The sequence below is a fragment of the Diadema antillarum genome, unplaced genomic scaffold (genome assembly GCF_040938485.1).
Source record: "Diadema antillarum isolate AM-2024a unplaced genomic scaffold, OU_Dant_1.0 seq00000248_RagTag, whole genome shotgun sequence".
Taxonomy (NCBI): Eukaryota; Metazoa; Echinodermata; class Echinoidea; order Diadematoida; family Diadematidae; genus Diadema; species Diadema antillarum.
Window position 1 is genome coordinate 617,719 of NW_027271292.1, and position 72,089 is coordinate 689,807.

The 72,089-nt window shown below is 39.3% G+C and overlaps 1 protein-coding gene across 1 annotated transcript; it reads left to right on the top strand.

Moving 5' to 3' along the window:
• Positions 1-4,334: 4,334 nt before the first annotated feature.
• Positions 4,335-48,436, top strand: LOC139729670 (monocarboxylate transporter 3-like). The gene is made up of 4 exons (XM_071640597.1): positions 4,335-4,651; positions 36,989-37,129; positions 38,054-38,980; positions 46,134-48,436. The coding sequence occupies exons 1-4, from the start codon at positions 4,471-4,473 to the stop codon at positions 46,259-46,261; spliced, it is 1,377 nt and encodes a 458-aa protein (XP_071496698.1). The 5' UTR covers positions 4,335-4,470; the 3' UTR covers positions 46,262-48,436.
• The last annotated feature ends 23,653 nt before the right edge of the window (positions 48,437-72,089 follow it).

Sequence of the window (72,089 nt, forward strand, 5' to 3'; positions counted from 1 at the left end):
GGAGTAAACCCCAATTCAAGCAGAGAGAAACTACAGACATGCACTGTACTATGGTAAACATATGAAGAGTCTGTTCGCAAAAACCGATAAGTCCATTTTTGAAGATTTTCAAGTACGGTCTCTGTCATAAAGTACAAAATAACACCTTTTAAATGAGATATTGGTCACTACATATAAAAGGGCATTTTTGAAGTTATGGTCAAAAGAAGCAAAAATTTTCTTAGTATTCTCTTTATTTTTCCTGACCTTTAATCGCAAATATCTCCATTTGGCAAATATGGACTTATCGGTTTTTGCGAACAAACTCTTCATATTATTCTGAGAATAATTGCATTCATTCAGACATCTTCGTAAACTTTGTTACAAATTGTAGATGCGGAAGACTAATACATGTTGTAATACATCTCTATATTTTACTGACAACCTGTATACCAACTTGAAAAATTCAAATAGCCTGGTACTCTATTAGTGTTAACATTGCAGCCGGGTCAACTCTTAAACATGTCATGAAAATTATGTTTACATCAAATACTAGACTCGCTCTTGTGCCTTCTTTCTCCATGCGAAAGAAAAAAACTAATAATAATAATAATATTGAATCTATACTGTTCTTGTTTGTATTAAGTGATGAGTAGGTGCCTAAATCATATAATAATTAACTACTAAGAGATGAAGACCAAGACCCTGTTTATTATAGACAGCATACACATTGTACACTGTACAATTTTTGTGAATAAGTTGTAAATTCAAATTTACAAATTGCCATCGCCACATACAATTGTAGGCCTACCACCACCGGCCTACACTGACTCACTGTACACTGGACACAAAGCCATCAGAAATACATACACCCTGGGAGACACTCCCCTTGCATCTGTATCAGATCTCCGGTATCTAGGGTTAACTTTTTCATCCAACCTATCCTGGCAAAGTCACATCAACAACATCACATCCCGGGCCAATCGGATGCTAGGACTAGTCAGCAGAAACCTACGAAAGACCTCGCAAAGGATCCGCCAACAAGCATACTTCTCCCTAGTGAGACCACACCTAGAATACTGCAGCTCAGTCTGGAACCCACATACAAACAAACACATTTCCCAAATAGAAGCCATCCAAAGGCGAGCAGCAAGATTCACCCTCCAGAGGTATTACCGTCCAGACAGTGTCTCTGCCATGATTGAACAACTTAAATGGGAAAGTCTGGAGAGGAGAAGAAATGCTGCTAGCCTCTTCCTCATGTACAAGATTCAGCACAACATGGCAGCCATCAATGCACAGCACTACACATCACCCATGATTGTTAGCAACACACGACAGTACCATCCAAACAAGTTGCTGGCAATTCCTACCCGAACCCAACTCTATCGGAACTCATTTTTTCCACGTACAGTAACTGCTTGGAATGGGCTTCCTATAAACGCCCTTGAACTTGAAGCCACTTCATTGGAGGCCTTTAAGGGAGCTCTTCCACTCAGCATCTAGACTGAGGAACTAGATTTTTACTCGCACCATATATTTTTAATGCACCAACAAGCATGCACTGCAAATGAGCACCTAAGTTCAACTCCTTAGCACTACATCCTGACTTATGGATCCTGCTGAGTATCTTCGTAGAAGTAGAAGTGTACACAACACACGATATCACAATTGAGCGAATGAACAACGCTAATTTCAATATATGGGACTGACCCTGCACCTCCGCAGAGATCGTTAACAACGGTGCATTTACGGTCCGAAAAAGTCCCCTTCCGCACTAGATGCGATCACGTGACCTTCCGGAGGACTAGAATACATTATTTGGCCTCTAAGAATGCAATCTTCAGGCCTAATTTTTAACAAGTTATGCTTCTAGGGCACCGTCGATCTTGGTATCTGCGTAAAGCACGAAGTATTACCGACCTGATGAACAAAAAGTCACATCAATCCCCTTTTGGTAATCATGTACAAATGCACACCATGCACACCTACCATTTCCTTCCTTAATTTGTCAATGAAAACTTCTTGTGGCTATCAGAAATGTCAAGATGGACCTTATCTGACGGTTTCATGAAATTTCATAGTCAATTACAGAAGAAAAGTAGCTAATTTTGACTCAAAAGTACGCCGATCGACGGCTGTGTCAGTGTAGCATGATGGATGATCGATTATGTGGAAAAGCGATATAACGATGATAATCGATCGTTGTAGTCTGTGATACAGCCGCTTGTTTGGTGTTTAACCACAATAATTACGTCGGCTCGACAGTAGAATGTGGAAGAAAGAAAGTGATCTTGATGCGTCTGTTTTTTATCGTTTTAGTTAATTTTCTCCTGCATGTGAATGTATATCTGTCAACATTTTTTTGCTGACTAAATGATGGACAGGTAATATGTGTACAAAACAGTAAAAGATATATGAACAAATGGGAATTATCCATCATGAATATTGCACAATAAAATGGATTTTTACTACAAAACAAAAGCAAATACTGGGGTTGCAGTTTTTGATGGACAGGTAATATGTGTACAAAACAGTAAAAGATATATGAAAAAATGGGAATTATCCATCATGAATATTGCACAATAAAATGGATTTTTACTACAAAACAAAAGCAAATACTGGGGTTGCAGTTTTTGTGTACATAATTAAAAAAATGAAATGGAAAAATAAATACTATCATGAAAACAATTACTTTCTACTATCCCTAAGATGAACTTATCAATTAAAAACATATTACCATTTTAATTTCAATATTCTGTTTCTTTTTAGGTAAAATGAGCACTTTATGAGAAGTCCACAATGTAAACATACACTTTTTGTAATACTATTCTCTTAAATTTATTAAATTAGGCCTATAAATTACGTAGATTACTAGAAACAAATCCCCTTTGAATTTAACTTCCTGCTCATCTTCTTTTCTCTCTCTTTCTCTCTCCCTCCTAAATAGCCTAACCTTTTTCTTCCACTTTTCCTTCAACCTCATTCTATTCCTTTCAACACTACTCAAATTATTATTATCAACTTTGTCATGATAAAATCAATACTTGCCTCAATTTTTAAAGAAAGGATCGATGTCTAAATCCTGGTATGAATAATCTGTATCAATAATTTGAATAGTAAGTGATAATCATGATAGTGGCAATGAAAACAAAGAACTATCACAATAGCTCACTTGAGCCTTCAACTCAGGTGAGCTAACAATAAGAAAAAAATATGAAAAAGAAAGTAGGAGCTACACGTATCGCACGAGTCAAGTTCGATATTGTAGTAAGCGGCTAATTAGAGACTACCAGAATCGATTATAATAGTTGACATCGTTCTCTGAGAAATCGGTGCACTACTATACGTCGGAGACTATGTTCGCGACCAACGTACTTTTCAACTCCGATTTCTCATTTTTCTTACCTTTTCGGCTTTCTAATTCCATGAAAGCTCTCTGATATGGTTCAATTTAGCATCTCCAATAGCTGCACAAAATTTGATTGACAAACGGCGAAGCGAACGGTAGGTGTGCATTTCTACATGATTACCCAATTCTCGATGTAGTATGCATGTAACGGCACGAGCGTGCATGTGAGTGAGGCCGAGGCGAGGACTGTCGACTGCTAGCTCGCCTCGCGTCGCTTCCGCGCCAGCGTAGCGCGCTAAATCTAGGTACTGCATAGCCAGCCGGCCAGCTGGCCGGCCACTCACCTCAACTCAGTGCTAAGTGCCATGGCGCTGTGACTCCTCTCAGACTGGCGCCACCTTTTGGCCGAGAAAAAAGAGGAACGTATTTTTTTTTATCGGAGTGAAATGGATCAGAGTGAAATGGTTTTAGCGCAGTGAAATGGTTTCGTCTGAGTGATATGGTACGCCAAAGTGAAATGTATTTTTGTGAAGAGTGAAATGAATTTGTATTTAAAAGTGAAATGTATTTTTGTGAAAAGTGAAATGAATCTTTATGTAAAAGTGAAATGTATTTTTGTGAAAAGTGAAATGAATCTTTATGTAAAAGTGAAATGTATTATTGTGAAAAGTGAAATGAATTTTAATTCAAAAGTGAAATGTATTTTTGTGAAAAGTGAGATGAAGTTTAATTGAAAAGTGAAATGTATTTTTGTGAAAAGTGAAATGAATTTTAATTTAAAAGTGAAATGTATTATTGTGAAAAGTGAAATGTATTTTTATAAAAAGTAAAATCAATGTTTGTGAGTGAAATGTATTTGTTAAAAGTGAAATGAATATTGGCTGGAGTGAAATGAATTTTGTATTGTTTTCTTAATGGCGTTCCATACTCCGACGAACTCGTTGATGAAACGCCCCCCAGACCATTTGCCAAATAATAGTATGTGTGCATGCATGCATCCGCGCATAAGTAAACAAGGGAAGGGTAATGTTGAGTTGTTAGCACAGCAAAATTAGAGGGGTGCATGAGGAGCTCTTTCCATTTACCCTTTTAATACGTAGGAAAAACATCCAGTAGTGAGCAAGAAGACGGATGGAAAAATGGAGAAGGAGAAATGGCGATTCATTGTGCTACTGGGAAAAGGCGGCATTTCTTTCTTCAGTGAAGGGCTACTCAAGTCGTACGGCATTCTGTTACCAGCACTGGCGATTCAGCTTCAGGCATCGTACACTGTTGTAGGGTTGATTGCTACTGTGCAGTTCACAGCTACCTTTCTCCTGAGTGAGTATTTCCATCAAATATCGCTTCTTCGAAAGTTACGGGGCCCCGATCATGCATTCATGAGAGTAGCAAAGCTGTCTAATGATCTTCTGATATTTTCTACTTTATTAAATAGTGTTATTGGATTCAATTTTCTCTGACTTGGTGGAAGCATTCATATTCATGAAATTCTTCCGTCGAGATGTTTCTATTGTAACTGAAAGACAAATTACCCTGCATTGACGTAAATAAGCTATATAACGTCGATAGGGCAATTTGTCGATTAGTTGAAATGATGGAAACATGTTTTTCAACTCGTAGACTCATAGGGTAAATTCATTCAGAAGTAGTGTCTAGTCTGACAATATTATGATATCGATAGGTGGCAGTGTACATGTTCAAGATATCATGAACACATTATTTCGAAGAGGAATTATGATCCACTCGTTTCCAGTGAACACAGTGAGTCATCATGAACATGCAGCTTTAACTCAGAAATGCTGAATAAAAACAAAGCTCGAGTATGACATTTGCACATCTTCTCTTCATGTATATGAATTATATAATAATAATAATTGTTTTGGATATAAACTCCAAATTTTATTGTCCGAAAATGGAAAGTCTTTTTGCCCAATTGATCATGGGCCCGGCAGCCACTGAGCACCGCCAGATCGACGTTGCTCTGACCTTTCCAACTGCTGAACGGCAAACAAGGTAGCAGCAACTCCAATCTTTTAACGTCTTTTGGTATGACGCGGCCGGGGTTCGAACCCACGACCTCCCGATTGTGAGGCAGCCGCTCTACTTACTGAGCCAACACATCAGTTAAGAATAAGATAATGCTTAAAAGACAATCAACATTAATAATGTCCATCTGGGGTTTTTCTGTTTCCTTCACACAAAGAGAACAAACTATGAAACCAACCTTCTATTGTATTCCACCGTCCATTGACCATCCAAGGAAACTCTGTCATAAGATGCAAATTAAAGGTCAGTTGACTACCCTCTATCGCATATATGGCTCAATAACGTGTTTGACTTAAGCCCGCCGCACACTACACGATTTTGCCCCGATTCACCGGTCTTAAGACCTTAAGACTAGAAGTGTGACGTCACAGTCTTGCCATTTTCTAGTCGCACGACTGGGTCTTAGCGCCAGTCGTAGAGATTTGACATGTTGAATCTCTACGACCAGTCGTGAGCTTTCAGCCATTCACAATGCAGCAAAATGCAAACGCACGCAGTGCGCACTGCGCGCGCTTTACAGTCGGGTCGTATAGTGTGCGGTGTGTGGTCGTACGACTGGTCTTAAGACCCAGCTTGTCTTAAGACTTTAAGACCAATCGGATCGTGTAGTGTGCGGTGGCCTTTACAGTCGTAGATACCTGTTTCAGAATTGAATACAGCTTAGTCTAATGAGCCAACGTTTAATCTCGGGCTGCGTTATGTTGATCCAGATGAAGGCCATGCAGGCAGAACATCTTGCGTATAAAATGAATTGCCTATATGAGAAACTTAACATTTCAAGATTCAAATGGTTGAACGAAACACAAGCTCTCAGTAGTAGAGCAGATAGCCGAAAAATTGTGCAAAATTTGACTAAAGCATGAAACTTTCACCAGTGTTAGTACATGTTATAAGATTCTTTTTAAGATCGGGAGGTAAGTCTGAATTGACCTCTGATGACCTCCAAAGGTCAATGACCTCAAAATTTGATAGAAATTGATATTTTGCGTCATTGATTAATGTTGAATATGGTAATGATGTACTAAAGACTCATATTTGTTACAGTGGAATTGTCTGCATGTTCCGTAGAACCCTGACAGGTTTACATTTGACATCTGATGACCTCCAGAGGTCAATGACCTCAAAATATCAGAATATTGATATTTTGTCATTGATTAATGATAAACACGGCAATGATGTACTAAAACCATTTTGTTTTTTTACAGTGGAATTGCCTCAATGTTCCGCAGATCCTTGACAGGTTTCTAGCTTTGACCTCTAATGACCTCCAGAGGTCAATGACCTCAAATTATCAGAATTTTGATATTTGGTGCAATTGGTTGATGATAAACATAATAACGATGTCCTAAACATTCATTTGTGCTACAACTGAACCTATTCCGCGGAACAAGGGAAATCATTTACACGTCTCTGCCTTTGACCTCTGAGGACTGTGACAGGTCAATGACCTCAAAATATCAAGATATTGATATTTGATGTATATTCAATGGTTAACTGTATACCTGGTGTGTAATTATGCATTATGCTATTAACATTTATTGCTACAAGAAGTGCCTTCTCATTCCACAGAACATTGGTCATTACGGTATCCTGTGTATATCCAACTTCGACCTCTAAGGACAATGTGAGGTCAGACTTTTAGAATATCAAAGTTTGTGTAGGATTACAAATATTGATGTTTGGCTTCATTGGTTTAATCCTGAATGTTTAATCATGTACAAATCACGCCTTGACGTTATAATCAAAGTACACGTATTATGCATATTCCACAAAGCATCGGTTCATAGTAACAGGTCTCGGGAATGTGAGCGGTCAATTACTTCTGAAATGAAGCTTACGTGTCTTCATCAGTGATGGCAGTGACCTCAAATATAATATTTATGTTTGGGTTGGTTATGCAGATTAGCTTGCATGAAATTATGTGCAACATTATCCAATTTGCACTGGACAAAATTTGTACGCTTCTTCTTCTTGCTTATGAGGCAGCAGCAGCTAAGTAATGTCCCTCAATTGTAGCCAAGTTACAGTCTGTGGAGTAGGGTGTGTCAGGTCCATGTTGTCAGGAGGGCGGAGATCAGGGCACTCACTCACCCAAGATGTGTTGAGCAGTCTGTTCTGGTGCACCACACTGGCAAGCTGCTGACGTGCGTAGCCCCCAACGATGCATGGCTGCATTGAAACGCCCAACTCCCGTTCGAATCCGATTTAGAGACACCCACTCACTCCTTGGGAGGTTTGCTCCTGGGGGGACAGATGTATTGGGCGTGACAACGAGTTGGGCAGGTCGTTGGGTGTCTTCCCAGCTTGTTCTCCATGTCTGGCAGATGTTGAAGTCTGATCCTCTCAGCGTTGCTGCATGGCGGGAGAAAAGCCGGCGAGACTTCAGTCGCTGATGCCGCTGACCCAGAGTTACAGAGCCCTCAACTACGTCGTGGAGGAGGTCGTCCGGGTTGCTGGAGGCCTTGGTTACCAGCCTATGTGTGTGATGTTCTCGGCGCATGGAGGCAGGAGCGATGCCTGATAGAACAGGTAGGAATTCTGTTGGTGTAGGCCGGAGACATCCAGTTATTAATCTCATGGTGTCATTCAGAACTGACTCAAGTTTCTTGGTGTGAGAGCTCCTACACCACGCAGGGGAGGCGTATTCCGTGGCACTGTATACCAGTGCTAGCGCACTAGTGCGGAGAGTGGTTGCACTGGCACCCCATTTTGAGCCTGCAAGTCGGTGAAGGAGGTTGTTCCTTGAAGACACTTTTGCACTTATGATTTGTACGCTTTTAACATGGAAGGTGGGGAGAGGAGTACCATATTTTGGGTTGATGCTTAATAGTTTCTTCTTCTTCTTCTTCTTCTGATTAAGTCTGCCTCCTTCAATAGACTGAAGATTCTTGCAGACTGGTGCTATTTACATTATAATACAATTTATTTACAGATATTTACAAGCACATAGAAAATTTGACGAAAATACTAGCCACTCTGATCAACCGTTAGACGGTTTCAAAATGATCCCACAGATGGCGCTGAAACAATTTCTGACGACAGGGAATTCCAGTTCCTTACAGTTCTTGGGAAGAACGAATGGCGATGCGATTCAGTTCTCGAATATGGTACCTGGTAGGAGTGTGGTTGCGAGGCTCTCGTTAACTGAGTAGCCTGTTTGATGATATAGTCCTGTGCTGAAAGAGGAGTGAGATTATTGTGTATTTTGTGAACAGGCATATGGCAAAGTCCCTTGAACTGGATGAAAGGGTGACAGATGTTATAACTAGAAAAGCACTCCGAGAGCGCAGACCTCCGCCAAGCGTACAGCTCATTTCGACAACCGATCATGTTCTTCCACAGAGATATCAGTGATTTCCACCCATACATTCTACTGGCATTGTGTGCTGAAAGTCGTCCGATTTCCCAATATAGAAGCCTTTGTTACGTCATAAACCCTCAGTTGCACGGCGCGCATCGCCCTAACAGAAACTAGAGCACGCACTTTAGTGCGCGTATACAAACCTCAAATACGCGCAGACTGAATTTCCAAGTACATTGACCCTACATGTCAAAATATCAAAAATCCTTCATAAATTCCCCCAAAAAATCTCGGATCACTACCAAAAGTATAATCGTTTGTTACTTGTGTAATTTTCATCCTTTCCTGCACGTTTCATTCAAATCCGTTTACTACTTTTTGAGTTATTTTGCACACGGACAAACTAACGAACTAATATTAACAAACTAGAAAAGCACTCTGAGAGCGCAGACCTCCGCCAAGCATGCAAATCATTTTCACCACTGATGTTGTTCTTCCGTAGAGATATCAGTGATTTCCACCCATACGTACTTATAGCATTGTGTGCTGAAAGTTGCCAGATTTCCCAATATAGAAGCCTTTGTTACGTCATAAACACTCAGCTGCACGGCGCGCCTCACCCCAGCAGAAACTAAAGAACGCACTTTAGTTCGCGCAGGCAAACCTCAAATGCGCGCAGGCAAACCTCAAATACGCGCGGACTGAATTTCCAAGTACATTGAACCTACCTGCCAAAATATCAAAAATCCTTCATAAATTCCCCAAAAATTCTCGGATCACAACCAAAAGTTAATCGTTTGGTACTTGTGTCATCCTCAACCTTTCCTGCAAGTTTCATCCGAATCCGTTGTCTACTTTTTGAGTTATTTTGCACACGAACAAACTAACAAACCAACGGTAACGAAAACATAACCTCCTCCCCTGGCGGAGGTAAAAAACCAACGGTAACGAAAACATATAACCTCCTCCCTTGGCGGAGGTAACTAGAAAACAACAGGCCCACCTCATCAGGTGTTACGTCACAAGTCAATATGGCCGCCATCCGGTTTGCATCCAGTGTGTGACTCAGGGTACGCTGGCAATGGGTAATTCTAGTATTACCTGCATGATCCGGTTAAGACTCTCTGCCAGCCTAAGTGATGATTCCGTGTAACCTGCTGAAATTGGTCTAGATCTATAAATACCCTCGATCTCTTTCAAGACAGGGCAGCATCTGCATCTTCAGTGAAGCACGCGATTGAGCTTACGTACATAATTGCACGGATCAGCACACAGATCTCCTCGCCTCCACGACTAAACTGGATAGACATCCTGAGGTCAGACCAGCGTTCTTATAGGTGCACAGCCACTGTATGCGATCATCAGAGTCTTCCAGTAGCAATATCTAAAGCGGGGTTCCCACTAATCACGATAGGCGCCGCGATTGAAATCGTGGTCTTAATTGTGAATCAATCGTGGTGATCTTATCAGATCGCATTAGATTGTATCAGATCTTGAGGTCAATCGTGGCAATCACGTTAATCGTAGAGAAATTTTGGACGGTTCAAAAATTTTCTACGATTAACACGATTAATTTTTGATCGTGATCATCGCATTAGATTGTCTTGGATCGTATCAAATCGCAGCAAATCTTATCTAATTGAGCTTCTTAATCGTGTTGATCGGGAGCGGCTTTTTCACTTTCTTCTGCTTATTTTGCACATTTGCCCATATTTTACTGGCAAATCTTATATTTTGTATTCCGCGAGGTTGAATAAGGGAGTGGTGGCACAATTAAATATAAAATAACAACACCACTGAAACATCCACCAGAAGCAGAATGTGCCACATACCCCACAAAGTAACTTTTGTGACTTTTGAAAAGTGACCATTGTCGTGGATGTAAGGTCACTCGTGCATGTGTAAGGTCACTCGTGCAAGTGTAGCAATACCCCTGAGAAATAATCTTGCTTAAAACATTTTTGTTCGTTAAAAAGTTATCTTTCTGTTGTTTCTGTGTATGTCGGTTTTGTTAAACACTGTCACGGTTTTGACTGTTAAATAAAATTATAAATCAAGCCAAACCGACCAAACTTTCAATACTCCATGAGATAACGACATTTTGAAATAGAAATGCATAATAAGTATTATGATACATAATATGCGAATATGAAATCAAACACACAAGCAATGCTATCAGTTCGCCCAACTTTCTTATATTGAGCGTAAATAACACATATTATGCTAGCATTCAAACAGATCCCATCCTCTTCTTTAGCTTCAATTTCATTTTTTTCATGTATTTCCAAAGAAAGGTGAAAACATATTTCTTTAACTTTTTTTCTGGAGAAGATGGGGCTATGATCTGATCTTTTGTATTTGGTTTTTTTTTTTTGGGAGGTGGGGGAGGAAGAGCACGTCGATTCAATAATCTATTGATTTTTTAGCTTAACTTAGAGGAGGGACTATCTGCGGTTGTGACTGGCCTAGGTGATGCTTTCTATCTGATGATAACGTAATCGTCATTCGCAATACTACAAAGGTCACATTCTCATCATCCTCAACATGTCAACCCTTGCCATCATTAAAGGTTGTGGATAGTAGGCCTAATCACTCTGCAGGAGTTGAGGAAACAATGAAATCCATCGTCATCCGGACTATAATATTCCCATTTGGGTCCAATCGCACCTTAAATGGTGGTCGCTTTTGATACCGATCGTGGAAAATACCGTATCTTATCTCAACAGCCCGCATTGATTCGCGGCATTCGCATTGGAACGTATCAGAACGTAGCTGCACGCACCAAATCGGGGATCCCGATCGTAATGATAGTGGTAGATCGGAACCAATCATGGACTCAATCGGGACAATCCTATCGGATCGCATTTGAACGGGAGATCAGATCGTGAAAGATCGTATTGCTTGAAACAGACCAATCGTGACCATATCGCATCCAAGCGAAGCAACACGTATTGACTCGCATAACCTCGTACCCAAACGTGAAATGTCAGACAAGTTCAACGAAACTTCCACGATCAGTTACGAATGTCAAATCGTAGCGTTCGTAATAGATCGTACGATAGCGGGAACCCCGCTTTTAAACAGTTTCGGTGAAGGCAAGCTTGTCTCTATGATGAGTGCATCGCACATAGAGTACAGGATGCACGAGATGATAAGAAAGCTTCTTTTTGATTCGCGGGATAGGCTACAATCCTTTCTCAGGCAGAGGTTCTGAATTATCGGTTCGTGCTCAGTCTGCACACAGTGAGCTGAACACCATATCAAGTATACGTGTATAATGATTGTGTGTAATGGTATGGGAAAATGCATGGAAAAATCAAAATACATATTTATGTATTTTACGTAGAATCAGTTCCCGTCCGTTGTCTTGGCAGAAATGCACCAATCTTGCAATGTTGTTGTTTATTATTTTCCCTCTCCATCACGGGTACATAAATGGAACGTGTTGATCAAAGTTTTTGTGATGTCAGAAAATGCGAGGCTGTATTGCAGGTGGCCTATTGCAGGTGGCCTTCAATTTGTTTTTCACATTATATTGGCATTTGTAACAGACTGTAACTCACCAAGATGCCTCCTGAAATGTTTTTACGTAAAACTTCTGATTGATTTCACATGAGCGGATGATTATCAGTTGTCTTTCTGCTATCATCTTGTGTGAAACAAAGTATTGTTTCTATTCAAAAGATAGCGTGCCAATTAATCTGCACTTATTGCTGGTGCTCTATAGGCCCTATAAGACAATCAAACCCACCTTCAGCCTAGACATTCGTAGGCGTTGTGGTGTAGAGCGGGATCTGAACATCTCTCATAAAGCGAGACTTCTCTTTTCTTTTCCCCACTAACAATGTGATATCCGTAGGCGTTGTGGTATGTAGACTTGCTGGAGCGAGACTTCTCTTTTCTTTTCTTTTCTGTTTTTTTTTTTCTTTTCTTTTCTTTTCTTTTCTTTTCTTTTCTTTTCCCCACTAACAAATAAGTTTAGCAGGAAACATAGAAGCATTCGCACATGCTGTTTACATTTCCCATCACATGCTTTTAAATCGGAAGTCTCATGTAATGTACACATTTTGCCTGGAAAAGAATTACCAAGAACTTTTCAACACAACACATGTTCAAAAGAAACCATTTGACTCATATCTACAGAGTGATTTAAAGGGGCCTACTTATCACCGTCCACGTACTCGAACAGTTTTCGCTAAATATACAAGTATGTTTACAAGACTGCAAACATGTCTTCAAACGTAAATTAAAGTAATTCCTCTTAAATGATTACTCTTATATAATCATATGTATGTATATATACACACACACACACGTAATGTCCTACTTTAGCGGGGGGAGGGGAGGGTTCGACAAATTACTCAAATCCGATTTATTGATATTTTCCTGGAAAAAAAAAATATGGCTTAGAAATCAATCCTGTGAGATATAGATCTGCGAGAGCATTATACAGTGTAATTGATATTTCTTCACCTGGGACATGGTGATGTGCAGTTCACAATTCCATGTTCAATTTTCCTAAAGAGTACACCTTAACAGGGGCGGTGGACTTTGTGTGTGTGTGTGTGTGTGTGTGTGTTTTCTAAGTGTGGGGGTGGAGTAGGGCTCCGGGGCAGTGTTTTTGGCAAGGGTCAATGGTCGACTTTTTAATGATGCTTTTTCCGTTTTCAGTATGCACCAGACCAGATTAATAAATAGGACCAACCAATGCTCTCTATAGAACATCATCATGTTTACCATTAATCATGATGTAAAACATCAATATTCTGATACTTTGATGTCATTTAACTGTCGAGGTCATCAGAGGTCAAAGGTAGAAACCTGCCTGTGCTCTTTGGAATATATGAAGACAACGTCATTATTGTGTAAGTTCCCTAATACTCCTTACGACATTCTCGAAGCCGGCGACCAATTATTGTACAGAGGCGGATAGATGTTGGATTGGTCTGTCACCTTCTCTGTGTACTGGTCGGGGGTTAAATACTCGCACAGACACCAATCGTCACCAAAATTCCAAACGTAGAAGAAACTAAATATTGTTCCACAACACCAAATGCAAAATGCGGGAGAATGATAAAATTTACATGGATAACACCAATGCTACTAACGGCATATCTATTCCAAGGACCTGCCTTCCTGTAGGTCTGAAACAAAAGACTTCATCACAAACAAGTTTCTTTCCTCACAACTTAGTTTAGCATTCCACTCATCACTTAAGAACGTCTTTACGGCTTTTGAGACCATTTCATATGCCGTCTTATTCTATGGGAAATGGAGGGATGTAGTTAGTAGGGAGAAATGATGCTAGTGGGTGTGGTCACTTATCTCGACATCGGTACGGTCATCGATTGAGGTCCTCGTCTGCATGTCATTGTCGATCTCGTCAGTGTCGCTGGGCAGTCCGTTGAGTGGTATGCTGTCGCGCTCTCATTAGACTCTTCGTCACCATCACTGTCAATTCAATTCAATTCAATTCAATTTTATTTCCATTTCCATTGAATAAACAGAAAAAATATATACAATACATTTACAGAACAAATTTATAACAATTTCAAAGAAAACGTACAAGTGGTCACGAGTCCACTTTGTCCACTTTGTATCAGTCTGACAGGGCGCTTCAACATCTCCGATGACACCAGTTGACTATGGTTTGTAATTGCACTCCAAATTGGCGTAAACCAAAGTTTTGTCTTCTCGTGACGCACAGTTTCTCCTCATGTGCTGCTGCTCGCCGATTCAGTCATGACAGTCATATCCTCATCACATTTATAGTAGGTCGATGGTGCATTCAGGGTCGATACAGATTAGTTGATTGACTTGGAGGGGCATGATGTACCAAGAAAGGGGAACTCCTGACTTTATCTCTTTGGTCTCCAACTATTCTCAAAGTTCCTCAAACTTCCAAAATACTCTGCAGCCTTTGCTTCACTACATCGGTATATAGTGTGAAGCCGCTCCCATTGTGCTTGCCACTCTAACTGATCTCTCGGGTCAGACATGTTTTTATAACTAATTTACTAACAAACTACCTTTCTCTAAAGCATATCATTGGCTCAATCTTATATTGGGGTGTGGTGTCCACTAGAAATTAATTCCTTATTGGTCAAATGTTCAATTTGCTCCTCCTATTCGTTTCTGTTATAACTAAATTTTCAAATGATTCATCTTAATTTCTGATCAACTCGCCCACCGTCTTTTAGTTTCTTCATTCACTTCTTCTCTGTAACCACTGTTAAAGACTTTATTGTTTCTTGGATAACAAAATGATAAACCAAATGGATATTTTCTGGGTCGTTGTCCCTGAATTTGTCTTTGGAGTTCCTGTTTGACCCACTCCACTAAACAATAAATGCTAGAGTAGAGGGATAAATTCTGGTAGGAGGGCCACCTTCCAGCTCAGAAGGTCATTTATGTTTGGGAATCAGAGGGTAACGTTATTCCCCGTAATTTAGCGTGGGGCTTTGGGGATGGAGAGTGCTGACCGCTAGCGGGGAAAGTAGCCAATGTCAAACTCATAAATTCCTTTGACCATAGACTTTTCTTGGGAGAGAGGGGTTTGAAAAAAAAGGAAACAGCTGGAAGGAAGATATTAGTAAACGGTTTTAAAAACTCCCAAGAAGAGGAAAATACTTAGCATATTGACGTCACAGGGTGTCTAGGAAAATGACTACAGTGTTCTGTTTTCTTCTACTCTCTATTCTATTCTATACTATTCTATTCTATTTCTGACCGTGCACCTCAAAACGAACATAAAGTCGCACACACTGATTTTGCGTGAGGACTGAAAATAAGTGAAATGGTCAACCTAGCCGAACTTGGCTTTTTCATATTTTCTGAAAGAGCGGGTCTCCTTTTACATTATGCTAAAATTTGGTATCATAAAACGGGCAGGAAAGTGTGTGTTTTTTTAGCAGTTTATCTCGAACATTTTTGGTAGAATATGTAAATAGGTGTGTCTTTAGAATCCCTTTTTCATTTCTGAAAAACCTTGTCCACACTTTTCACTTTCAACTCTAATAACTTTCAAAAGGATAGTGCTACTGCTTTGAAAGTTGGCATTGATTATGGACAGAATGTATTAATGAGGCATGCTTAATTTCAGTTTAATCTGATAATCCCTTCATTGTTGTTACTCTGGTGGTTTACTTCCTGTTTTTTGTCCCATTCATCGCACAGCCAGCACGGTTTGGTAAAGATTAAGCGCTTGAATAGACACTGTACTTCAGAGCCTCTTTTCTCAGTTCACACTTTTCCTGAGTTTGTGCTTTCTTTCCAATATTTAGATAGGTTAAAAGAGTCCATTTGATTTAAGTTATACATCATTTTAAAGCTTAAAGTCTGCTCTTTCAGAATATGGTCTGGCGACTTTTTGTTTGTTTTGAGGTGCAGGGTCACATTTTATCCTTTATTATAAACATGTGCTAGTAGCCATCTGCGCTACAATTGTGTTTGTTTTGTACATCCTCTAAAGATCACCAGAGGTCAAAGGTATAGAGCCCTGTCTGTGCTCTTTGGAATATGAGGACAATTTCTTGTAAAACAGATATGCTTGTTTTGTACATCTTAACCATGTTTATCATTAACTAATGCCACCACAGATCAATATTGTGATATTTTGAGGTCATTGACCTCTAAAGGTCTCCAGAGGTCAGAGGTAGAAACCTGTCTTTGCTCTTTGGAATATGAAGACAGTTTCATTGTAAAACAGATATGCTTGTTTTGCACATCTTAATATACAAATGATGCACAGGATAGAGTGTGTTAGTGTAGGCGTGGTGCACTCGAGGGTATTTACAATTGTGAAACATGCACGAGGCGAAGCCGAGTGCATGTTGCACTACATTGTAAATACCCGAGAGTGAGCTACGCCTCCACTAACGCCACGAAATAATCCTGTGCATCATTTGTTTTATAAAATGGGTCGAAAATTCGAAAACTAACATCATTTTCCAGTGTTTTTCACGTACCTTTGTGGGTCAAGACGTCCGAAGATGTTCGTCCCAAACATTTACGCACGTCGCACTCGCGGAAGTCCCGCACATACAGTATAAGTATAATGGGGGGTTGGGTTTCCGGACACTTAAGTTCCCGCATGAAAACTTACTTATTTTACATAGAATATGCACCCTTTACCTTAAAGACTTGATATAGACTCCTCATATAGGCCTACTAGACAACATACTCTGAAAACGGCGTGAGAATTAACCTGCTAAATCGTTGGATTTGCTCTTCAAAGTGACTCCATGTACGCGTCCGGTCCCATAACGCTTGGTCTACTGTACTGTACAAAGTGTACGTATAGTAGAGTATACGTACGTACGCCACACATATAATGCACAGGGGAAGACAGGCCGGCCGGCCGGTGTGGTAGGAGATAATGTCCGTCCGGAGAAACACTCCGGGGGACCTTATTTCCGGGTTCGAATTTAGGAAATAGTATCCTAGGACCAAATATCCTTTTCACAAGGACCTAATCGCCGCTGAGGGGGGATCGAATCGCCGGGTTTATACGAAGAAGCCTATTCGGGGGACCAAATCGCCGCTGAGGGGGTCGAATGGGCGGGTTTATACGCAAATTCGGGGGGACCAAATCGCCGCCGAAAAAGGACTGGATCGGTGGGTTTAGAAGAACAAGCCTACTACATAGTATTCGGTAACATCAAAGGCCTCACGCTCCTTTTCCAGGCTCCCATAGAAACCTGTGTTAAATGCAGCATATTCTATGAATCATAAAAAATCAATCGAATCATAGAATTTTTTTAAATTGAAGCAGATGAAGGGAAATTTTCTCTGCTTTCAAGCAAACAACATATTTTGGGATGTTGTCCAGCTCTAAAAAAAGTTAAGAGACTCCATACGAGACTAGTCATACAGTCACTTTCAAAAATGATAAAAATAGCAAATTACCTCATACATCAATAAAAAATCATTAAAAATACAAAAACCCTGATTCATTCAACTTCTTCATAACCTGCAGAAGCTCCTGTCCTCAAGCAATGTCAAACACTACCAAAAGTGGCAATTTTCCATTTGACTGATTTTTAATGATTTTTTTGGTAAAAAATAACATTACCTCATCTTTGTACTGCCTTCCCGGTAGGCAATGCGCGAGTTGAATTAGGAGCGTGAGGCCTCAAAGTGCAAGGGAAAAAAATCAGCAGGTCAGAAGGATGATTGCCGCTGAGGGGTTGTTGTTTGATTTGTTTAGTAGATTCAAGTTGATCGAAGAAATACTTACTGCTCCATAGTAGTCCCGTCATAGCGGGGTTATTGACAAAATGTGATTCATAGCAGTTCTTTGGACTTAATGTTGGGAATTGGGCTCTTTTGTCATAGAGTTAGGTACGCTGAATCATAACAAACAAACCCATAAACAAGTATAATTCTCAGTGCAAGACCAATAATTGGCATTAAAAAATGGCTACCAAATCATCACCTTTTCTCCATTCTTGCAATCTATCAGCTTTTCATAAAGTTTCGACAGAAATGACAAGATAATAACATCCACTAACAAGAAGGTGACCAGGGGCCGCAGAAAAGAAGTTGATATACTATTCAGTCCTTTGTCGTATTATCTCACAATATAGGCCTGTTATATATTGTCTTATATTCTACAATGTTACATTTACCTCATTCTCTGTTGCCTGAGAAATTGAAATGTACATCACTATGTTTCTGTCGAAAGACGAAATAAACTTTGAAATGAATTGAATCCATAATATTTAGTAACATGCAAATTATGGGCAAAATATGCAAAGTAGGAACGGCCATGTAGGGACCTACATATAAGGACAGTGTGTATATCATAATTGCCCGTGTATGTTTCACTATTTTTATTGATTTATTTTTTGCACTTCATCGTCTAGGGAACAAACTGCTTATATGGTGTCTTCATGCATAGTCATAAGAAGATCGGGTATATAGTAGAGCGGTTAAACCCTCAAAATCATGAGAATTGTGCAAAATTTGAATAAAGTATGAAACTTTCACCAGTGTTAGTACATACCAAAAGATTCATTTCAAGATCAGGAGGTAAGTCTGATTTGACCTCTGATGACCTCCAGAGGTCAATGAACTTTGAATATCAGAATATTGATGTTTGGAGGCATTTGTGAATGATAGGCTTAGATCTTGGTTACGCTGCACTAAATATGCATTTGTACTACAAATCTTCTGATTCCACAGGGTATTGACAGGTTTCTACCTTTGACCTCTGATGACCTTTAGAGATCAATGACCTCAAAATACCATATTATTGATCTGTGATGTTATTAGTTAATGATAAACATGGTTAAGATGTGCAAAACAAGCATATCTGTTTTGCAATGAAACTGTCTTCATATTCCAAAGAGCAAAGACAGGTTTCTAACTCTGACCTCTGGTGACCTTTTAGAGGTCAATGACCTTAAAATATCATAATATTGATCTGTAGTGTCATTAGTTAATGATAAACATGGTTAAGATGTACAAAACAAGCATATCTGTTTTACAAGAAATTGTCTTCATATTCCAAAGAGCACAGATAGGGCTCTACCTTTGACCTCTGGTGACCTTTAGAGGATGTACAAAACAAACACAATTGTAGCCCAGATGGCTACTAGCACATGTTTATAATAAAAAATAAAATAGAATAGAATAGAATAGGATAGAGAGTAAAAGAAAACAGAACACTGCGGTCGTTTTCCTAGACATCCTGTGAGGTCAATATATGTTCAGTCTTTTCCCCTTCTTGGAGTTTACGAAACCGTTTATCTTCCTTCTAGCTATTTCCTTTCTTTTTTTCTTTTCTTTTTTTGGTCAAAACCACCTCTTCCAAGAAAAGTCTATGGTCATAGGAATTTATGAGTTTGATGTTGGCTACTTTCCGCGCTAGTGGTCAGCACTCTCCATCCCAAAGCCCCGCGCCAAATTACGGGGAATGACGTGATGACATGTATTTGCCCTCTGATCCCCAAACATAAATGACCCTCTGAGCTAGAAGGTGGCCCTCCTGCCAGAATTTATCCCTCTATTTTAGCATTTATTGTTTAGTGGAGTGGGTCAAACAGGAACTCCATAGACAAATTCAGGGGTAATGACCCAGAACAACGATGACGTTGGTTGCCATAGCCTAAGGACACTAATATTCATTTGGTTTATCATTTTGATATCCAAGAAACAATAAAGTCTTTACCAGTGGTTACAGAGAACAAGTGAATGAAGAAACTAAAAGAGAGTGGGCGAGTTAATCAGAAATTGAGATGAATCACAGAAAATTGAGTTTTCACAGAAACGAATAGGAGGAGCAAATTGAACATTTGACCAGTTAGGAATTAATTTCTAGTGAACGCCACACCCCATTATAAGATTGAGCCAATGAAATGCTTTAGGGAAAGGAAGTTTGTTAGTAAATTAGTTATTAAAAAACATGTCTCAGCCCAGAAATAAGTTAGAGTGGCAAGCACAGTGGGAGCGGCTTCACACTAAGTCTATGTAGTGAAGCAAAGGCTGCAGAGTATTTTGGAATTTTGAGGAACTTTGAGAATAGTTGGAAACTACAGAGATAGAGTCAGGAGTCCCCCTTTCTTGGTACATCATGCCCCCCCCCCCCCCTCCAAGTCAACCAACTAATCTTTAACGACGCTGAATGCACCATAGACCTACGCTGTGAATGTGATGAGGATCTGACTGTCATGACTGAACCGGCGAGCAGCAGGACATAAGGAAAAACTATGAGTCACGATAAGACAAAACTTTGGTTTACGCCAATTTGGAGTGCAATTACAAACTCCAAACAGTCAACTGGTGTCATCGGAGATGTTGAAGCGCCCTGTCAGACTGATACAAAGTGGAGAGTGATGGTGACGAAGAGAATACTGACAGCGTGACGGCAGACCGCTCAACGGACGGCCCAGTCACACTGACGAGATCGACAATGACATGCAGACGAGGACCTCATTCGTCGACCGAGAGTAATCATTTAAGAGGAATGACTTTAATTTACGTTTGAAGACATTTCAAGAGATGTAGTAGTCTGATATGTTAAGGGGCACATCATTCTACTGTTTGCAGGCCCCTATAAATCACTCTGTCGAGTAAATTATATATGAACCAAATGGCTTCAGTCTATTGAACATGTATTGTGTTGAAAAGTTCATGGTAATTCTGTTCCAGGCAAAATGTGTACGTGAAAATTCCGATGTTAAAAGCATGCGATGGGAAATGTAAACAGTATGTGCAAATGCTTCTGTGTTTCCTGCTAAACTTGTTTGTTAGTGGGGAAAAGAAAAGAAAAGAGAAGAGAATTCTCGCTCTACCACGTCTACATACCACAACGCCTACGGATATCTTTGTTTCACATTGTTTGTGGGGAAAAGAAAAGAAAAGAGAAGTCTCGCTTCATGAGAGATGTTCAGATCCCGCTCGACACCACAACGCCTACGGATGTCTAGGCTGAAGGTGGGTTTGAATGTCTTATAGGGCCGATAGAGCACCAACAGTAAGTGCAGATTAATTGGCACGCTATCTTTTGAAGAGAAACAATGCTTTGTTTCAGACAAGATGAAAAAGCAGAAAGACAACTGATAATCATCCGCTCATGTCAAATCAAGCAGAACTTTTTCAAAACATTTCAAGAGGCATCTTGGTGAGTTACAGTCTGTTAAACATGCCAATATACTGTGAAAAACAAATTGAAGGCCACCTGCAATAGGCCACCTGCAATACAGCCTCGCATTTTCCGACATCACAAAAACTTTGATCAACACGTTCCATATATACTCGTGATGGAGAGGGAAAATAATAAACAACAACATTGCAAGATTAATGCATTTCTTCCAAGACAACAGACAGGAACTGATTCCACATAAAATACATAAACATGTATTTTGATTTTTTCCATGCATTTTTCCCATATCATTACACACAATCATTATACACGTATACTTGATAATGGTGTTCAGCTCACTGTGTGCAGACTGAGCACGACCCGATAATTCAGAACCTCTGCCCAAGGAGGTACTAGGCCTAGTACCTCCTTGCTCTGCCTGAGAAAGGATTGTAGCCTATCCCGCGAGTCAAAAAGAAGCTTTCTTATCATCTCGTGCATCCTGTACTCTATGTGCAATGCACTCATCATAGAGACAAGCTTGCCTTCACCCAAACTGTTTAGATATTGTCATTGGAAGATTCTGATGATCGCATACAGTGGTTGTGCACCTATAAGAACGCTGGTCTGACCTCAGGATGTCTATCCAGTTTAGTCGTGGAGGAGATTTGTGTGCCGATCCGTGCAATGTACGTAGGCTCAATCGCGTGCTTCACTGAAGACGCAGATGCTGCCCTGTCTTGAAAGAGATCGAGGGTATAGATCTAGACCAATTTCAGCAGGTTACACTATATCATCACTTGCTGGCAGAGAGTCTTAACCGGATCATGCAGGTGATATTACCCGCTGCTAGCGTACCCTGATTCACACATTAAGGATGCAAACCGGATGGCGGCCATTAGTGGAAACAACCAATATTTGGGCATGGGGGCACAACTCTTGGCCAGGCCCAAGTGTTAAGGAGTATCGAGCATAAAGAAGACAATTAGAGTAAATAGTAGTTCCACTCCTATTTGGAATTGAGGTTCCTAAACAGGTCATTGAAAAAATGCCCAAAATTGCCTGACGTAATGACCCAAACTTAATTGGATGACAATAGCAAGTTGCAAGACACAGGGTTGCTTCATGTGGAATGCATGTTATGCCTCACAGTATGTCGCTTTACAGATGGTCCATGACGTCACTGTATGCTTCAAGACCATGAGTCATTCACCGGAACCATACAGCCCACGAGCTTGACACTGACCAACACAGGCCCGCCAGCTCGAAACTAGGTAGCATTGCCCATGAGCTTGACACTTAGGCAAACCAGGCCCATAAGAGTCCGACACATGGGGGGAGGGGGAGGTCCACAAAGACCTCAACTGAATGGATTAAGCTTTCTGATGTAATACATATATTAATCTCGTGGGCCTTGTTTTCCTCGAGTGTCGAGCTCGCGGACCGCACAGCTTGTGGGCCTATTATATTTGATGTCGAGCTCATTGACCTTGTTCATCTAGTGTTTAGGTCACGGGATGTATGACTCGTGGGCTGCGTAACTCATGGGCTGTACGACTCTGGTTGTTTGACTCGTGACGTACATCTGATGAGGTAGGCCTGTTGTTTTCTGGTTAGCATCTGTCACCCTTTCATCCAGTTCAAGGGACTTTGCCATATGCCTGTTCACAAACTATTAAGCATCAACCCAAAATATGGTACTCCTCTCCCCACTTTCCATGTTCAAGCGTACAAATTATGTCCAGTGCAAATTGGATAATGTTGCACATAATTTCATGCAAGCTAGTCTGCATAAAGTGACTAACCCAAACATAAATATTATATTTGAGGTCACTGCCATCACTGAAGACACGTAAGCTTCATTTCTGAAGTAATTGACCGCTCACATTCCTGAGACTTGTTAACCACTATGAACCAATGCTTTGTGGAATGTGGATACATACTTTGATTATAACGTCAAGGCGTGATTTGTACATGATTAAACATTTAGGATTAAACCATTGAAGCCAAACATCAATATTTGCAATCCTACACAAATTTTTAGTGATATTCTAAAAGTCTGACCTCACACTGTCCTTAGAGGTCAAAGTTGGATATACACAGGGTAATGACCAATGTTCTGTGGAATGAGAAGACACTTCTTGTAGTATAAATGCTAATAGCATAATGCATGATTGCACACCAGGTATACAGTTAACCATTGAATATACATTAAATATCAATATTTTGATATTTTGAGGTCATTGACCTGTCACAGTCCTCAGAGGTCAAAGGCAGAGACGTGTAAATAATTTCCCTGGATCTGAGGAATAGGAAAACGATTCAGTTGTAACACAAATGAATTTTTAGGACATCGTTATGTTTATCATCAACAAATTGCACCAAATATCAAAATTTTGATAATTTGAGGTCATTGACCTCTGGAGGTCATTGGAGGTCAAAGGTAGAAACCTGTCAAGGATCTATGGAACATGAAGACAATTCCACTGTAACAAAAATGAGTTTTTAGTACATCATTACCATATTTAACATTAATCAATGACGCAAAATATCAATTTTTATCAAATTTTGAGGTCATTGACCTCTGGAGGTCATCAGAGGTCAAAGGTAGAAACCTGTCAGGATTCTATGGATCATGAAGACAATTCCACTGTAACAAAAATGAGTTTTTAGTACATCATTACCATATTTAACATTAATCAATGACGCAAAATATCAATTTTTATCAAATTGTGAGGTCATCAGAGGTCAATTCAGACTTACCTCCCGATCTTAAAATGAATCTTATAACATGTACTAACACTGGTGAAAATTTCATGCTTTAGTCAAATTTTTCACAATTTTTCGGCTTATCTGTTCTACTAATAGAAGTCAACGAAGTAGGAAATTAGTAACACTTAGTAAAGCATTTGTAAATATGTTTCATATAAATCATAATAGGTTTCACTTCTCAGCTTGAGATTGATGAGTTCCTAATTATATATACGGTATGACATCTTTAACCGCATGATCTGGACGAATCAAATCATGAACAAAAGATTACTCAATTCAATTCAATTCAATTCATTAATTTTCGTTCTTCTTTTTCCAACAGAACATAACAAAATAAATCACTAATTATATCATGAACATAAACATTCGCCTCTGCAAGAGATAAAATGATACAGATAAACATAAGAATGCATACTGACAAAAACGCAAAGTTATGTTTTAGTTAAGAAAAAAAAAAGAATTGAGTGGTCCACTAAAAAGCAAGCTTATATACTGTTCACCACTCAAAAAAAATCTTATGAATTACTTATTTACAAATACATATCACAAACATAATTTACGACAGGACGGAACAAAACAGGAGAAACACAATACAATACAATACAATATTAGTATTTCTATAGCGCTCTTACAAATAGTACAAATGTATCACAGCGCTTCACAAATCCATCTTTCACTCGGGAGGTAGGAGAAAAGAAAGATAGGAAAAAAAATACAACAAACAAGGAGAGAAAGAAAATAAAGTACATAAAGTACATAATGAATCAATCAGTTATTGAAAAGGAAAGTCTTCAACGACTTCTGGAAAACTGACAGAGATGGTGATTCCCTGATACTTTGAGGGAGCTGATTCCATAGGCGTGGGGCAGCTGCTGAGAAGGATCTGTCTCCTGTCCGAGTAAGAGTCATAGGGACAGACAGCCGGGTTGGGTCTTGGCCTGACCGCATTCCTTGTCTTTTAGATTGGTGACGTGAAAGTAGACTCATGAGGTAAGATGGAGCACAATTCTGAAGACATTTGTACGTGATTGACAGGATTTTGTAGATGATTCGCTTTTGCACAGGGAGCCAGTGTAATTGCTGAAGAAGAGGAGAGGCATGGTCACGCTTCTTGGCTAGAAAAACCAGCTTTGCAGCACGGTTTTGAGCACGTTGAAGGCGCTGGACATTACTTGAAGAAGTACCTGACAGCATGGAGTTTGCATAGTCTATTCTTGAGGTAACGAGAGCTCTCACAGCATGCTCACAAGCTTTCTTATCGAGGAAAGGCCTGATACGTGCAATATTTGAGAGATGAAAATGAAGCGAACTGCTAAGAGAAGAAACGTGGTGATTCAGCTTCATGGAGGAGTCAATTTCGACACCCAGGCTTCTGACTGAACTTGATGGATGAATGACGACATGACCAACAGTCAGGGTGACATCAGATATCAAGGGATGGAACCGCGGATTAGCGACAGCAAGGAATTCAGTTTTGTCACAGTTCAGTTTCAACAGATTACCCTCCATCCACAGCTGTAGGTCCCTGACACATGCAGATAATGTGGTGAGAGCAAGTTCAATTGCCTGACTGTCCTTCGGGTCTGCAGAGGTGTAGAGTTGCACGTCGTCAGCATAGCTATGATGCTGTATGCCCTCATGGTGATTGATGATGTCAGCCATGGGTTGAGTATATAGACTGAAAAGTTGCGGGCCTAGTACGGAACCTTGAGGAACTCCGAAAGCAAGAGACATTGGTTCCGAAAGCTCACCTGTAACCTTCAACCTGAAGCTGCGGTCGGAGAGGTAAGAGGTGAACCAAGCTTTCACACTCCCGGAGATGCCAAAGTGGCTCGTTAAGCGAGCCAGCATAATATCATGGTCAACACAGTCAAATGCGGCAGACAGGTCTAAGAAGACGATGAAGGTAACGAGCTTGTTGTCCAGTGCTCTGAGGATGTCGTCTTGTACCTTCAAGAGAGCAGTCTCAGTACTATGCCAACGTCGGTAAGCTGACTGATTCTCAACATAGAGATCATTCGTATCCAGGTAGTTGGAGACTTGAGACAAAGCAGCTTTCTCAATTATCTTTGAAAGAAATGAGAGATTGGAGACTGGTCTGTAGTTTTTCAAGTTATCACGATTTAGGTTTGGTTTCTTGATCAGAGGAGTCACCACAGCTTCCTTCAACGACGATGGGAAGACACCACTACTGAGTGATGTGTCAACAATTGACGCAATGTAGGGGAGAAAAGTGTTGATGGTCTCCTTCAGCAGCCACGCAGGCAGTGGGTCTAGCAAACATGACTTATTAGGCGCAGAGTGAATTAATTTGTACACCTCCTGGGCCGTGATGGCATCAAAATCTGCCAGCTCGGCTCCAGATGTATCCACAATCGATCCACTTGAACATACGTCAGTATGCGATTCCTCGTTCCTAAGTTGGAGATTTTCTCTGATCTTTTCCACTTTCTTTACAAAGAATGTGGCAAATCTGTCAGGCAATGATGTACATGTAGATGGCATGTCTGCAGGTAGGATTGCTGGTGACCTATTCAAGAGTGTGTTCAGGACACGAAACACGTTCTTCACATCTGCACTTTTCAACTTTTCTCTGTAATACTTTGATTTCTCCTTGTGAATGAGACGACAGACGGCATGAATCTGAGTTAGGTACTGATGGCGGCTCTCTGGTGTTTTTAACTTTCTCCAGCGCCTTTCGAGTTTTCGCCGTGAGCGTCTCGCTTGGTGAATTTCATTCGTATACCAAGGTGGATGACGGCAAAAACGATGAACACGCTTGGTGGATGGACAATGTTTGTTGAGCACATCCAGAATGGTACTGTGGTAGAATGCAATCTGATCATCAACATCACCGTCGAAAGGAAAGTCATGAAACGCTTCATTGATGTCCGTGATGAAGGAACCCTTGTCTAAGTTTCGAAAGTTTCTGCAATGCGATGTTGCATCACGTTGCTTAGGTTTAGCTGCATCAACAGTACAGCTAATGATGAAATGATCCGAGTACAGTTTATCACAAGCTCGACAGTCGACCACAGGTGACTCATCCAGCCTGGAGATTACGAGATCAAGAGTGTGGCCTAATTTGTGTGTTGCAGTAGTGACATGCTGCTGCAGACCTGCTTCCTCAATGATTCCCAAGAAACATGCTACATCCGGCTTACGAGGGGTATCTACGTGCATGTTGAAATCACCCAAGATAAGAAGCTTCCAGGAATACGTAGTCAGCTCACAAACAAGTTCCTCAAACTCCTGAAGAAACTCCTGTGTCTTAAAACCATTCCTCATGGAGGGTGGGGGTCTGTAGATGACAACATAACATATTGACCGTGAGGGGTTGGTAACAGCAGCTAGTTCAAAGGTGTCGTGGGAAGACAGGATGTTGATGTTTGCAGTGGACAAGTTCAATGCAGTTTTGTAGATGACTGCTATCCCACCATGAGGGTCATTCCTACCACGGGCCACATTTAAGAATGTAGTGTATAACCCGCTGGTGTGCACTCATCAATGACAACCGGATCAACACTATGCAACCAGGTTTCCGTAAGGAACATGATATCCACATTGCTGTCAATAACATGTTCAAGCAGGAGGTTAGTCTTGTTCCTCACCGAATTGCAGTTCCATAATTGAACATTCAGTTTACAATCATGTTCCTGAGGTACATTCACAATGTTACTCAGATTTCTGCCATTGTCATTACGTACCTCATAGCGCCAAATCCTATCGGTGAGATTCGATGCCGTGTATACACGAATCTGTCTCTGTTTTCGCCTTCCACCACGCTTGCCACGATGCTTCCTGCATCTTCTCTGATGACCAACACTGTGTTTTGATTTCAAGAGAAGATTAACAGGTGCCTGCATGAGTATGTCAACCTCTCTGCTATGAGGATTCAGGTGTAGAAGAAAATCTCTATCGTAAATAAGTCGTATACTGTCCTGTGCAGTAACAGCCATTTTGAATTCAGTGTCCAATTCTGAAGAAGGCAGCGTCAAGGCCAAGGCAGTGAGAACAATGAAAACAATACGTGTGGTAGCTCCCGTCTCCATTGTTACCTTGGGGCATGAAAGGGCAACTAAGACATGCGTCCTTTGTTGTCGTGGCTGACTGAACTTGAATAAGTCATGCTTGCAGACAGGCAGCAATGACCAGTGAACTCAACACAAAATGGCTCATGCAGGGAAACTCAATGCCAGCTGAGGCAAAACATGATATCCTTCAAGCACGCACACCACAGGCTGAAAATGTCCAAAAATCGTCCAGTAGGTTCCTCAAGCTATATCCAAACCTCTGTTACTATTTTGAAGAAACTTCAAATGAAATGTCCAAAGCATTCAGGGGGGATATTGAGAGCAGATGAAGGGGTCGACCTGCTAGGCGCACCACCTCAGTACAAAACGACTTGACAGAATAGATGGAAAGAACGGAAGGAAAAAAAAGAGAGAATGCCTATACACGCTGAACAAGGGAAATGGAACAGGGAATTGGGGTCCTTCAGAGAGCTGGTGCTGTACGCAGCTGTGCAAGTATTATAATGGCTTATTCATTACAAAATAATGAATTCAGTGACTGATTGATTGATGGATGTATAATGAACCCTGATGTTCATGAGACCTAGCTAATAAAAACAGGATATTAGAGAGGATATAACAGAAAGAATTTCAACTTGCACGGAATAATACAAAGATGAAGAATTTGTTATTTCACAGCTTCAGAAATTCCAAAATCTAGGACCGGTGTAAATAAATGTATCTGAGCCAATAAAGTTCTCAGGAGGCAACGGCGTAAATCCGTACTGAGGAGTGGGGGGGGGGGGGGGATGATCGGATAGTCACCATCACCACGATTACAAGCCCATAAGCAGACTGGCGCAGCCTTATTAGGGGGGGGGGGGGCTTGGTGAAGCTTGGTGCCCCCCCCCCCATCACACACACACACACACACACACACACTTTTTTCCTTTTTTTTTTTTTTGCTTGTGAGCCGACTTTCGGCGGAAAATCAGACCTTAAACTACGAAGACTTTTTTGTTTTTGAAATACCTGTGCGAGGGAGCGGTGCATGTTTTTGAGCGTTTTGTCGACTTGAAACAGTCCCACTTGTTTAAAAGGTAGCATATTATTATCATACAATTTTGCTATAAAATGGTATCATATAAATAAACTTCTTGTATTAATTCTTACACTGAATATCATGAACGCGACCGAACCCACGGGAGCGGAGCGAGAGAGAGAGAGAGAGAGAGGGGGGTAGGGGGAGGGTGTGGGAACGGTGAGAACTTTTTGCATATTAATGTTGTAAATGGTGCAATTTGATGCATGTTTTTGCGCGTTTTGTCGACTTGAGAAGGTCCAACTTGTTTGAGGTAGCAGTATATTTAGATGTCGATTATTATGAAACAATTTGGCTATAAAATGGCATCATGAATAAACTTCTTGTATTAATTCTTACACTGAATATCATGACCGCGACCGAACTCGAGCGCGGGAGGGGGAGGGTGTGGGAGGGGGATGTTCCCCCTCCTACGGTGAGAACTTTTTGCATTTTAATGTTGTAAATGGTGCAATTTGATGCATGTTTTTGCGTGTTTTTGTGATCAAGGAGGTTTTTATCATGGAGTTCTGGTTGTAATTATTCGAACAGTCGTCAGATTTCTATGATGTACAAAAGAATTCCACAGGTGCACTTGTGCCTCTGATGATCGATGTTCGACGCCGTCGTCTTGCTTAGCATTCTGAAGATTCATTTTGAAAGTTTTCATGATGTTGGCCATATTTTGCTTATTTATTAATCAAATTCAATGAAATTTCACTTAAAGGAGACCTCCGGATGATTTTTAGATTTTTACTTTTGAACAACTATAAATTAGTTATACTGAGGACAGAGTTTCAGAATTTGTGATGATTGGGATGAAGAATAAGAATATTTTCAAAATTTAGAACAAATTGCTATGAACAAGGATGATGACATGGCAGAGTCACCATAAGAATGCATGAGTTGGGGCTCAAGGAAGCAGAACAAAAGAAGAAGGCATGCATAGATTATACACAGGTGAACTCGCAAGCACGCAGTATTGTAATGGAATTGCACTGCTACATTTCTGAAATATGTGAACCTCCTATGTCATCATCCTTGTTCAGTGTAATTTGTTTAAGCTTTTTCAAAGTATTGTTTCTCTGCTCAAGAACCACAATAAATTCCACAAATCTATACATGGAGTTGTCGATTTATGTATTATATGATGTGAAATTGTGAAAATCGTCTGGAATGTCCCTTTAATGATAAAGCATGTAACGAAAAAGTCAATCCCGTCAAGAAATTTGTGCTAAAGTGTAAATAAGAGCTGTATCACGTGAAAATGATCATGTACCATCCTGGAAAGCTTGTTTTATCACTTTTCCGCTTAATTTCCACACATGAAACTAATATTGAATAATCTTCAAGTATTATTCTTTATTGATAGATAGTGCCCGTGTATGCCCAGACGAGTAATTTTCATCTTTATTTCTGCATTTTTTGCTCAATTTCTATTCGCGCATCCTTGTGTCTGTACCACCTACCTTTTATAAGAAGGGATAGCGAAAAGTATTTACTATCACAAAGACATATCTTCCTTTGAAAGTGGCTGGTGATTATGCAGTGAGACACGAGTCAATTGTCTTCGTATCTGCGCGGCAGATCCTGTTTGGCACATGCTTCAAATATTTTTGAGCGGCGGCTTCGAACATCTAGCAAAGGAAATAAGACAGTTGTGACTCCATTCTCTAGAACCTCCTTGGTTTTATCGACTTGAAACAGTCCCACTTGTTTAAGGTAGCAGAATATTTGTATGTAGATTATTATTGAACAATTTACCCTAAGAGGTATCATTTAAATAAACTTCTTCCGTTAACTCTTGCACTGAATGTCATGAACGCGACCGAACCCGAGCGAGAGCGAGCGAAACGGGAGGGGGGGGGGGAGGAGGAGGGTGATGTGGGAGGGAGGTGTCCCCCTCCCACGGTGAGAACTTGTTGCACTATGATGTTGTAAATGGTGCAATTTTATTCATATTTGCATGTTTCATCGACTTGAAACAATCCCACTTGTTTAAGGTAGCAGAATATTTTGATGTAGATTACAATGAACAATTTGCCTTTGACATATTGACATATTTGCCCCCCCCCCCCCCTCCTCGTCCTCCAGGATCGACGTCCCTGCATACGATTGGGCCTTTGCATTCTTAGAATGCAAATAAAAATGAAAAAAATTAATGAAAAATTCGGAAAGCTGTTAATCCCAAAAGTATACTGTAGTTTTTAATGGGAAACAAAGCGGGGAAAGGGTTGATTGAAAGAAGATATCCCCTCCCTTCCGTGGTGGATCTTTTGTGTGTTTGTTTTTGTTTTTGTTTTTGTTTTTTTTTTTTGTAACTGAAGTGACAGAACTAGTGCACTCTTAAGATAAACATTTTGGAATCTGTCAATCTAAAAAGAAAAAAGGAAGAGGACCGAAAGGGGAGGGGGTATCCCCCTCCCACGTGAGATTTTTTTTTTTTTTTCATTTTGAGAATTGAAATTCTGCAATGTGGTGCACACTTATTGGATAAGATATTTGGACAGTTTCGCTATCAAAAAACGCAAGACTTTTTTTTTCTCATTTCGGGAATCATTGGGGATCAGAATGATATGTTTGCCCCTCCACCCTCCCCCATCCACGCCCCCGTCCTCCTGGATCGACGTCCCTGCACAGAGGGTGCCTTTGCATTTTTAGAATTCAGATGAGAATATCTCGTAATCAAATCTATGAGGTAATCTGGGAAAACTTCAACCCCAGAAGAGTATACTGTTTTGTTTTGGGTTTTTTTTTTTTTTTTTTTTTTTTTTTGGGGGGGGGGGGGACCTTCCATTAATTGAAAGTGTCTAGATATCTCCCCCACCAACGGAACTTTTGCATTTTGTTAAACTGAAGTAACAGACCTGGCGCACGCTTTAGATGAAACATTTTAAAATCTGTAAATCTATAAAGTGTATTAAGTTGAAAGGACTGTACGGGGAGGGTATGGGAGGAGGTAGGCCTGTCCCCCTCTTACACGAGGGAGATTTTTTTTTCCAGAATTTAAATTCAGCCATCTTTGGGTGAAATATTTACAGTTTTCTATCAAAAAAGTAAGAACATTTCCATATCTCGGGAGTTACGAGGAGGATAAAAATGATATGTTTGTCCCCATCCCAATACTTTTATGGGGGAACCATCCCCCCCCCCCCCCATCGACGCCTCTGCATATGAGGGAGCTTTTGTAAGTGAAAGATCTGCCGCACACTCTTTGATAAAATCAGTGGCGTACCGTGGGTCAAGACATGGGGGGGGGGACCTCGTGGAAAAGTAATTTTGGGGGTGTGTATGCTTGTGCGTGCGTGCGTGTGTATGTGTGTGTGCGCGTGTGTGCGTGCCCTGTCAGTCTGCAAACTTAATGGGGACTACACATAACGGAATGTGATACATTCCACAGCGCAGTCATTGAGCAACATTGTAAGTTTTCCTTACATGGATTATGGAATGACGGCATGAAACGACAAATTACTGGCAGCAACAGCAGGAAAATTGCATAACGATTAAATGCGAGCGAGCGGAGTGAGCGAGCTTGAAAATTTTGACATTTTACAGTCCAAAAACTGCCGTTTATAGCTACATTTTTTCGCTTTGGAAATTAAGGGGGGAGGGGGCGCACCGGGCGCAACTGCTGACAATTACTGGCAGCAACATCAGGAGAATGGCATAACGATTAAAATCAAATGAGAGCGAGCGAAGCGAGCGAGCTTGAAAATTTGGACATTTTTACAGTCCCAAAACTGCCGTTTGTAGCTATACTTTTTCGGCTTGGAAATTAATGGGGGGGGGGCCGCACCGGGCGCAACTGCAGGCAATTACTGGCAGTAACATCAGGAGAATGGCATAGCGATTAAATGCGAGCGAGCGGAGCGAGCGAGCTTGAAAATTTTGACATTTTACAGTCAAAAAACTGCCGATTGTAGCTATATTTTTTCGCTTTAGAAATTAAGAGGGGGAGGGGGCGCTCGGTGCGCACTATATCCCTCTTCAATTATGGTTAAAAGAAATCTTAGAAAAATATCTTATTTCTCAATTGATCACCCTTTCATGTCGATTTCAAAAGTAGTTTACTAACCCTTGAATTACCATTTTGGTGTCTTTTTTTACCAGCGGATTTGGGGGGGGGGGGGCACGTGCCCCCAGTGGGCCCCCACCCCACCCCCGTAGTTACGCCACTGGATAAAATATTAGGAAAAACGTCAATATCAAAAGTGTACAAAGTCTATCGAAAGGGATCCAGTAGCGGAGCTTTTGCATGTTTATCATTGCAATTCAACGATTTGGTGCATAGTTCTGGCGGTATTTGGACAATTTTCCATGAAGACAGTTCGAGATTTGTCCTCATGTCGGGAATTGCTTGGGGGACAAATGATTTGTCTGCCCCAACATTTCCGTAGGGATGGGGGAATGCCCCTTCCCCCCCCCCCCCCCCCCCCGATAGATTCCATTCCTGTGTATGCCCATAGATGTATCCTGACTGAGTCATCAGAGTCATCATTGTTTCAGGAATGATTCAGGAAATGGAGGGGGGTTTAAATTATGGCAGTGTAGTTTTGTTATTGCTTGTTTGTTTGTTTGTTTGTTTTCATACATAATTTGCAGATGGTCCCGAGTTGCTCGCGTTATAGCATGTTTACATGTAGGCCTATACGCTATTTGACGTTATCAACGTCTGGACCATACCTTATGTCGATATTATTTTCTTCGCGAGCGAGCGAAGCGAGCGAGCGCTTGAGAAAATTATGTAGGCCTATACATTATCCTGTAAACGTATTTAGAGAGAATACTGTTCAGCTCTGTTACCTGTGTGAAGGCGGGCGTACGAACGTCATGCAATATGCCAAAATTAATACAATCACATTTCTGCTTCCTCCATTTTCCCCTCAAATTTCAGGGGGGATGATTGTACAGGCCATCCCCCTCTCCTCCATTTCAGGGGGGGGGGGGGGATATATCCCCCCCCCATCCCCCCCCCCGGGATTTACGCCCATGTCAGGAGGGGTAAATGAAACTCATTAGATTGCCTAGTGGGATACTTATGAAAAATAAAACTGGTTCCGTGGGAACATTGAATTGAAAATATTGGGAAGTGCATTTGCGTTGTAATTAAACATAAAACTGTGACTGACCGAGATGAAAAAAAAAGTACAAATCTTTGATTTTCAAAATCTTATATCTAGTAAATAATGGATCTGAATGAGAACGTGGCGGGACACAAATGATATACGAAGTGATTTTTTTTTTGTAACAGTAGTTTATCTAGTAAAGTTTGATGGGCACTACCCCATGCTAGGAGTCCGTAATTAAGATAAGGTAAAACTAGAGAAAATACAACGGCAACAAACAGGATAATGGAATATGAAACTTGAGTCTATTAATGATACCAATATTACTTGAAATTATTGTACTAATGTTAATAATATGCGGCCTCCACGAAAGTTTATCGTCCACCGTGATACGTGCAGAGTCATCAGAAATTATATCTGTGCGTAAAGCTTCTATGGAATTGCTAAAAAGTCAGTTTTCTGGAGATTAAGTGATAATTCATCATAGCTCTTATCCACTGAGTTACTTTTTCTTCAATTCGGAATTAACGATTCGTACGAGAGTACCTGGATTTTGGTGAGAAAAGAAAATATTTGAATCATCAGCAAAGAGTATAAATGAGAGTATGTCACATGATCTGCAAAAGTCATTAATGTAAATAACAAAAAGTGAAGGTCCTAACAAGCTACCCTGTGGGACGCCACATTTAATGAATCCTATAATAGACTAGAGTTGTTCTCGTTCTCGTTCGAATTCGCTGCTATGTAATCTCCACAGAGAGATGTTACAACACTTCAACAATACCAAAATTATGCCTACCGCCTGTTAAATTTCACTACAAAGTTTAATTGCTTATATATCACCAATCTTCCGTTCTTTACGTTGAAAAAAAAATATTGTTATTAAGATTCTAGCTGTTATTAGTACACCATTCAGTTCACTCTCTTTCCCCGCATACTTGCAAGACTCTATACGATTCCCAAATACACACTGAAGTCGAGACGAAGCCTTTACGTTCTTCATGTGAGATGCACTGTCCATTCTAATACAATTGTACCAAGAAATAAACATGGATGGGAATCGCTCTCTTTCAGTTATAGGATCATGCAAACTGTAGAATCAGTAACATATTCCATTGCGCCAACTTTCATCTACAGGAACATTCAAAACTGAACAAAAGACGTAATTTACATGTTCCTCGCACATTGAGGATTACGTATAACTGCAATCCATAAAGAATAGAAAATTGTGTTCTTTATCAGGGATTATGTTTCTTTTTTTTTTGTCATTTACTTCCCTGTTGTCATGTTTTGTATATGTAGGCCTTTGTATATTTTTCTTTCTTTCTTTCTTTTCGAAGTGCCTTTGGCACCGAAATTGAACATGTGCGCTATACAAAATAGTCACTACAGGTGTATTATCATTATTTTTTTCAAAACGAATTTCACGAAAGGTATACCCATGGTGGCATTCAGAATGCAGACGTAGAACTTGTGAAACACTGCTAGAACTCTATTCGCGTGGTAGTGGGGGTGTGGGTTAATGTTGACCCCCCCCCCCACCCCCCAAAAAAAGTGTAATCACCAGTAAATAACACAGAAACATACTCAAGCGACACAACGTGTACATACTAAAAATAGGACGATTTTCTTGCCCTGCAAATATAGGAATGTGTGGGACTGAGTGTTATGTCGAAAGTAGCAACTTAGTCGCCACGTTAAGTCTGGAATCAAACACTAATATTCGGTTATGAAGTGTAATTTTGTTAACCAAATCACATCAGAACTCCCACTCAACTATTAATAGATACAGTCATGGATATTAAACTGACAACACTTAATCTATAGATTTGAAATGATTAAATTTCGACCCAATGTCCTGTACTGTCGCAGTACATTTCGGCCGCTGGCGCTATCGCTGCTGGCAGATATACTGTGTGGGAGTAGGGACACTATTTCCTGACAGTGTTGAAAAGACCTAGGACCATATCGCCGGTTGAAATCAGGATATTACATCCTAAGACATTAAATCCTGAAATCTGACACGGAGATTTGGTTCCCCGGAGTGTTTCTCCAGGGGGGACATAATCGCCTACTACACCGGCAGCCCGAACTAGAAGTTGTTTACAGGATTGACAGCGCGTATGCATGCAATTCATCAAAGGAGCCGCCGCGCGCACAGACGATCGGCAATCTACCATAGGATTTAATACAGGCAGTGCAATTGTACTGAAGTAAAGGAAGGAGGTGTGTCTCATTTCAGCGCTTCCTATTGGCTACATTCTTGAACCCATTTTATAATCATGTTTATCATTACCTAATAACATCACAGATCAATATTATGGTATTTTGAGGTCATTGACCTCTAAAGGTCATCAGAGGTCAAAGGCAGAAACCTGTCAATGCCCTGTGGAATCAGAAGATTTGTAGTACAAATGCATATTTAGTGCAGCGTAACCAACGTCTAGGCCTATCTTTCACAAATACCTCCAAACCTCAATATTCTGATATTTGAAGTTCATTGACCTCTGGAGGTCATCAGAGGTCAAATCAGACTTACCTCCCGATCTTTAAATGAATCTTATGGTATGTACTAACCGGCACTGGTGAAAGTTTCATGCTTTAGTCAAATTTTGCATAATTCTCATTATTTTGAGGGCTTAACCGCTCCACTACAACTAAAACTATTATCTTCTAAGGGATGAAATCGCAGTTCTTAGATGGAAGTCTCCATTTTAGTTCGCCCTTACAGTTCAACTTTTGTAACTTTTATCGTCATCTTTACTATTCAATGATTAACACTTTGCTTTTAGGTCCCTTTGCACAGATGTTGAACCAGAGGTTAGGCCCACAACCCACCTCACTTACAGGGGGCATGTTAGCTGGCGGAGCGATCTGTCTCATGTATTTTGCGCAGACACCATTACATATCGGAATATTATTCGCTATTGCAGGTAGGTAATATCATATCCCAAACTGGATTCAACTAACCCAAACTCTCTGCAGCTAGCAATTCCTCGAAGTTTTCAAAAAATCTTTAAAAATCATCCTTTCCAGAGATAATTCGTATAAAGGGCATTTGACTGAGTACTTCATAGAAAATGTGCCATATAATGTCATTATTATTATTATCATCATTATCATTATCATTACTATTATCATTATCATCAACGAGCTAAGCGCCTTGGTAACACGCCTACAATGAGACGCATTTCTATTGCCAATATTGACATACCTTATGGTCTGGTCTGTATTCTATTGCACGATCTGTGTAGTAAAGTCATCATCTTGTAGTATATAGAGCTAAATATGGATGTCATTCAATTACAATCCATGATGATTTTGTAATCCCGTGCCATGATGTAGGTGCACTCATGCAGTATATCAAGAAAACTATACAAGATTAAATCCTCACCTCAGCACATGATTATATCCATGAGTAACACGTGTATGACCACCAGTATTACATGATGTAATTGAATTCTTTCTAACAAAATAATGAAACACTATCGATATGTCATAATTGTTAACACATATGTTTTCTGTAGGGGTAAACATTTGCTATTTTCTGCATTTGCTATTTTCTGCATTTGCCTTGGAAAATTTTCATTTCTTTTTTCCCCTTTTCTGGTTGAAAACATGACACTGAAGGTTACCATGAAGTCGTCAGGGATGGGGTACGTTTGGTTCCTGTTAATGTTGTTGAAGTTATGTTTAAACATGGACAAAAACTATCTGGACGATGTATATTGCATTGTAGGCTGACACGTAGCACATTGCAACTAATACCGAATTTCATAGTTCATAATATCATGATACAAACAAAAGTCTGAATTACACCTTTTTTTCACCACCCATACATCATTCATGTCTTTCAGGTCTCGGATTTGGGATGCTATTTCAGACTGCCTATGTCGTATTAAAAGATCATTTTGGCGACGATTTTGGTTCCGCAAACACACTTTCCGTTATGGGGACTGTGATAGGAATTGCGGCGTTGCCAATGTTGACCAAAGAACTATACGAAGCCTATGGCTTACATGGAACTTTCCTCGTGCTTGGAGCGCTTACTTGCAACCTTATTGCTGTTGGTGGAACGATGAGGTACCGGAGAGGAACGGCAGGGATGCGAAGTCGTGACTCTGATTATATGGCCGTACGATCGTCTGAACCTGAAGAGTCAACGAAGAATGAAGACCAAGACAGTATAACTGATCACTGCAAGAGCAATGAAACCTCCAATGATATCCCCTGTAGCGAACATACCGAACGGTCATGTCGTCATTTTCCCGGATCTGTTATGGAATGTGTTTGTCGCTTTCTCCTTGAGCTCTTCGCCATTGACGCCATCAAGAATGAAAGATTGTTCGCATGTTTCTTCTTTCCTTGTCAACTTTTAATGGACTGTGTTTACATTGGTTATACAATTTTTTTGGTGTCCTACGGTCTAAGCATTGGGATTGACCCCACCTTAGCCCCTTATCTCACCGTCGCAAGTGCGGGTGGAGGTGTTATTGCGAGAATTTTGTTGGCAATTCTTCTACATCTAAAACCAGGATGGAGTCCACAGTTGTATGTCGTTTCCAATACCATTGTTACAGTCGGATTTTTCTTCTTCCCCGCCAGCAAGTCATTCCTTTATGCAATGTGTTGTTCAGTCGTTGTTGGTTTGGGATTACAGGGATGTACTGCATCTTACCACGGAGCGATGGGCATCCTTGTGGGACCTGATAACTTCCCAGGGATCATTGCCGTTTCTTTCTTTGGAACAGGACTAATATCTGCTGGAACCGGTGCGACTGTAGGTAAGATTGATGAATTAAACTCATCTATGCATAGCTGTATTTCTCAGTAAACTTCATTCAACTTATTGTTAAACGGTACTGGTGCTACCCAAAGATAATTGCTGAAATAATTGGCATTGATATATCTCCCCCGCCCCCCACACACACACACAAAGTGTCAAACATGTCTTCAAATGTATAGAGAGATTTTATGTTCACATGTAACATTTCCGCAAATTACATGTACTTCGAAGTAAACAAAAAAAAATACGGAAGAAGGCTCAAACATTTCCATCAAAAGACCATTAGTTCCATGTAATCCGATGATCGTTTCAATCTCGGGGTATTTTTTTTTTGGGGGGGGGGGGATATAAAATGTCTGAGTGGTGTGCTCGTTCCTACAAAATTGCTGACGCAATTTCCAATCATTAAATGGAAAAGACACTCGATCATTAGGCCTACAACTTTGTGTAAATTGTGTGAATGCAGAAATATCAGAAAAAAACACATCAGTGATGTTCGAGAGAATTTACACAATCCGTTTGAAAGTTACGAATTTGTAACTTTTCGGTACCGCCATTGCTTGTTTGGAAGGCTACAACAATTCGTAATATCACAGTAGGGCAACGATTATAAAGAACGGATAATTCAACGTATTTTCAGTTTTCTTTAGCATGATGAACGAGCTTGTGTGGTTCACCTCTTCCATAAGGCACGGGGCATTACCCTCAACATGTCAGTAACGAGTAAACGAGAGGAAATAGTGTGTACTTTTCATTAACCTATTAACTAATTAAATTTTGTCCAATTTTCTTCAAGCGTGCGCTGATGTGTTCTGACATTTTTGTATTCAATCAATTCATTACATTTCTGTTTTTATTCCCTTTAAAGAGTCAGTCTGCCTGTGTTATCGATTTGTAAATTATCAAAATCTTGAACATTATAATGGTGGTGTTTGCGATTGTCATTAAAATATGCAAATTTTGTGGGTTTGTTCTACTCGACCGATATACTGCTAAAACCATCATTAGTTTAAACGGTGAGAAGAAAAATAGACAATGTACAAAAAGCTGAAAAATGAATTAGAAAAATATAATTAAGAATGAAAGGAATTTATTGATGCTCACATCAGGCGATATTCATTGTGATATCTTTTTCAAACGACAATATTATTTAAAGCTGTCAGCAGAATGTCACCATCATGTTGGTAAACAGTATTTAAACAATAATGCATATTATTATGCTGACAGGTTATGCTGACGGGTTATGGACGCGCGCTTAGCAGGCTGCCGTCTTCTGAATCGCTCTCCTAAAACATTGGCCTTTGAGCAATATTTCGGAAGAAAGACTGTATCATTTATGTATCAGTGTGTTTATTGAACTTCTGTGACCCTGCTGGACTTTGTTGAGAAACATTCGTCTATGAGTTTTCATGGAACCAGGCATTTCCTTCAGCTTGGCTTTCCTATACTTGAACTGAAGTCGGCCATTTACTCGGTTACATACATCCCTATACAAGTAAGTGTGTACCATTCACTTTCATGCTGTGCGAACAAGCTGAATGAGAATCCTTTGATAGAAGAATGAACTTGAGTGGACATAAAAGGAGTGGACAATGACCGTGACGATCGCACACAAGCTATGCGATGCTCTGCTCATTTACCTTCTTGTGTGTCTACACTGCGTTGACTGTGGTGTTAAACAATATGGCTGCCCCCATACCCCGGATCAGAGCTTCCGTATATCTATGACTCGCAAGGGATATCTGAAAGTTCCACTACGATATTATTCAAACTCAGACGCTACTTTTAATCCTCCACTCATTTGTTGCGGTGATGTGCATCCCAACCCTGGTCCCTCTACTTCAACCATTGATACAGGTTGTAGGATTGAAAGAAGCACTCGCTACCAACAAAGTCTGCACTACACCAGCAGTCAGCTCAAAACCATTGGCTCTGTACAGATCACAGATGTTGCTCCTTCTATTTTAGACAGAATCAAATTCTTGGGCCTACAACGTAAAAAACCAACCCATCGTGGCTGCCGTGCTGGTAGACGTAAGCTGAAACACTATTGCCACCTGATTCAAACTATCATTCGCCCTAACAGGTCAATTTGCTCAATTCGCCAACCTCGAGGAAATTCCACCAATCTCATCAAAATATCGACGACTCGGGACAAAAAGAAAAATGTCACAAGGTTGCCTTCCGTATACCTGTGTAACGCCCGTTCTGTCAATAACAAATTCGACGAACTGTCTGCAATAATTCTTGACCATGATGTTGACATCTGTGCCGTTACGGAAACGTGGTTCAAACATGACATGCCCCTAGAGCACGTATCCATCCCCGGATATACCATTGCCTCAAAAGCAAGGACCAATCGTTCTGGCGGAGGAGTGGCACTTTATATTAAACACGATCTTCATCCCTTGCAGCCGGAGGACGTGTCAGTTCCTGACAACCTTGAGGTTGTATGGATTCGGGTTCGTCCAAATCGTCTGCCCCGAGAAGTCTCATGCATCTTCTGCGCAGTTGTCTATTACCCTCAGCCGGACAACCTGTTAGCCACCCAACTTTTAGACCATCTTCAGTCTACCATCGATCTATTGACAACGAAACATCCAGATGCCGGCTTCATCGTACTTGGTGATTTCAATCGACTCAATCTGCAACCTTTACTCCTTGACAACCGCTTCAAACAGGTCGTAGATAACCCAACGAGAGGAGATCGCACATTGGACAAAATAATAAGTAACATCAGCAACTTGTACAACAGTGTGCAACTTCAATCGCCTGTAGGGCTTTCCGATCATGCTGCTTTGTTATGGATGCCGAAAGGCCCCCAGGTGAGATCTAACGCAACAAAGACTGTCTTCAATAGACCGATGCCAACAAGCGCAATATGTTCCTTCGGCCGATGGATTAGATCATACGATTGGCCAGAAGTTTTTCTGAGTAATGACGTCAATGATCAGTGCACCGCTTTTTATGACAGGCTGCTTGAAACAATCAACACGCATTTCCCTCTTCGTAAAACCAATGTGCATCCTCGCGACAAACCATGGATAACGTGTGAAATCAAATCATTGATTCACCGTCGGCAAGCTGCCTTCCTTCTAAACCACGATGATGACTGGAAACGTTTGCGCAACCGAGTGAAGAGAATGATCACGACTGCAAAGTCTGATTACTACTCCACTCGCGTACAACGGCTGAAAAGATCCAATCCAGCTGCTTGGTAGCGACAGATTCGTATCATGACAGGAGGAAGGCGGGATGAACCTTTGATCTCAATTCCTGGACTGGATTCTGACGATACCGGATTGATCGCCAGTGCCATAAATGATCACTTCGTGTCTGTAACAGAATCGTTCGACCCACTGACTTCGGAGCATCTTCCTGCGTTTCTACCGGCGTGTGAACGGTGTCCTGATATCTATCCCTGGGATGTTCAGAAAGCCCTTTCGAGAATTAAAAGAAACGTTGCTGGTGGCCCGGATAATATTTCCTCCCGATTTCTACGTGAATTTTCTTATGAATTATCTACACCACTTGCACACATAATAAATACATCTATCCAGGAAGGTGTTGTGCCGAACGTTTGGAAACGCGCAATTGTGATCCCCGTTCCGAAAACGTCTCCCCCGTCCCTCGAGAAACTCCGTCCAGTTTCCCTCACTGACCACATTGCCAAGGTTGCAGAAGGTTTTGTAGCGAAATGGGTGATGAGCGATATGGCACCCAACTTGGACCCCATGCAATTTGGCAACAGAAAGAGCCTGTCAACTTCGCACTGCATCATCAATGTGCTGCACAACATCTATGTTAATGCTGAGAAATCAAAATCATCGTCTACCCTAGTGGTCACCGATTTCACAAAGGCCTTTGACCGGATAGACCACACAACAGCAATAACGAAGCTCGTCCAGATGGGAGTCCGCCCGTGCATAATACCATGGATTGCAAGCTTTCTTTCTGGACGTCAGCAATGTGTGCGCTACAGAGGATCCTTGTCTGACTGGGCATCTCTCAATGCAGGTGTCCCCCAAGGAACGCGTTTGGGCCCTATCATATTCCTTTCTATGATAAATGACGCAAAGCCACTACTACCCATTCGGTCCTACAAGTATGTTGATGATATGACGCTGGTGGAATGCCGCTCTGGGAATGACCAATCTGAGATGCAAGCGGCTGTCTCGTATTTGGCAAATTGGTCGGATGCTAACATGATGAAATTAAACCCTATGAAATGCACGACAATGGAAGTTAACTTCATGAGAAACACGCCACCATTGTTACCCGTATTACTAGGAGATCATCAGCTCGAGTCTGTTAAAACCATCAAACTTCTCGGAATTCTCATCCAAAGCGACCTCAAATGGGAGTCCCACATTAATGACATGTTGAAACGTGCCAATAGGAAGCTCCATATGCTCCGAGTCCTAAAGCGCCATTGTTTACCATCCCGCGATATGTTGACCATTTATGAAGGTTACATTCGCCCAGTGCTTGAATATGGAACCCCTGTGTGGCACAGCGGTATTACGCAGAAGCAATCTGAAAACATCGAAAAGATACAAAAAAGAGCCCTCCGCATCATCTTCGGTTGCCAGTACAGTACTTACTGTGACATGCTCGCCCAGTTAGGCATGATCACCCTGCAGGAAAGGAGAAAGATGTTGTGTTTGAATTTCATACAAAAAACTCTGAACAATACTGATCAATTCAAGAACTATTTACCTCAGAAACCAAGAAATGAAAGACTTTTAAGACATTCTCAAAAAATACCTGACTTTTTCTGTAGAACAAACAGAATGAAGAATAGCCCCCTTCCTTTTTTAATTCGTTTGTATAATACTCAATAGAATATGTGATTTATGGATTGTCACTCTCACACCAGCCTCAGCCTCTCTCTCTCTCTCTCTCTCTCTCCCTCTTTCTTTTTTTAATGGGTAGATGTGCTACATTTCTTTCTGTATCCGGTTTTCAGCCATTTACACTCATCAGCCCATTTGCAACATGATTGCGATTAATCGCCGTTTCTTGCAAATTCACCATGGAAGCATGTTATTGGGTTCTTTTGACTAATATTATTCATCAGGGGTCTTTCAGACAATTATTTCAGTGCCCTGGCTTTATTCAACCTCTGCAGAGAAGAAAGCCCACACCACTTTGTACACTGAACAACAAACCACCAGCATAAAAAAAAAGAAGAGAAATCAAACTGAGCTAATGCCTCTTAGAAAATAACAGACGCCATATTAATGCCGAATAGGGGAGTTTATACGCCATAATTGATGTATGTGTAGATATTTCCCCTTTTTATTTGATTGTACCGTTCGTAGAGGACACTAGCAAAAGTAGTATGCCAACGCCTTTTTTTTTCCATATATGGGTAAAGCCTGTTTGAGTTTATCTCAATTTTTTGTTTCACCTGTCAGAATTTTTTAGTCCTAAACAGACTTTCTGATTTCATTTTGATCGCCACGTCACGTTCCTCTGTTCGGTGTCATGTGAAATATGAAATTTTGTATTTTGAATAATCTTTTTGATATGAATTTAGTGTTTTGTATAATAGTAGTATACTTTCTGATGAATGTAAAGTCTGAGTTTTTGATTGAGGTTTTGTAATAGATAGTAAGGGAATACGAAGAGGTTGAAGTAGGGAAAGTGAAGAAGAGGATGGTAAAGTTTATAAGGCGGGGGGAAAGAGAAGAAGAAGATGAGTAGATGAAAAAAAAAAACAAAGTTGGGGTTAGTCAGGTCATTTGTATGAACAATAGAGATTATTTATGAAAATGAGATAACAACTGATTTTATTTTCATATGTGTAAGATCTGAAAGTTTTTTAAGTGTTTTGATATGAATATGATTATATATAATATATCTTTTTGACAGAGAAGAATATAATCGATGTTTTACTGATAGTTATATCGCCCATACACTCTGTGTTTTGTTATTCAAGTTCAGCCTTTTGCAGGCACGCCGAAACTTTCTCTTTTTGATATAACACTCAACTTTGTTACAAATCGCATGTGGATTCATTATTGTTAAGGTTGGTTTTTTTTTTCTTTCTCTCTTTGTAATGATGTGTTTGATTATGGGCCCTCCATTCATTCATTTATTTCTGATTTCATCTCATTTTTTTTTTTCATTTGCCAGAATTTTTTAGTCTTAAGCAGATTTTTTTAGATCAGTTTAATTACCATATTATGTTCCTCTGTCCTGTGTTATGTGAAATAAGAAATTTTTTATAGTTTGAATAATTTTACTGATACGAAACCAGTGTTTTACATAATACACTGCAATAGTATATTTTTGATGAATGTATATTGATTTTTTTTTTTTTTTTTAGTAGAGACTAAAGGGTATTTTGATTTTTAATGATGAAAAGTAATAATGTGTGATTATGATAAGGATAATTTCAGGGAATAAGAAGACGCTGAAGGAGTGAAAGTGAAGACGAGGATGGTAAAGTTTATAAGGAGGGGTAAAAGAGAAGATGGGTTAAAAGAAGATGAGTAGATGAAAAGAAAGTTGTTTTTTTTAGTAAGGTTATCTATCAAACAAAAGAGATTATTTATGCAAATAAGAACAGAGATGTGAATAATTGTATTTTTTGTTTGTTGATGGTAAAGGTCAATTTTATTGTGCAATAGTTAATATTTCTAATGTATGTTTGTATATTTGAATGTATTCATGATGATCTTTGTAAAATGTCCGCAATTCAGCCTCCTGGCTGCAAGAGATGTTATTTAATAAATACCTTTCAATCAAATCAACTCCATTACAATTATTTTGATGATCAGGAAAAATAGAACAGTTGCATTCGATATCTTCATCAAATCACTGCTCCCCCGTCATAGTATGAATATAGTAAAATTATGTTTTACCAGTTTGTGCTGATTGAAGGTTGGTTCTATTGGTTTTAGGGGGTTTAAGTATTATCGAGAAGAATAAAGTTCGTCGTAATGTCAGTAATGGTCAACTGGTACAGTAGCACATGACCATTCAGAAAACTCATGGTATTCGTTCTCGGATGATTTCCGAACTACTTTAAAACTCCACGCCTTAAGGAGTAGGAGAGAATATCAACACTCATTTTAATGATGCCCTATCAAGGTGTGCGACAAACTCCGTTTTTACCGTTTCCTCTTTTTTCTTTACCTCAGGATATCTCTATGAAGTCATGCAGTCGTTTGAAACAGTCTTCATGCTACTCGGAAGTATGACTGCCGTGATTGTTATCCTAAGTTCCATTTACCTTTGCATCCGACGGAAGGACAGCACAGCAGGATAAGATTACAACTGACGAAAGACGATGTCAATGCGGCATGTCGAGTTAAAGGTCTTTAAATTCTGAGGTGCTGCTTTATATTAGGTTATATATTGATAATGATAATAATAAGGTCTTGCAGGGTGGCCTCTTCAGTGTTGCCACTGTTCTACCAGAGGGCCCTGCCCTTATCATCACCCTATTGTTGCCAGGTACCCACTTATGAAATACACCGGGTCGAGAGGCATATTGTAGGTAAAACATCTTGTCCAAGGACATCGGCACTGGGCGGGATTCGAACTCGCGTTCTCCGATCGGGAGTCGAGAGTTTTATCCACTATGCCACAGCGCTCCCACACTTGCCAAAAGGTTAGGGCTCGATTGCCAATTATGCAATTGAAACCATGGAAATAAATGAATTTATATATTATAGGTATGTGAACCACTTATGTCGGAGTTGTTTTGTCTTGATCACACATGTGACTATAATGTGGCTCTATCGTTTGGACTGATCTGTTGCTGGGCATATCAAATGTCATTGCCATTGTCATTGTGACCACAGATGAAAACTATATACTGTAGCAATTGATATATACTGTACGTTCTACCTATACTTCATACACTATTTGAAGCCATTGGTTACAGTGACGTGACAGGCACTATGTAAGTGATTTCATGCAAACATACACGTTGAAGACTTACAATAACAATATGACTGGGCCAAAAATGACACGTGGTCAGACATTGACATTTTCACAAGGTACTATGTCCATCTTGGAAAGGACAAAACAAGGAGAAGGAAGCAATACCCTTTACAATACCATACCGTATACCTTTAATACCTTGCTTGCCTGTGTGGCAGAATAATGAAGAAGATATACGGGTACACAATACGATGGAACAGTCTGTATGTATATCGATAAGGCCCTATGGTTGAACTAAAATAAAAACAAGATGACGTAACTGCATGATGTCATCAATGTAAGATAGAAACATCATGTTGTGCATGCTGTGTGCATGTATGTTTTTTAATGCCCGCGTCGCTCAATCATACACTGCTTTATAATACAGTTCAAGTTGAATTCTACCTCAAAATCAATTTACTGTGTTGTAAATTCATGTTGTGTTGTCGGTTCTGAACAATTCGGGTTCATGGGATGAGCTCACTCTAATTTTAGAAAATGGCATGTCATTTACAATGAGAATTACACTTCAAAATGTGTTTTGAAGTAAAACCGCAGGTCTTTTTACCGGTGATTTTTTAATCTATGCACTATAATAGGCCTAATGACCATACTATTTTGTTTTACTTCGCGCCAAAACTCGCCCGCAAAACCCCATTCAACAACTGGGATCCCACCAGGCGGAATTCAAATTCCTGTCCCATTCTTACCTAAACGATGTTTTTGTATATGTGTATCAGCCAAATGTTTACTTTGTGTTTTTTTTTTCCGCGCAGAAATTCTCTCTTGAAACCCTCTTCAATAACTGGTATTCAAATATAATAAGTCACCTCATTGTTTGTTCAGGTTAATGATCTAAAATTCTGAAAGCAATTAACACGTTTAGTTGTTTTGCTGGAGGTATGAAGTGTTCTCCTTATCCTCTTCCCATTAATACCGAAACGGTGTTTTTGTATGTGTATCAACCATAATTATGTTTGCTTCTGTTTTATTTCGCGCCGAAATTTTCCCGCGAAACCTTTTCAATAAATTAAAGTTTAGTTTATCAGGTTAATGATCTACGAATTTGAAAGTAATGACATGTTAGCAGAAGGCACGTAGTGTTTTTCCCTTCAATTCGGAAATGTTTTATAGTTATATAATATGCTAATTTTCGACCGGGGCATGCAACGGGCTCTTGCCCATCAGAAGAGACCATGTCAATGACCTCAGAATTTAAAGCGTTTTTGTTTGCCGGCGATAGTCTACCTTACTATTATACACTAAACGTTTTGCTTTACCTTAGGCAACATTCTTTGAACTTGGTCAATTGACATCCTGTCATTTTATTTTTTTTTCCCTTCCTTGTATCTTACACGCCCGAATTGAATGTCTCAGTCGGCGACAAGACAATCAAAACTAGTAGTTCAGTGCTCTTTCGCTTCGTTTGTTCGATATTTTTTTATCTATTACTCACTTCTCCCACTGTAATTTTCTGTTCCCTGTTTTAACGCCCCCCCCCCCTTTCCCACGCTTTCCCACCAAGCGGTCGATGGTCGGATACCAGATTTGCCCACACGTGCAACACGTATGCATATAGAATGTATTTTATTAATCTTTGACACAGTTTCTCTGTAGTTTAGCACCTATTATTTTCGTTCACTGCACCCAACACCATGGCCAAACACATACTACATGTACTCACGTTTTGTTAACAGCGAACCTGTGCAGCTGTTTTGATTTACAGACCCTTAATCAATACTTAGGAAAAAAGAATTTCATTAATTATGGATATTGAATCCGATATTGACAGAGATATAGCTGTTTATCATTCTGATTATTATACGGTTGAAGAATTCAATGAAAAATTTAATATTGATAATGATAATGATAATGATTTTCATTCCAGCAATATCAAACATAATTTCAGTTTGCTTCATTTAAATACCAGAAGTATGAATAAGAATTTTGATTCTTTTGATTTATTATTGTCTTCGATTAATAATTTTCAATTTTCAGTAATGGGAATAACAGAAACTTGGTTTCATAAAAACTCTGCCCCCGTATTTAATATCGAGAATTATACAATTCTACGAAATGACCGCAGATTCAGACGAGGAGGAGGTGTCGCCTTATATAGTCATGATTCTCTCACTTTCAAAAACAGAAATATATACATTGAAGGAACTGAAAATATATTCATAGAGCTTACAAACAATACTTCAAAAAATATGATTATCGGAGTGGTTTATAGACCCCCTAGCAGGTCAATTGAATTGTTTTTAGAAACATTAGAATATATTCTTAACAAATTGGCATGTGAAAATAAATATATATATATCTTATGGGTGATTATAATATTGATATTTTACCCTCTAAACTAGATAATAATAATTTAAAGTTATTGAATATATTTTCTATGTATAGTTTATGTCCTCATGTTAAAGCAACCAGAATAGTTAATAATTCTGAAACTTTAATAGATAATGTTTTTTCTAATGTTAATGAGTTAGAACATTGTAATGGTATTTTATATTCTGATGTATCTGATCACCTCCCTATTTTTGTTATTCTCCAGAATAAGGTTGATTAGTATTAGGAATAAGTATAAGTGTCAATATGTTAGAAGAGAAACACAACAAAATATTAATAGACTAATTGCTGATTTGGCAGTTGAGTCTTGGGATGATGTTTTCGGTGAATCCGATGTTAACAGCTTATATGAATTATTTATAAATAAGCTTTTTTTTTGTATAACCGGAATATACCCCTTGTACGAAAGAGAAAAAATAGGATAAAGCCTCGCAGACCATGGATTACTATGGGTATTTTGTTATCGATAGAAACACGCAATAGTTTATATAGGAAAGCGTTACGCGATTAGATGCTGATTTTGATAAATATAAAAAGTATAGAAATATATTAACAAATATTATGCGATTGTCACGTAAATTTTATTATTCAAAAATATTGAATGTAAAGGCTCCAATATATATTCAATTTGGAAGATAGTTAAGGATCTTCTGGGAAATAAACAAGTTATTTGTTCTAAAATTATTGAAAATGGATATGAAATTACGGACCCAAATGATATTGCTAATTCTTTTAATGAGTATTTTATTAATATAGGATCAAATTTAGTATCTTCCATAAATGAAACCGATATTGATTTTATGCAGTATTTTTCTGAATCATTTGATATTTCTCTTTTTTTCTCACCAACTTCATACCATGAAATAGTTAACATTGTTAAAGACCTTAAATCTAGTAAGTCTTCGGGTTATGATGGTTTAAGTGTTTATCTCCTCCAACATATTATTCATTTTATCGCTCCCCCACTAGTACACATATTCAACATATCTCTCAGTTCTGGCCGCTGCCCAAACTCACTGAAAATCGTAAAAGTGATTCCCATCCATAAAAAAGACGATCACACACAACTAAAAAACTACCTCCCAATATCCCTTCTCCCAAGCGTATCAAAAATTATAGAGAAAATTGTTTATAAAAGATTTTCTTTTTTGAATAAAAATGAAATTCTTATTCCGAATCAATTCGGATTTAGGAAAAATCATTCTACAGATTACGCTATTACTCAACTTTGTGATAAGATAATGGAAGCTTTTATTAATAAGGAACATATTGTTGGAATTTTTATGGACCTGAGTAAGGCATTTGATACTATTGATCATAACATACTTATTTGTAAATTAAAACATTATGGAGTTCGAGGAATACCTCTTATATGGTTCACTGATTATTTATATAACCGTGAGCAATATGTTGAATTTGATTCATGTTCTTCCAGGAGGTTAAAAATTAATTGTGGAGTACCACAAGGGTCTATTGTGGGCCCTCTGTTATTTCTTATTTATGTTAATGATATAATTAATGTCTCACCAATATTAACTTACATTTTGTTTGCAGATGATACAAATATATTTTATTCACATAAAGATCCACAGATACTTATCCACACACTTAATTTTGAATTAGGTAAAGTTTCTTCCTGGTTCAAATGCAATAAATTATCTTTAGATATTGATAAAAACTAGTTTTGTGTATTTTAAAAACGTTCATTCTTCTGATATTGAATGTAATTTATATATTGATGGGTTACCCCTTGTAGAAAAAAAGTCTACGAAATTTCTTGGTGTAATTATTGATTCTAATCTTACCTGGAATGAACATGTAAATAATAATTAATAAGTAATATTGTATCAAGAAACATAGGTATATTGTTTAAACTGAAAGATTTTTTGATAGAAAAGTCTCTTTTTATTTTATATAATGCACTGATTTTACCATACATCACATTGTGTTTATTGTTAACCTGTCCGACTGGGCTGTGGGGAATGTCGCAGGCCCAAGTGCACGTATTCAGGTACTACCACAACCACCAAGTAGACCCTATGTACTTTTCAGTAGCGATTTGAGAGAGTGCAGATTTTTGGGAGCAAGGATATCATATCATGCCAACACTACTGCAACATTTCAACTACGACTTCTCGTGTCCGGGGATGTGAAGCCAAACCCAGGACCAACCAGAAACGGCAATCATGTATATGCACTTGATGACAAATTACCTAGTGGAAACACTAAGCGAATCAGGTATGAGCGATCATCCCTGCTCACATGCAACCCGCTTTGGAATCATTGCGAAAGAGGAAATATTCCAGAACAGGTACGGAAACACATCACAGCACTCGGCATCAGCCCATCACACTCTATTCGTACAAGGAGAGGAAAGAGATGTGGAAGGAGAAAACAGAGAAAGATAGCAGTTGTAACAACTGGGAGTCCACATTCGTCATGATCTAAAGTGGAATGATCATGTTGATTTTATGATTAAGCGAGCTAACGCACGGATATATCTCATTAGGATTTTGAAAGGATACGGATTATCAATTGAGGATCTCTGCACCATATACATTGGCTTCATTAGACCCCTTGTGGAGTATGCCTGCCCTGTTTGGAATGGTGGCTTAACTAAAGAACAAGTATACTGTTTAGAAAGGGTGCAGAAAAGAAGTTTGAAAATAATCTTAGGCACGAATTATTCATCATACGAGACAGCTCTGACTCTTCTGAACTTGTCATCCTTGGCTGACAGAAGGAAACAATTATGTCTGACTTTTGCTGAGAAAATGGTCTCAAATGATAAGGTCTCCTACCTCATACCCCCTTGTAAGAACATTAGAAATCTACGCAAATCAAATGTCAGAGAACAATTAAGATGCAAAACAAAGAGATTCCGTAACAGTTCAGTACCGTATTTCATCGATTTGTTGAATTCATGTTAATCAGGCTTATGATTACATATTGTAAAACTAAGTTGCATATTGGTTGTATGTTACATAATTCATATTTTATTGTTCGGTTGCACTATCCACGAGGCATTATCTCTTTGGACCTTTATACCTATCTCGCTCTCTCCTCTCCCTCTAGTTCTCGCTTCTCTCTTCCCATCTCTCTCTCTCTCTCTCTATCTCTCCCCTCAAACCACTTTTTTGTGACATAGTGCAAAGTTTTGTAATTACCATACAAATATGGTTCTCATTGGTGTTCAGAGTACATTGGTTATCATTTGAGCTTTGAGAACTTGTTTTCAAATGATAAGATTCCCTGCCTCATACCCCTATGTAAGAACATTAGAGATTTACGCAAATCAAATGTCAGAGAACAATTAAGATGCAAAACCCAGTGATTCCGCAACAGATCAGTACCGTATCCCATTGATTTGTTGAATTCTTTTTAATCAGGTTGGTAATGATATATTATTTGTATGGTATTTTGTACAAACTAAGTTGCAGATTGTTTGTATGTTACATAATTTACATAATTTATATTTTATTGTTCGGATGCACTATTTATGAGGCATTATGGCAATGGGCTTTTATACCTATCTCGCTCTCTCCTATCTCTCTCCCTCTCTCTTGCCCTCGCTTCTTTCTTCCTATCTCTCTCTCTCTCTCTCCCTCTCTTCAAATTACTTTTACGCGAAATAGCGCAACGTTTTAGAAATCGCCATCTAAATAATGGTTCTCAGGGGTGTACAGAGTTTATTGGTTGTCTTTAGAGATCTTTCTGCAATATTCATACCTCTACATCAAAAGAGTATACCAAGCAATATGACAATGTCCGTTTGATACGGTTTCATGGGTTCAGTGGTCATAACGATAATCATGCGATTGAAATTCAATAAGCCATATTTTTACAATATTTTTGTTGTGCAATAATTATTCCTGAATGTTATGATATTGTAATATTTTCTGTGAGTTTTTGGAATGTTTTTGTTCTGATCCATATATTTTGTGTGTATTTCACATCTGCATTCATAAGATTGATATTTTATATCTATTATACAATTTATATGGATAAGGTAGTTTGGTTTTTATCTAATTTTGATCAATAATGATGTACAGTATTGTTAAAAAGATAGCAAAGTTAAGAGATTATATGGATTGAAATGATGATTTTGATAGAAATAGAAGATGAAAACAAATATATTTGATATTTTATATCTTTTTGCATATCTCTTCCCTAGTATTCTCTTCTGTCTCTTTCTATCTTTCTTGCTATCTCCTTTTTACAAGTACCCCTTCTGTGTTTCTCTCTCTCCGTCTCCATACACAAGTGTTTGATATCTCTTGTTATCACTGCCCCATTAAATTATTTCTCAGCACATGTATAAACAAAATATAAAAGTTGTTGCAGAAGTATAATGATTTGTGTGTTTATATATATATATATATATATATATATATATATATATATCCGTTTCCATACACGAGTGTTTGACATCTCTTATATGTTATCACTGCCGGCCTAATTTTTTTTTTTCAACACATGTATTTGATGTAAACAAGATGTAAACAAAATTTGAAAGTTGTCGGAGAAGTGTAATGATTTGTGTATTTTTGATATATTTTTGTCTATACGTTTGTGTATGTATATGATGGTGATATGAAGATTATGTATAATTTTCCTAGCATATTTCTCAATGTGTGTGTATAAGTGTATTTGATTAATTCTGCTATTTTGGTTATCAGGTGGCTTTCTATATGTATGTATATAATTGTGTAGTTTTATCTTTTTATCTTTTAATCGTAGACTGATTGTATGATTATGTATGTTACCATAAAATGAAATATTACACTGTACAAAATTCTGCAATTCAGCCTATTCATGGTTGCAAATGAATTTTTTTTTTAAATAAACCATTACCATACTGCAATATGGTATGGGCAAATTCTAACAAGACAAAAATTCAATCAGTTCATCTTCTCCAAAAAGAGCACTCCGCATTTGTACCAACTCACATTATCTTGCAAATTCTGAACTATTATTTTTTAGATTGAAAACTTTGAAAATCCACGATATTCATACACGTACATTACAAAGCGCAATATTCATGTACAAATACAAATCCAACACCCTCCCTTCCTCTTTCCACAACCTATTCACTGTGAACTCCAGCGTCCATGCTTACCCAACTCGACATTCTAAAGATTATCACCTCCACAATCCCAAGTTAATGATAGCTCACAAGTCAATTAAACATCATGGACCTGACGTTTGGAACAATCTCCCTGAGCAAATTAAGACAACCACCAAATTATATATTTTTAAGGCACTCATGAAAAAATATCTTTTATCAAAATACATGTATAATGATATATGAGTGATAAGAAGTTTTGGGGTTTCTACGTTCACTCATAAAAAGTCAATATTGATATAGTATTAATTTTAGTACTTTGCTGCGCATCAAAATTGTTATTGTATACAGAAGTATGTAGAAGACATACATGTGACACAAAGAATAAACCAGAATCAATTTAATCAGGTATATATACCCAAACATTACATTAAAAAAATTGTATTGTATCACATGCACAGCCCCGCACAGCACAGCACAGCACAGCACTCACCTCAGCAGAGTATTATGGTAAAAAATGCCTATTGATAAGAAACAAACGAAAACTATTTTAAATTTCTCCTTTACTTTTAATTTCATGAATTATTATAATATTTTCGATTTGACTATTGATTCTGTTTTTGTAGACACGTCCATTATACAGATATATAAATCGACTTTAAGCCTTGAATTTTACCCCGAGGCCTCGATCCATGTCAAGCTTCTGCTTATGATTGTGGTCTCCTTCTTTTCTGTTATTATAATAACCAAAATGTTTAATTTCTAATATCAATTTATTTAAATCCCCTCTGTTATATTCTTTTCTCTGAAATTCGTTTAATGAAACGACGTGATCATATGCTCTGAATGAATAATTAATTATTATTTAAATAATCTACAAGTGTCGATTTGATGATTCTCCAAACTTTTCTTTTTTGTGAGTGATATGCTACATGTTTTATACATCGAATACTGTCATGTTCATAGTGTGTATGTGTATATGTACCTTGAATTAATTTGTAAGACAGTATATGCTTGCTTAAATGTCGTGTATTGTTGATTTCCAAATATGTGTATTCTTTTGTTATGTGTGATTTGGAAAAAGGCAGAAATAAAATCAATCAATCAATAATGAAAGGTCTGCAATATACTTGATATCTATATATATATACATACAATGTGGGTGTGTGTGTGTGTGTGTTTCTGTGTGTGTAGAATGTATATCGGGGTATAAATGGGAGTGCGCACCCACGAGTTTGTATATATGAATCATGTATATGAACCACGAGCTAGATATGTAGGTTTGTCAACATGGGGCCTTGTTCTTATAACAATTTAGAATATTTTGATATTACTTCCGGTCATTGTATCAGGTATATAAAACTTCAAATTTTATATTGAAACAAGCAAACAGAAATGTGTAAAACTTTCGTAAATATAGGCAGGGTCAATCATATAGGCCTATGTTGTATGACAGTGGACCAAATCGTGCGCACACAATGACATTGGGGCCAGGGCCCCCCCCCCCCCCCCACACACACACACACACTTTTTCTGCACCCGTATACATAGGAATACATGGGTTGTCACCACTTTGCCCTCCCCCCCCCCCACACACACACACAAAAAAAATTTTTTTTTTTTTTTACCCCGGAAGTGGAGTGAGAAAGATGCTCCGATTTTTTTCCTTTTTTTTTTTGCTTGTTTAGCTCATGAAACCGGAAGTGCCCCCCCCCCCCCCCCCACTTTTGAAAACGTGGCGCCGGCCATGTATTAAGGCTCTTTACGAATACATCCAACACGATGTTGACTCATACATAGGCATATATAGACCTATGCAGATAAATGTTACCTCTGATGTTTTGTACATATTTCCGACATTGATAAGCCCTATTGATGTTATTGCCAAATGCATATTTCTTATTATGTCTATCATGTCTATGTATACCTGTAGATTAATATGTTTGTTCTGTATGTATGCATTCTATGTATGCAAACAAAATGAACATTAAACTCGAATTGATTAGATTTGAATTGAAAAAAAAACAAACAAGTCTGGGTTTTTGTTGTTTTTTATGATGCCCTATAGTAAAGCAGTTAAGCCGAAGAATTGTGCAAAATTTGACTAAAGCATGAAACTTTTACCATTGTTAGTACATGCTATAAGATTGATTTTAAGATCGGGAGGTAAGCCTGAATTGACCTCTGATGACCTCCAGAGGTCAATGACCTCAATGTAAGAAAATTGATATTTTGCATCATTGGTTAATGATAAACACATTAATGATGTACTAAAACTTAATTTTTGTCACAGTGAAATTGTCTTCATGTTCAGCCGAGCCTTGACAGGTTTCTACCTTTGACCTCTAATGACCTCTAGAGGTCAACGACCTCAAAATGTCAGAAAATTGGTATTTTGCATCATTGGTTAAAGATTAACACGGTAATAGTGTATTAAAACTAATTCATGTTACAGTAGAATTGTCCTCAAGTTCCACAGAGACCTGACAAGTTTCTACTTTTGACCTCTGATGACCTCCAGAGGTCAATGACCTCAAAATGTCAGAAAATTGATATTTTAATGCGTCACACATTACTGAAACACGGTAATTATGTACTAAAAGTAAGTGGAATTGCCTCAATGTTCCACAGAGCCTTTCAAGTCAGGTTTCTACCTTTGACCTCTGATGACCTCAGATGACCAATGATGAGGTCAATGACCTCAAAATGTCAGAAAATTGATATTTTAATGCGTCACACATTACTGAAACACGGTAATTGTGTACTAAAAGTAATTTTTGTAAGTGGGATTGCCTCAATGTTCCACAGAGCCTTTCAAGTCAGGTTTCTACCTTTGACCTCTGATGACCTCAGATGACCAATGATGAGGTCAATGGCCTCAAAATATCAGAACATTGATATTTGGTGCAATTGGTTGATGATGAACATGATTAACCCTAACTGCGACCAGCAGCCCCATACGCATAGCGTAATGGGGCTGCAGACTGTAGCATTCAGGATCGTGACTAGGTAGTATCGCGCCCAAATATCAACTTTAAATCGAAAAATTTATTCAATTTGAAGACTTACCAGTGAAGTTGAAGTATTGACTACAGGGTTCGTGCAATGTTTGGTTCTGTCAATAGTCCCTTTCTGTTCGAATTGATGACTTAATGTGACTCGGTCGAGAGAAACATGGGAGAGCCACACTGAATTGACGGCCAGCGCATGCGCACAAATTTCTAATCCATTGACCGGATAAGATGTCTGTGTGCGCATGCGCTGGCCGTCAATTCAGTGTAGCTTTCCTAGGTTCCTCTCGACCGAGTCACATTAAGTCATCAATTCGAATAGAAAGGGACTATTGACAGAACCAAACGTTGCGCGAACCCTGTTGTCAATACTTCAACTTCACTGGTAAGTCTTCAAATTGAATAAATTTTTCGATTTAAAGTTGATATTTGGGCGCGATACTACCTAGTCACGATCCTGAATGCTGCAGTCCGCAGCCCCATTACGCTATGCGTATGGGGCTGGTCGCAGTTAGATTAAGATGTCATATTCATTTGTATTACAATTGAATTGTTTTCCTATTCCTAAGAGGAAGAGAAATTACGTGTCTCAACCTTTGACCTGTGAGGACTGTGACAGGACAATGACCTCAAAATATCAGGATATTTTATGTATAGTCAATGGTCAAGTTATACCCAATGTACAATCATGCATTATGCTATTAGCATTTATGCTATAATAGAAGAATCTTGTCATTCCATGGAACATTGATCATTACCCTGTGCATTATATCCAACTTTGACCTCAGGACAATGAGAGGTCACTGACCTTTTAGAATATCGGAATTTGTGAAGGCTTACCTGTATTGGTGTTTGGCTTCATTGGTTTAATCAAGGAGGTTCTAGAGAATGGAGTCACAGCTGTCTTATTCCCTTTGCTAGATGTTCGAAGCCGCCGCTCAAAAATATTTAAAGCATGTGCCAAACAGGGGCTGCTGCGCAGATACGAAGACAATTGACTCGTGTCTCATTGCATAATCATCAGCCATCGCTTCTCATAAAATGTAGGTGGTACAGACATGAGGATGCGCGAATAGAAATCGAAAAAAAATGCTGAAATAAAGATGAAAATTACTCGACTGGGCATACCCGGGCACTAATCTGTTATATCTATCAATAAAGAATTATACTTGAAGATTATTCCATATTATTTTCACTTGTGGAAATTAAGCGGAAAAATGATAAAACCAGCTTTCTAGGATGGTACACTTTCAAACGTTTTCACATGATACAGCTCTGATTTACTCTTTTGCGCAAATTTCTGGACGGAAATGACTTTTGTTTTACATGCTTTATCATTAATGGAAATTTCATTTCATTTAATAAATGAATAAGCAAAATATGACCAACAGTATGATAACGTTCAAAATGAATCTTCAGATTGCTCAGCAAGACGGCGGCTAGGAACATCGATCTTCAAAGGCACAAGAGTGCACCTGTGGAATTCTTTTGTACATCAATATAAATCTAACAGCTGTTTGAATAATTACAGCCAGTTGAAACTCCAGTGTGTATAAAACCTCCTTGGTTTAATCGTAAATGCTTCATGTATAAATCCGCCTTGACATTTTGATCAAAGTATGTACAGTATGCATATTCCACAGAGCATTGGTTTAAAGTAACAGGTCTCTGGAATGTGAGAGGTCAATTACTTTAGAAATAAAGCTTTAAGTGTCTTGAGTGATGGCAGTGACCTCAAATATAAATTTTATGTTAGGGTTAGTTATGCAGACTAGCAAATATAAGCAATATGGCCATTATCTCCGCACTCGATGAAAACAAGGCCCATGAGACAGACATACATCAGAGCGTTTAATCTATTCAGTGTAGGTCTCATAGACGTTTTCCCCCATTTGTCGGACTCATTATGGGACTGGTTTGCTTGTAGTGTCAAGCTCATGGGCAATATTTGCATAGTTTTCCAGCTGGTGGGCCTGTACATGTATTGGCCAATGGCAAGCTTGTGGGTTGTTACAGTCTGACTGCGTGGAATGACTCGTGGTCCTGGAGTATACAGTCCACAGCTGCGACATCATGGACCATCTTGAATACTTCGACATACTGTGAGGCCCAACATTCATTCCACATGAAGCAATCCTGTGTTATGCAACGAACTATTGCCATCCGAGACCTACCCTGAGAATAGATAAGCATTCATGGCAAACCATGGAGAAAGTGGATTGTGCAAAATATTTTGGAGTCTACTCCCATTGGAAGCTCAGCTGGAACCACATCGCCACAGCAGCTTAAAAAAGACTATACTTCAACCACAGACTCTATCCAGACGAAGATATCATAAAGTTCAGGTGCTTTAGATTGCTACTCCACACTGCTCACGACTGCCTTGAATATGCATGCATCATCTGGGATCCATTCACCCAAACAAACATCATGAAGTTTGGAATGATCCAGAGAAGATATGCACTCTTCAGCTGCAATGACCATCATATGCAAAACAAGCAGTGTACAGCATGGATCTAATATACAAGGATATTCATCGTTATCGTTAATTAATTCATGCACCTGTACATCTCAAAAGCCCCACAAAGACATTTTTAGCATGCTTCACTGCTTTGATCCCATGATCGTCACCGCCAGCAAGCCGGGAGAAGAACAAGACAGAGATTCAAGAAATCTAAAAATATATGCGCAGAAGAAAATAACTCACAAAAATCAAGTAAAATGAAGGTGCAGTTGTGGTGCATGTTAGGAAATCATGCCTCAAACAATTTCGCTTGGGAGAAGCAAGCAGTTTTTATATAAGAAAGCTAACATTTTGGCAGAATGATTGTCATTTGTGATCTCAATATTTCACTTTTCCGCAGCTTATATTCCAGAGCAAAAAGGGATGGTAATGGTATAAGAGAACAGGTATATCTTGCCATCAGGCAAGGTCTTATGCGTGTGCGAAAATGTGCGAATCAGCAATTGCCCATCTTTTGACACAAAACTTGTCATGATCTCAGGTTTTGCCGCTCCTCATCATCTGTATTTATTCAAAGACATTTCCGTCTGAAAAAGGCACATCAGCGAAACAAGACTGAAATGAGGGAGCCGATTCTTTTGTTAGTGACGATACATGATTACACAATCGTTATTGTCAATACACCTGAATGTACTCATTGAGATGCACATAATCATGTGTCGGTGACTATCATTACATCAAAGAAAGACTGCCGTGAATAGTCCATGTTATATTAGGTCCATGGTTACAGCCACACTGAATAAAACTACATGGCAATCCCTGTACGAAAGTACAGCACAGGTAAATTCAGCGATGATGTTTTGCAACAAGAACTCCACAATATCCACTCCGCAGGAAATTGTGGCTCCATTGCTGTATTCTTCAAAAAGGGCCAATGACCAGAAATGTCAGGCATCATTTGCAAGAACACAAAGTAGGCCTACTCCCAAAGAAGTTTTTTTTTTTTTTTTTAATCGCTACCCTTGGCCACTGTCTCTTGTATCTCTTTAAACACTTCAGGAGAGAGATACTCAATATTCAGCTCTGCTATTAAAGATGCAGATGTCTATCTTTTGGTTTTTGTTTTTGATTGTTGTTTGTTGTTTTGTTTTGTTTTGTTTTGTTTTTGTTTTTTTAAACAATTTTTTTTTTTTGCTGCATAGGCTTATAGCTCTTTGGAGACCTTTTTTAACCAATTAAGAAAAGGCTCCACAGCAAAATATTACAAGATTACACAGTATAGTGAAGAAGAAGAAGAAGTATAGGAGAAAGAGAAAAGGAAAAGAGTTCTGCTGTCAATGATGCAGAGCCAATACCAATCAGTTCCATGGTAGATCTTAGTCGGCACTGCAAAGGTTCGGATGTCTCTGTTGGCAAAGGGTATTCTAAAGCTCCAAGTAAGTCCATGGGGTGCTTTACACTGTCTGGGCATAGAGGGTTGGGTTGGGTTGAGGATATGATGCTTTGTTATAACAATTAGGTCTGAGATATCTGTTTTTTAATGTTTGTTTTGACCATCGGGCATGTTTTGACCATCGGGCATGGATCTCCAACACAAAAGATGTGTTAGACCCAGCCACCACCGTGTTTTTTCAATAGATTTTGATATTACAGTGTAGTTGAGAAAAAATGACCTCTCATTGTCCTACGGTGTATAGATGGAAGTCAAAATTGAACAGTGTGTGGAATACTCTGCATACAATTTTGGACACACACACACACACAAAATACTTTTTAATATTATTTCATAAACAGCTGGCCATTACAAACCAATGACACCAGACATCAATATTCTTACATTTCTATGCATATAAAGGGGTATTCTTTCAATATCCTCCAAATGTCAGAGGATAATCGCTAATGTTCATGTGAAATGAGTACACGCCTTTTGAGCTGCTCACTTTTATTACTATAGAAATACACAATATGTGCATCATGTCAATCGTTAAGTAATGTATCAGTTTCATTTTCAGTCTTGGATTTTATTTTTTTCTACATGTACAAATAAACACAAGGCAAAATGAACAACTTTCACATCAAAATATAAGCGACAATACTAAAAAAAGAAATAGATGTAATAATGTACAAAGCAAATACCAGGCCTAGATCATCTTAAGGTAAACAAGGAAGGAAATCACCTCATTGATAAACAATTTACTTGACTGGGATAGCAACCACTGAACAATATTGTTTCTTACAATATTATCTCTTCTTTTCAACAAGTTGAATAAAACACATGCACATACCGGGGCATCTGTTTAGAGATGGGGTGGGGTGGTGGCAGGGGTAGTTGACCCCCACCCCAATAGATTCTGAGATGTGGACTTAGTTTTGTTTTGTTTCTGTTTTGTTGGTTTTTTTTTTTTTTTTTTAGCTTTTTAGACAAAAAAAAAACTGCCCAAGTTTTTCACTTTAAGTGTGCATCAGATTGTTGAAATTTAATTCTGAAATGCAAAATCTCCCTTCTGTGAGAGGGGATATCTCCTTCCAATGGACTCCTTCCAATGGACTCCTCCCCCCTGCTTGGTTCCTTCCACAGATATAGCATACTTTGGGGATTTATAATTTCCCTAATTCTATGAAAAATGTTTTTAAGAGATATTTTAATTTGAATTCTGAATATGAAAAGGCTTTCCTATATATGCATGAGTGTTCATCTTAGAGGGCAAGAGGCAGTTGCCCCGCTTCCCGAGAAAATATGGGAGGGGGAGTTGTGGGTCATAAAACTTTGCCTCCAAGTATTTCCTGAGATGCGGACTTTTTAAACTTTTTTGATTGAAAATAAATTGTCTGAACATTTCACCTATAGTATGTACCAGATTAACAGACAAAATTTCTCGCCTTTGTATCACTTTACTCCTCTGGCTATCAAACTCGCCTCCATGCATTGATTATGGCTACACATTTGGTGATGTAATTTTTTTTTTTTCAAAATGGTAGTTCAAACAAGAGAGGCACATTGAATTGCAAACAAAAGAATGCAAAAGCCTCATAATGTGGGAGGGGGATATATCCACCCACATCCTTCCCTTGATTGGTCTCCCTCCATAGATGACTGACTTACTACACCTCTCTGATACAAATTTCGAGATATTCCTTCAAAAGTGCATGTGTGCCCGATCGTTGAATCTCATTTCTCAAAATACAAGAGCTCTCTCGAATGGGAGTGGAATACCCTACCCTCTCCAACGCTGCCCTTGCTGGGTTCCCATCCATATAGACTTGGTACACTTTGGCGATCCATGATTCCAAATATTCAACAAAACGTATGCATCAGATTCTAAAAATTGAAAAACTTCGTCTTCGGAGGGGGGTGGGGGGAGGATGAGATGCGCCTACGCCCCATCAACTTCCATATAAGTGATGACGCACACGTTAAACAAGAGCTGCACTAAATCACTGATTTCAGGTCTAAAGCTGCAAAAATCCAATCCCCTACCCCCACCCTCCCCCTCCACTCCACTCCTTTGCACCATGGACTTATGCTTACACATAATATTGTCAGGTCTCCCCCCCCCCCCTCCCACGTGAAAACACATTGACACCCCTTGCTCTGTGCACATACCCGATGTAGATAATTACCTGAAAAGCTCTGCGGAGTGAGTAGCCACTTTTTGGTGGGAGGGGGGCGGGGGAGAGACTTGACAATATATGTGTAAGCATAAGTCCATGGTGCAAAGGAGTGGAGCGGAGGGGGAGGGTGGGGTGGGGGATTGGATTTTTGCAGTTTTAGACCTGAAATCAGTGATTTAGTGCAGCTCTTGTTTAACGTGTGCGTCATCACGATTATGGAAGTTGATGGTTTTCACGCGCGAACTTAAGTGTCCGGAAACCCAACCCCCCCCCCCCCCCCCCCCCCCCCCATCATACAATGTAGGTTCTTCCATGCTACACACTGAAAGGATGTGAAGTCCATCAAAGTGTATGCATAGTGTAGATCAGACTAACATGTTAGACCCCGTTTACAGTGCGAGGCTCGGCCGGGGTCTTAGAGTGGCTTCCTATACTATAATACTCGAAGTTGTTGTTGTTGTCGCGGCCTTATGTATTTCCTGTTTTATTTCGGCGTTGCTGGTTTCTCTATCTCCTCCCGAGCCGTCGGCTCCGGGCAGTTGCGACCGGTGCCGTCGGCCGCAGGAGAGTATCCTACATCGAATGGCGCGGGTTTCGTCCCCTCTCCGCCTCCGTGTCGACGTCGAGGACGAAAAAGGAAAATTAATTAGCTACATGCATAATGCATTTTTGTGCGTGACGAAAGAGCCGAGCGTTTCAATATTCACCGAACCTGCGCTGGCCTCCTGCTTTCTCGATCTTACATCTTTTAGCTTGCAGAGACACTGGGGGATACTAAAGATGATGGTGCAGCGAAATCTCTGACATCTTCCGGCGGACGCGCACGCACACACACAATGTACCTCGCAGAACTCTATACACACTCTACACTGTGTGTATATAGTTCTGTGATGTACCTTTGCCTCCGCCTGTTACGTGTACTGAATGTATTGACGATGGTTACACGAATCTGTGTGTGCGTGATATGGACTACAAGGGCATTTACGTACAGTTCGCCATTATTGGCGTCCCCAAATGAAAACAACGAACGTTGGTTATGTAATTGTATTTTGCACAACTGCAGAATACTATATGCAGCTCAGGTACGTCATTTAGTTTGCTCGCCGTTTGCTCTCAAGTCCGGTGTCATTGTACGCAGACTGTTTAGGACGCGGCTAAATATATTTGCCGATCGTACCCTTACATATCAGATTACACGCGCAGCAGTGTCCATTCATTTACTGCAGAGCTGCTGTAATCATACATATTCATAAGATGAGCGGACGTAGAGGAAAACCTCGCTTTGCCGACCGCCTATTTTTAAAATTGCAAGTGGAAATAGAATGTGTGGTTCGATGGTCTATCAAACTAAGTTTTGGTGACAAAAAAAAAGAGGGAGCAAATGAAGACGAATGCAGTGATGTATATATTCTTCTTTCTTCCATAACATGGGAAAAATATTAAAGGAAAAAAATACGAGGTCGTGAGAACCTACTCACACGGGTGCCTATTAAACCTGATGACTATGATCTCCCCCTCCCCAAATAATAACAATGATGATAATAATAATAATAATAATAATAATAATAAGGATAATGATAATAATGATATAATAATAACAATAATAGGAGCAATAATTGTAGGCCTAATACTAATTATGATAATGTACAATCTGAAGCAGATGTAGTTCTATATTAATATGATATATCAAGCCAAGTTTTGGTGATTAAAAACAAAAAGGAGGGAGCAAAATTAAGAAGATATATCTTATTTTTCTCTCATAACGTGGGGAAAAGAAACATGAAAAAAAAAAAACCACAAAACAAACCGAGGCCTTGAGACCAGCCGTGGATTCCCGCGGGTGCCCGCGTGGATGCAAGAGCAGGGGGTAATCAAAGTCATAGTGTTAATATCTTCCCGTTTCGACGGGAACAACCTGTGGGCAGAACTTTCCGGGAATCTCATTTGCGTTTTTGGTAATTTTTCCCTGAATGTTTTTGTTTTTTGCCCTGCGGAGGTGGAAATGTGTGTGTGCGTGAGGGGGGGGGGAGGGGTGAGGGGCAACAAGACAACTGTTGGACTTCAACGGGTGCAAATAACCCCTCGAAACTCAAGTTCTATAATAAAAGCAAGTAGTGGCGGGAATGATCCCTACCAATGGACCGGATCGCCTGGCATATACTACAAAAATGTATTATAAAATTTCTGGGAAGGGTGGTCATTTAGAAGACAGCACAATTAACGAAAGAATGAGAAGACTTTTCTTTTTATTTCTTCAATAAAAATGTGCAAAATTGTATTATGAGAAAAAAAATTAAACCCCTCAGACCCGTGGATTTCCACGGGTGCTGCTAGTCCTGGAAAGAATAGTTTAAATTAAGCACAAAGCATAGAATAGGACCCCGTTTACAGCCTCAATTGCGAGGCCGGGCCGACGCAATTTTGTCCGTTTACACTGCCGGGCTCGGCCGCACTTTTGATTCAAACCTTTCAATATTTTGTCGTAGTGGCGCTCTGCTTGTAAACAAATGCAATTTGGTATTGTCTGGTTTTCAAACCCTTTGCCAAATGAATTCCGTGGCGACGAAGTCGCCGTTCGGGCAAAGGCCTTTGCCGAAGGAAAAAAATCCTTTGCAGGACAAAACCACCTTAAACTATACTAGTTTTCGACGTTAAGGGGGTTAATATCCTGAACAGCGAAATAGTACAGGCAGAGGGTTTGGAAGCCAGACTAAAATTGGCCGCGCATTTGGCCCACTCTACGTTTACACTGATTAAAGGCCAGGGGGGCGTTTCATCAACGAGTTCGTCGGAGTTTTCACCGACAAATTTGCTATCAGCCAATCAGACGCAAGGATTTACACTGACAACTGTTAAAAGCTAATGAAATCCTTGGTCTGATTGGCTGATAGCAAATTTGTCGGTGAAAACTCCGACGAACTCGTTGATGAAACGCCCCCCAGGCCGCGGCCGAGACCACCTCCAGAGCGTGGCCAAATGCGAGGCCAATTTTGGCCTCGCATTTGGCCTTTTGCGCGTTTACACTGAAATGAAGGTGGGTTAATTGGGCCGCGGCCGAGCCTCGCACTGTAAACGGGGTCAAGTTCTCGTATATTATAGACTCTACCTGCAAAACTGTCAATTTTCGTGCTGAAATGTGTGAAATAACGTAAATGACACAGTTTCATTTGGGTAACGACTAAAATATTAGCCAAAAAGGTTCACTGGAATTGGAAGTCCACAATCTCAGAAGTGCAATACCCGATCACAGTTGCTACATTATGGGTAAGTAATTTTCATTACCGATAATTGATAAATCGGACCACAGCAATCTTCTGCACTATGATTAGTGAATAGTGAATCGCATTCAAGGGCACAAGCTATCATCACATATAATGTTCTATGACAGCCCCACAATGCTGTATGGGAGGGCTATTCTGGAAAATTACAGTCTTCACTTAATACAATTGAAATTAATCTACACGTTTGATCTCAAAATACTTCAAAACAACTCCTCATACTGGCAAATTGTTTCACCCAGGTAAGTTTCTTGGTAACCGCAGCAGTGACCCCCATACTACCTGTTACAGCGCCCCGCGCCGGGGTTAGTTTCTTGGTAGACCCAGGTTTTGATGTGATATAGTATTGCAATAAAAATTCAAAATGGTGGCAGATATGAATTTTTGAGCGCTTCCAAAAGCAAGCTATCTATAATAATTAATATGCTTTAGCTTAGCATGTCGGTCCAGGTCCTTAAACAGTTCATGGGAAGACGGTCAATAACACCTATCTTGGGTATCCTCATATCCATTGGCAAAGGTAGATTGGTAGGTAAAACTTGAACTACCGTAATTTATAATTCTTTCTTCTAATTCTTCTAATTAATAAATCTTTCATTGATAATTAATATTTGCAAGTAATGTGGACATGAACATAGAATCTTAAAAGGCATGAGGGAATGACACGTTTACATACTATTTAAATAGAATGTACTGTGGGAAGATCAAAGTTTGCTTTTTAGGGGTTGTTGCTCCAGTGGTAAAACTGTGTGTATGTATCTTGCTGTTCATCTCTTGACATCGCTGAGAACGCTTAATTTATGGAAATAGATTTTTATGGTGATTTGGATGTGCCTGGAGAGCTAAGCTCAATTCTTTGCACATTTACTGAAGAAAAGAATGACCAAAAGTTAGTCTAGAATGTGGATGATCAAACTTTCATTATACTGCGATTATGGTTATGGTATTAGTATTCACCAAATTGAATTGTAAAGCAGGTATTTTGGCAGTTTGTTTGGTGTATAGGGGACTGTGAGCTGGGGGGGGGGGGATAAGGGTATTTAGCTTATGTACTCGTGGTGAGACACACCCGTACTGCCATTTATAGGTTTTAGGAGGGAATGTAAGTAGTTCCTACAGCAGAAAAAAACGAACAAACAAATGATGAATGCCATTAAGATTGAAGAATGTTGGTCTATAGTCTATATATTGCAGGAATAATTGAAGTTCCCAGTTGAGGATATCGACAATATTGGGCTAAATGCATCTCCATGGGGAAAAATTACTATTTTGAAATCACCAGTACATTTATATATAAACGAGTTTACTTTCCACTCTTACACTGAATGATGTCTACGTTTAATGGTTCAACGAAACAATATTCTTTCTTGCATGTGTAACGTGATAGCTATTCAAGGAGTTGTCATGGCCATTGCCACGGTCATTATCGAATTCATTTTGTTTTGCTGTGCTCATTCGCTACATCCTACAATTCCTCCCTCGTGAACACTTGGGTATTACAGAAGGCCGACTAAAAAGGTTATTGGTTGATGAAAACGCTTTGGGGAATTGTTGCATCATCAACGTCTATTGTTTAAGACCGTCCACGGTCAATGACGGTCATGAAACACCGGGGCGCAATGCAAACATGCTTCACAGGTTTCCTTGTCCCTGGTACATGTACGCTGTCTTCGAGGTTCACGTGTATAGTGTGTGCGGTTGTATTTTTTTTTTTTTTTTTTTTTATCAAGGGTAGACAATATAATACCAGGTTCCCTTGGCGTCAACTGATATATACGGAAACCTGGTTGGCCTGGTTCCCAAAATGTAGACAGGAGTGCCTGCACATAATAATGGCCTTGAAGAATGTAGAGTTTCTTCTCTCAATATCTTTTTCTCTCTTTATCAAAACTGCCTGTATCGCAGTATTATTCGCCTTTTCTCCGATTCGTTGTGCGCTTGTTTTGCTGTAAAAGGGGTGGACCTTTACACCGCTTGACTGCTTTGGCACAGTTGGATTACCAACCTGTCCGTTTTCCGTCGACCTGCATAAAGACTCTCTTTTGGGAACCTTGAAGGCGTTAGGAGAATTGCTGGACGAACGGGTTATTAGGTAAGTAGCCCTTAACAAGTATATGATTTCTATGCATGAACATTTGGTGCTTAGAAGACGGTGCCGTATAGCCAAAATCCTGTTAAAAACTCGAGCAGGAAACAATTTCCTCAGCTATCGGCTAGATGAGACGACAGTGCAGAGACAGTACTGTAAAAATACATTCCTTTTCAATCATTTTCACTATCAACGTCTAAAAATTTACGTTTCTTCACCAAAATAAAGGAACGAAGCTAACTCGAGCCTCGAAGTGCTTATCTGCCTCTTTTAAACACAGGCAATATCTCTGCTTAGCCTTTGTAGCAATATAGGGCCTATACACCATCTGTATTTTATTTTGATAGAAAGTCAGACGACTAAATATAAGTAGATACTATTTTTCCGTGAGGAGTTACTTATGTACCCCCGCAACGCTATATACACTGTACATGTTGTAGTATACTCTACCCTTGTTATATTCCTATACCGTGATGCACGGATGTGTACATAAAGGTGGCCAGACCATTTGCCAATAGTATGTGTGCATGCATGCATCCGCGCATAAGTAAATAAGGGAAGGGTAATGTTGAGTTGTTAGTATAGCAAAATTAGAGGGGTGCATATGAGGAGCTCTTTCCATTTTCCCTTTTAATACGTAGGAAAAACATCCAGTAGTGAGCAAAAAGACGGATGGAAAAATGGAGAAGGAGAAATGGCGATTCATTGTGCTACTGGGAAAAGGCGGCATTTCTTTCTTCAGTCAAGGGCTACTCAAGTCGTACGGCATTCTGTTACCAGCACTGGCGATTCAGCTTCAGGCATCGTACACTGTTGTAGGGTTGATTGCTACAGTGCAGTTCACAGCTACCTTTCTCCTGAGTGAGTATTTCCATCAAATGTCACTTCTTCGAAAGTTACGGGGCCCCGATCATGCATTCATGAGAGTAGCAAAGCTGTCTAATGATCTTCTGGTATTTTCTACAGTGTTATTAAACAGTGTTATTGGATTCAATTTTCTCTCTAACTTGGTGGAAGCATTCATATTCATGAAATTCTTCCGTCGAGATGTTTCTATTGTAACCGAAAGACAAATTACCCTGCATTGACGTAAATAAGCTATATAACGTCGATATAGGGCAATTTGTCGATTAGCTGAAATGATGGAAGCATGTTTTTCAGCTCGTAGACTCATAGGGTAAATTCATTCAGAAGTAGTATAGTCTGACAAAAATTATGATATCAATAGGTGGCATCAGTGTACATGTTTAAGATATCATGAACACATTATTTCGAAGAGGAATTATGATCCTGGACCCTGTTGCATAAAACCCTTACCGCTGGACTTACCGCTCCTTTCGAGCGGTAAGTCTTCAAATTAGCGGTAAAGCTTATAATCCTTGATGCTGATTGGCTGTGACGCCTAATTTTGATGGTAGTTACCATTGAAATTCAATGGTAAGTTTTATGCAACGGGCCACTGGAGTCGTTTCCACTGAACACAGTGAGACATCATGAACATGCAGCTTTAATTGAGAAATGCTTAATAAAAACAAAGCTCGAGTATTACATTTGCACATCTTCTCTTCATGTATATATGAAGTATATGAATAAGATAATGCTTAAAAGGCAATCGACATTAATAATGTCCATCTGGGGTTTTTCTGTTTCCCTCACACAAAGTGTACAAACTATGAAACCAACCTTCCAAATTCCACCGTCCATTGACCATCCAAGTAAACTCTGTCGTAAGATGCAAAGGTCAGTTGACTACCCTTTATCGCATATATGACTCAATAACGTGTTTGACCTACAGTCGAAGATACCCGTTTCAGAATTGAATACAGCTCAGTCTAAATGAGCCAAGGTGTTATCTCGGGCTGTGTTATGTTGATCCAGATGAAGGCCATGCAGACAGAACACCTTGCGTATAAAATGAATTGCCTATATAACTATATGAGAAACTTAACGTTTCAAGATTCAAAAGGTTGAACGAAACACAAGCTCTCAACTAAAACTATTATTTACTAAGGGATGAAATCGCAGTTCTTAGACGGAAGTCTCCATTTCAGTTCGCTCTTTCAGTTCAACTTAAGTAACTTTTATCGTCATTCTTTTCTATTCAATGATTATCGCTTTGATTTCAGGTCCCTTTGCACAGATGTTGAACCAGAGGTTAGGCCCACAACCCACATCACTCACAGGGGGCATTTTAGCTGGCGGGGCGATCTGTCTCATGTATTTTGCGCAGACACCATTACATATCGGAACGTTATTCGCTTTTGCAGGTAGGTAATATCATATCCCAAACTGGATTCAACTAACTCAAACTCTCTGCAGCTAGCAATTTCTCGAAGTTTTCGAAATATCTCAAAAAAAAATCACCCGTTCCAGAAATAATTCCATCATATAATAAGCATTTGGTTGTGTACTTTACAGAAAATGCGCCATATAATTTCATTATTATTATCATTATCGTCATTATCATTATCATTATTATTTCCATTATCATTGTCTTTATCATTATCATTATCATTATCATTATCATCAATGAGCTAAGCGCCTTGGTAATACGCCTCCCTATACAATGAGACGCATTTCTATTGCCAATATTGACATACCTCATGGTCTGGTCTGTATTCTATTGCTCGATCTGTGTAGTAAAGTCATCATCTGGTATCAGAGCTGAATATGGATGTCATTCAATTACAATCCATGATGATTTTGTAATCTCGTGCCATGATGTAGGTGCACTCATGCAGTATATCAAGAAAGCTTGATACAAGGTTAAATCCTCACCTCAGCACATGATTATAACATGTATATGACCTCTATGACATGATGTAATTGAATTCTGTTAACAAAATAATGAAACACTATCGATATGTGAATATTGTTAATATATAAGTTTTCTGTAGGGGTAAACATTTGCTATTTTCTTCATTTGCTTTGGAGAATTTTTATTTCTTTTTTCCCCTTTTCTGGTTGAAAACATGACACTGAACGTTACCATGAAGTCGTCAGGGATGGGGTACGTTTGGTTCCTGTTAATGTTAATGAAGCATATATGTTTAAACATGGACAAAAACTTTCTGGACGATGTATATTGCATTGTAGGCTGATACGTAGCACATTGCAACTAATACCGAATTTCATTATTTCATAATATCATGGTACAAACAAAAATCGGAATTGCACCTTTTTTTTTCACCACCCATTCATCATTCATGTCTTTCAGGTCTCGGATTTGGGATGCTATTTCAGACTGCCTATGTCGTATTAAAAGATCATTTTGGCGACCATTATGGTTCCGCAAACA

What these genes read in the sequence shown, in the direction of transcription:
- LOC139729670 (XM_071640597.1), top strand. Translation starts at nt 4,471, where the DNA reads ATGGAGAAGGAGAAATGGCGATTCATTGTGCTACTGGGAAAAGGCGGC. An exon ending in CACAGCTACCTTTCTCCTGA is followed by an intron (nt 4,652 to 36,988) that starts GTGAGTATTTCC and finishes CTTTGCTTTTAG; the next exon opens with GTCCCTTTGCACAGATGTTG. An exon ending in TGGAACCGGTGCGACTGTAG is followed by an intron (nt 38,981 to 46,133) that starts GTAAGATTGATG and finishes TCTTTACCTCAG; the next exon opens with GATATCTCTATGAAGTCATG.